We start from the raw sequence: 72089 nt of genomic DNA on the forward strand, positions 1-72089 counted from the left end.
CAATCTAAAGTGGACCTTCCTCTGACATATGATGACAGGACAATGGTAGGCTTCCACACTTATGTGGTCACTCAATAGGAATACACTAAAGCCATCCCTCAATCTGGTCCTATGCTTAGTAATGAAGAAACATGCGATGACCATCTTGCACTCCATTCACCATTTGAGAAAATGAAATTTGGTGTATTTACTAATAGAGTGTGTAGTATAATAAAGTTTTTTAAACTGCAACAAATAAAAAATAAATTTATAAATTAAACTGAACAAAAAACACCCTAGAAAGTAGTGGTTTTAAGAAGAATTTGAGAGCTTGGCAGCAGTGGCACATGCTGGGAGCTGAATCAAAGCCTACCAAGACAGAAAAGTGTTGTCCCCATCTCCAAGAAAAAAAAAAAAAGCAGAGTCCATGTGTCCTGGATGAAATCCCCAATGGCTGCTCCTCAGAGGGTGATGTGTGATGCTGTGAGGATGAAATCTATCCTGTAGTGGAGGCCTCAGGGTATTGGTCATGTCAGGAATATGAAATGCCTGTTAAGGAGAATGCCTGAGGCTGGGAAGGTGGCTCAGTGGTACAGTGCTTGCTTTGCATGCATGAGGCCCTGGGTTTGATTTCTCAGCACTACATAAGCAGAAAAAGCCAGAAGTGAAGCTACAAGTGGTAGACTGCTAGCCTTGAGCTGAAGAGCTGGGGACAGTGCCCAGGCCCAGAGTTCAGGCCCCACGACTGACAAAAAAAAAAGGGGGGGGGGGGAAATGTCCTGTGGCCTGCAAGTAAAAATACCATAAGGTGGGAATTTTCCTTTCTGATTGAGTGGAAATCTATAATCTGTGCCATTTTACCTCTAGTGTATATGAGTTGTTTTTCACTTCATAGTGGCTCATGCCTAAGAGTTTTCCTAGAATCTCATAAGAAAATTTAGTCTTAAAATTTTGAAGAGTTTTAGATTGTTTACAGCCATGAGGAATTCTGGGAAATGGATGGACAAAAACCTACAAGAGCAAAGGTGGAATCTTAGGGTTATGCAGAACTATTAAGTTCCAGGTTAATAAAGGTGGACTTGTGATGGATATGTTGAGTATTAGCATGAGTGGATTAAGAAGTAGTTAGGAGATTAGGAAAGCACTCCTTGGGTTATGTTATTGCAAGGAGGATTAACAGTGTGGATAGATCTTCACTCAATGTAGATGAACATTACCATCCCATTCTGGGAGCCTGAGAGAATAAATATCCTAAAAGGAGAATGCCAGGTACATTGGTATGTTCTCATTCTCATTCTCTCTTCCATCTACTTCCAAGGAATCACTCAGAATGTGAGAAGGTTTTGTCTTACAAAAACTTACATGTACTGAAAAATCCTGAAATTATAGGCAAAATAAGCCTGTCCTGCTTTAATTTGTCTGTATCAGATCTTCTGTCACAACAATGGGAACTCATTAAGACACTGCCACTCTCTGCCATTTACTGGGAACCCTTTCCCCAGGAGAAGAACCATGGCCATGAAGAGACTTGCTCTGGTCAGTTGACAGTATGTCACTGAGGCTCGTAGCCACACCAATGGTTCCCATCATTTCGCCAAGCCTAAGTGGCAAGTTGTAGGTTTGAAACAGCATTGATGCTCCCCACAGCCTGGCCTATTCCAGCTGCATCAAGCTGCCAGTGGTACTCGGATCAGTGCTATGAGCCTGATGGCTGACTAGATGTGTTGCTCAGTGAGGTTATCTTAGAATCCCCCATCTTGCTCCCATGTCTCACTTCTGGTCCACATGCATACTCCTTCCAGTCATTCACACTGCATATGTGCTTCTTTGGTTGAAAGCCTTTACTATTAGTTTGGGTCCAGAACTCCGGTGTACATGACAGGTCATAGTTAAGACAAGGGCTGTCCAAGATGAATAAGTACCATGCTTGGGCCCCTCGCAGAATCTGCCTGATTCAGACTCCAGTGGCCAGCCCTATGTAGTGCTACACCATGCCCTATGTAGTGCTACAGTGGCACAGCTACAGACCTCAGGCTCTCTGAACACACCCAAGGGACAGACCATTCTTGCTGCTCTAATGCCTCCCAACCCACCCAGCATTCTTGCTGAGCTGCTCCATGGCCCCAAACCTGCCAACAATGTGCTTCTCTAGTATGATCTTGTCATAGCTGCAGGTCACACAGTGTCATCTCCAGCTATTTCTAAGTAGTTTATTGGAGATAACAGTCTCCTGGACTTTGAGCTTCTTTTAGCTATCATTCTACAATTCCCTTTTCTCATCTTATATCTTTCCTGAGTATCCAGTATGCTTATCATGTACTGTGCCTATACTTGAGCTGTTGTCATGACTAACAAAGCCAGGTTCACAAGTCTCCAGTGCATCAGAACTAGATTAGCTGGGAAAGCAAAGTGTTCAGAAATCCAAGGTTAGCTTGATTTCTTCATGCCATGAGAAAAGAACTAGAAATCTGCATTGCTTGAGCTCAGAGACACTATTTTCTGTCTTTCACATAGAATTAAGTTTGTTTAGTCATTAACTTGCAATTTTTTTGTCTATTACCATATTTTATAATCTTGGATTTGGAAATCAGGGAGCAATCTAGCACTGAAGGCATCCCTCCAGTCCCATTGGTTAATGTTATATTTTTTTCAGATAAGAGAGGATCCCACATACTTTCCCCAAGTCCTGCTTGACACTTAGAGCTTCCCAATCCTTGTGTCTCACTGTGCCTTACATGGACTAAACAAATTTAAATAGGACATCTCTATACTTCATGAAGAATACTTACTAGAGCTTAACGTTAATTGAGACTTTGTTTTTGAAGCACCTTCTTAAACTTTATATTATTTCATTTTAATATATTTTTATTTTTAATTTTTCATTATACATTTGATATATAGAGGGATTACAGTTACATAAGTTAAGCATACATTTCTTTTTGGACAATGTCATCCTTTGCCCTATTCCCAATTTTCCCTTCCAATCCCCACCCGCAAGTTGAATACTGCATCTTCAGCATAGTGTCTATTGAGTACCATTGCTGCATTTGTTCACCCATTGTCTTATTTCATTCTTATGCCAATACCAAATTCTGTCATTCCTGGTTATTAAGTGAAGGAACTGAAGTTCAAAGTTAAGAAACTCAAGATCACATTGCTAAAAAAGCTAGAGTTTAAAATTGAATAGATTTAGCTGTGCATGATGGTGTGACTGTTATCTCAGCTGCTACAAGCAGAGGCAGGATATACGTTGCCAGTCTAGGCTGCATAGTAACACTGTTGCAAAACATCAAAACCAAATGAAAAAAAAACCAAGGCTCCACCAATGCTAGAGATTATGTGGAGATTTACAGCATTAGTCTTTAAGGAAGGAGACTAAGGACACAGAAATGTAGTTAAACTTGGCTTGGATAGTGGTATCCTGATCATGGTATCAGGCTGCTCTTCTTCTTCTTCTTCTTCTTCTTCTTCTTTTTTTTTTTTTTTGGTTGTCCTAAACTCTGGGCCTGAGCACTCTCCCTCAGCTCTTCACCAAAAGGTAAGCACCTTACCACTTGAGCCACAGCACCACTTCCAGCTTTTTTCTGCTTATGTGGTGCTGAGGAATCGAACCCAGGGCCTCATGCATGCAAGGCAAGCACTCTGCCACTGAGCCAATTTCTCAGCCCAGGCTGGTATTCTTTAGCAGAGACTTTATGAAACCCTGTATAAAGGTCATCAAGTAGGATTTCAGTGATGATGGAACTTTAGTCTATATTTCTATTGTCTATATGTGTATAGCTGGTACTTATATGTGTGTATTAAACATGTGAAATATAGTTTAGGATAACTGAAGGCTGACTTTAAATTGTATATACTTTTACTTAAATTGCAATATGATGGAACACTCTATTATTCCATGTCTAATGTTCAATTTTAATGCAAGCCAAAGCTGGTACTGTGATTTTACTTTCAACTACTTCATGGGGGAGGCAAAAATAAAACAGGATTTCAGGTGTCAATAACAGCTTGACAGGTGTCAATAACAGTTTGAGTGTCTCTTAATGTGCCAATCCCTACTGAAGACAGATATTCACTTTGTAAATTCTTCAATTATTCAGCAAGAATCTAGGAAATCACTCTAGAAATCTAGGGAAAACAAAGGCAGTGCGACTAAGGCCCTGCTAAAATCAGTAGCCACTCTGGAGAGACAGGAAGTGTCTTGGGAAAGTGTTTGTTATCTGTCGCACTACCTAAGGCTATAGCACTGGGATGCTGTGGCACAAAAGCCATGTTCACATGAACTGTCTAATGTTGTTCAATCTTACTTTATCTGTGGCAATCCTTTTCATATGAAATTTATTACAACAATGAGGAGCTCTATAATTTGCAGCAAGTGTAGGGATAGAACCATGGCCTTATTTCCTGAAGTAAGTTGCTGTTGGTGGCTCTGGAGGTGCCTCTGTGATGCCAGGATGGCATGCATAGAATACAGGTGGAACCTAGATAAGTCTCAAGGGTCAGCTGCAGATGAGTTGCTAGGCTTCTGAAGGAAGGAAATATTTGCAGGTGAGGTGTGATGCCTCCATGACAGCATCTCTAATTAAGTAGTTTGAAATACATTTCAAAAGAGCACAAGGCCCTGAATTAAAGCCCCACAACTGATAAAAAAAATTCACTGATTTTTCTGCCCAGGGTGGCTTTAAACCATGATCCTCTTATCTCAAGCTCCTCAGTTGCTAGGATTACACACATGAGACACCAGCATCGGCTTTGCCTTTCCTTTTCATATTATGCTATAAAAATTTGTATCATCATTTTATTATTGTATCATTATTGAGCTATATTTTTAGTGCAATTGTTTGCATTTACCTCCTCCTCTTTACTTTTCTCTCCCCTCCTCTCATCCTTCCACTTCTCCTTCACTTGTACTTTACTTGTACCATTTTAAGCTTGAACTCATTACTGAAGCTTTATTGCTCAAGGCTAGCAATATACCACTTGAGCCACTGCTCTGCTTTTGCCGGTTAATAGACAATAACAGTTTCACAGACTTTCCTGCCAGGGCTGGCTTTGAACAACCATCCTCAGATCTCAGCTTTCTAAGCAACTATGTTTATGGCAGCATTATTTACCATAGTCAAGATATGGAACCAACCCAGATGCTCCTCAGTAGATGAATGGATTGGAAAAATGTGCTCTGTGTGTGTGTGTGTGTGTGTGTGTGTGTGTGTGTGTGTGTGTGTAATGGAATTTTATGCCTCCATCAGAAAGAATGGAATCTCACCACTCATTAGGAAATGGAAAGACTTGGAAAAAAATTATATTCAGTGGAGTAAGCCAGGCCCAAAGAAACATAGGTCCCATGGTTTCTGCTTCTCTTTTGCTGCTAACAAGGAGTTTAGGAATTGTTTGTTTCTCAGTGCTAATAAGAGAGAGGGAGCCAAGCAGAGGAGGCGCTCATGCCTGCAATTCTAACTACTTAGGAAGGCGAGATCTGAGGATTGTGGTTCAAAGCCAGCCCAGGCAGGAAAGTCCCTAAAACTCTTTTCTTCAATTGACTAAATGAAAAGCAGAAGTGGGGTTGAGGCTTAAAGCAGCAAAGTGCTAGCCTTGAACATAAGAGCTCAGGGATGGTGTCCAGGCCCCAAGTTCATGCCCCAGGAACATCCAAAATAGAGAAAAATGAAACTGAAAGAGGAGAGAGAGGAGAGAGAAGGGGAGGGAGGGGTTGAGAGAGGGTTGGAGAGAGGAGGGAAAGGGAGGGAGGGAGGGAGGGAAGAAGGGATGGAGAGGTACTTGGTTTTCTGAGTCAGAGCACCATGTCCAGTTTTCTAGTGGTTTACTGGAGATAAGAGTCTCCTGGACTTTCCTGCCTAGGCTAGCTTTGAACCATGATCCTCAGATCTCAGCCTCCTGAGTAGCTAGGATTACAGGCATGAGCCACTGGTGCCTGGCTGCTTGTAATATATGATTTGGCCATATTGAGTCCCCAGGGTTTTCAACTTCCCTATCTCTCCCTTTGTCATCTTCATCTTCTCTTTATTTAAAAAATTTATTTCCTTTGGATTCTAGTTGGGTAACAGGCATTTTTTTTCTGCATCTCATTATTTCTCTTACTATGAAAGTCTGAAGATTTTTTTTTAAATAGCCTTTTTAGCTGTGTTCCTGTGGGTCATACTTGTAACCCTAGCTGCTCAGGAGGCTGACGTCTGAGAATCAGTTTGAAACTATCTCTGGGCAGACAAATCCAAGAACCTAATCTCCACTTAACTAGCAAAAAGATAGAGGTGAGTTGTGACTACAATGGTAGAGTGCCAGACTCGAGTTAAAAATCTAAGGGGCAGTACTCAACTCTAGTACTGTAACAAATATAAAGGCAAACAAATCCCTTTTTAATAAAGAGACATCCACAGTAAGCACAAAAACAGAACATCAGAATCTGCTGTGACAATCTCCTGTGGGAAAATGATACACAGAGAGGAAGCACCAGATGCTGACAGATGGCCATAGCTTCTCCTCTCTCTGTACCTGCAGATCCTGAAAATCAATGTGTGATGAGCATCCCCGTGGTGGCACAGAGCATCCCATGCTGGTGCTGAGTACACTTGCTGCTCTTGAGCAACCATCAGGGAGGTTAATGTCTGAGGTCACACTTGGGTCCCCTGTGTCTCATACAGTAGTACAAAGCTATGTCCTATCTTCTCAGACTGTCCATCTGCAGAAACACCGTGCTCCTTGAATTGTCTCTGGAGATGGTGAATTGACCTTTCACAGAGTCAACATAGTTTTTGTCACTGCTATCACCACTAATGTATAAGAGCCACTCAGACCTCTTTCCTGGATGCTGGTAGAGCCAGTTCATGTAGTAACTACTGAAGCCAAATCCAGAGGCTGCACAGGAGAGTCAGGGACCACTCAGGCTACACCAAGCCTCCTCCAGATCCCACCGGCTGCACTTCACACTGCACACTTGCAAACACAGAGCATTCTGGCCAGGAAATTTCACAAAGACCTACTGTATCCTCACTCAAACCCATTCTATATTTTTTAGAGGGAGCTGATATTTGCATGTCCTTCTGCTATAGAATAAGCTCTGTAGTGCAAGTCTCAGGTAGGGCAGTGCTCAGAGCAGATGAGTGTGCTAAGGGAGTCAAAAATAAATCAGTAAACGCAGGGATTTGGGGCATTTCACTATATTTACAAGCAGTGACTTTTGGGAAGGTTTAGCCCACTGTGAAAGCCTCAACAGTAGGATCAAGGGACCTATTATCATCACAGAGAAATCTGATGTGGGTTATAATTCCTACCTTACAATGCAAACATTGTGTTTAGCTTTATTTCATCATTCCCACAATTCTGGGTTGGTTCCCATAACATGTTCATCTATGTGTCTTTCTGTTTGTGCTATCTTCATATATCTGTATATTTTAAACCATCTTACTGAGAAATCATTGGTATATAATGATAATTGGATAAATATTGAGATATGTATGTGAACACAAGTGAAATAACCATGAAAATATTCCACAACCTGTGGAATCATTGCTCCTTGAGACCCAGGTCCTCTCAGGCATCACAGATTGGATGCAGGCTGCCATAGAAGTCAATGCAAATGGATCATTGGAAAATCTGATCTCTCCTCTAGAGAAGGCTATCTGCTTGTTTTTTTGAAATGTCATCCAGCAATGATGTTTCTCTTATGGGACAATATAATGTTTCTAACTGATGAACCGGATTCAAGACTTGTGTATATCCAAGTCTGTTGGCAATCTGCCACATGAACAGTGGCTCTTCAGTAAATGGTGCTGGCAAAATTGGTTAACTACTTATAGAAAACTAAAGCTAGATCCTTATATATCACCCTGCACCAGAATCAACTCCAAATGGATCAAAGACCTCGGAGTCAAAGCAGACACTCTGAAAACATTACAGGATGGATAAGAGAAACCCTAGGTCTCCTTGGCACAGGCCAAAATTTTCTTAATAGAGACCCAGAAACACAACAAATCAAAGAAAGGTTGGACAAATGGGATTGCATGAAATTGCAGAGCTTCTGCATGGCAAAGTACATAGCTAGTAAGATCAATAGAAAGCCCACAGATTGGGAAAAGATCTTCACTAGCCATACAACGGACAAGGGTCTCATATCTAAAATATACCTTGAACTCAAAAAATTAAATCCCCCAACAACAAATCTTCAATGAAACAACTGTCCAAAAAATAAGTGGGCTGAAGACTTAAAGAGAAACTTCTCTGAAGAGGAAAGAAGGATGGCCAATAGACACATGAAGAAATGCTCAACCTCCCTAGCCATACAAGAAATGCAAATCAAAACAACATTGAGATACTACCTCACTCCAGTTAGAATGGCTAAAATCAAGAACTCTAATAACAACAGATGCTGGAGGGGATGTGGACAGAAGGGAACCTTACTGCACTGTTGGTGGGAGTGTAAACTTGTTCAACCACTTTGGAAAGCAGTATGGAGGTTCTTCAAAAGACTCCACATAGGGCTGGGAAGGTGGCTCAGTGATGTAGCACTTGCCTTGCATGCTAGATCTCACAGAATTTTCTAATCACCAAAATGTTCCTTAATGCTGCTTCCCCCCCCCCCCCACTTTGGGTGCAAACAACTCCACTTCCTGTTTTTCCATGGTTAATTGGAGATAAGAGTATCAAAGATTTTCCTGCTATGCTGGCTTTGAACCTAATCCTCAGATCTAATTTTCCTGAATAATTAAGATTACAAGTACAAGCCACTGGTGCCCAGCAGACCAGGGAAAGGAACATTCACCTTTCCCAGTCTGGCAGAGGAGTATGCACTCAGTAAGCATTAGTTTTACTTTTAATTTCTTAATTATTTCATAATTAATGGATTAGGTGGAGTTTACGTTTGATATCTTCCTTTAACTTACTTTTCAAGTTTTCCTTTCATATATTCTGAACATTTCTCTTAGGTGCCTGTTCTCAGCCAATTTTTGTTTATTGATGCCTGTATGATGTAGGACAGGGGTTAGCAAACTTTCTCTGTACAAGGTTAGAGTTTGTGGGGCATTGTCGTTGTAGCTATTACTCAGCTTTGCCCTAATAACACATAGGATGTCACAGAAAGTATGTGAATGGATGAACGAATGTAATTGTCTGTGTTCCAATTAAATTTATTTACAAACAACAAGGTTGGAGTTGCCTTATAGTCCCATAATGTCTGTCTCTGATTTCATTTATTTCTATCTATTTATGTATGTATGTATGTATGTATGTATGTATTTGGTGGTCCTGGGGCTTGAACTCAGGGCTTGGGTGCTATCCCTGAGCTTCTTTGTACTCACAATTAATGTTCTAGCACTTGAGCCACAGTGCTACTTCTGGCTTTTTCTGAGTAGTTTATTGGAGATAAGAGTCTCACAAAATTTTCTGTCCAGGCTGGCTTTGAACAATGATCCTCATATCTCAGCCTCCTGAGTAGCTAGGATTACAGACATGAGCCGTAAAGACCAGGTTAACTGTCCATGATTGTATGTTAAGTAATAAGACCTTATAGGTTAGTTTCCCATGTCACCATTTTCTTTCCCTTTGATGAGAAGGATAGGTAGGTGGGTGAAGATTTGCTCCATTAGCAAATTAATAATATATCCTTTTACTATAAATGTTTAATTTTACTATGCTGATAATTTTCTCTTTTTAGGCAGGAAAGAGCATAACTTCTGGTTTACATGAAGTTTGGAAGTTAATGAATATATTCTAAACTTTCAGAGACTGACAAATTCATTTCCTTTCCTGTCATTGGATCTGCTGAGTCTTGTAGGAGATTCTACAATGAGGAAAAAGACATAATTTTAAAACTATATAATAATTTAAATCTTAAGTTATACCATGAGTTATTATTAACGTGTTTTGAAATGTTCCAAAGGTCCTGTGACCAGAGCTTTGTCCATTGCATAGCAACGTTGTGGGGCAGAATCTTTGGAGAGATGAGGCTTGTGCAGGGCATTTGTGGCTCATGCTTGTAATCCTAGCTACTCGGGAGGCTTTGATAGTTAAAAGTCAGACAGGGCAGAAAAAGACATGTGACTTACCTTCAATTGACAACTGAAACAAAAGCTGTATGTGGAGTTGAAGTGGTAGTGTGCAAGGCTTGTGTGAAAAAGCTAAGGGACAGCACCTAAACTCTGAGTTCAAGGCCTAGTCATGTGCCCCTCATTGAATTAGTTTTTTCAGCTAGGCCCCATCTCTCCAAGTTTCTAGAATCCTTGAAAATAGCACTGCCATCTGGAGAGCAAATATTCAACACATGAGCCTGTGGAGGACATTTCTTATTCAAAACATAATGGTAGTGAATGTTAGTGAACTAGGCACAATACAAAAATAATGTTATTTCTCTCAAAAGGAGTGAAGAGTGTATAGCTTATTGGGGATAATTAAAACACATAAGTTGCTAGTGATTTGTACTATAGAAATCAAAAAGAAGCTGGGATCCCTTCTTTAGTGGAAGTCTTGAGGCTGTAGAGTGGGTTAGGGGTTAGGGTAGTCCATATATACAGAAAACAGTCAAAAGGACAGCTGAGAAAGTCAATACTCAGAGGTCACAGAAATCCATAAACCTCGCTTCTTATACCAAGGATCTAAATGGTGAAAGTTAAGGAGGTGGTTCTAGGATATTGAAGGTTTCAAAGTAGAACTTTGGAAACAGTTCTGTATTCATATAATAGCTGTGGAAGAGGTCAAGAAAAAAAGAATGCTTAGTTGTGTTCTGGTACAACTCATCTGTAGGGAGCTGGAGAAAAGGATGGTGGTGAGGATAAAAGGACATCCACAGTTACTAGAGCTGTTTTGGAAGAAAAATGGATATAGGTGGAGTAAGGGATTTAAGGACAGCCCAATAACAAACTGTGAGATGTGTTGACATCACACCAGGCCCACTGCTCTCACGCCACGCCCCTCCCTCCTCAAGTGCTACTTTCCTCACAGCACTGTCCCTTCACAGCTCGGCTCTCTCCCTTAGCCCCACCCATCCCATAACCCCATCCCCTGCACACATGCCCCCATGTTCTCCGCCCCTCCCCAGCCCCACTCCTCACCTTGTGGCTCTTGCTGCCTCCTGGCTGCCCAGTGCCACCTGCATGTACCGCTCCTCACAGTGCTCACACATGCCACCCTGCCCCTCGCAAGCGCTCCCCTATCCTTGGCCTCCACGTGCTCCCACCTAGTCCTGACACTTGCCCTTGCCCTTGCCCCTGTGTGTCAGCAGTGAGGGGGGCCCTCTCCCCGTGCCCTAGTGGTGTCAGGTGAGGGTGGCTCCCACTCCTGTACCGGTAGGTGAGTATGGCCTGCGCCCTGCTCCCCGTTTTCGGGCCTCTGTGCAGGGAGGCAAGGATGGCCCACGTCCTCTCCCCACTTTGGCCTGCTGTGCTGGCAAGTGAGGGCTGCCTGTGCCCAGCTCCAAGTCCCTGTGTCAGCAGGAAAGGTGGCCTGCGCCTCTCCCTCCCTGCTCAGGGCCACTGTGCCAGAAAGTGGGGGCAGTCTGCTCCCTGCTTCCGCTCTCCGAGGCCCTGTGGTGGTAGGAGAGGGTGGCAGAGGCCTGCGAGGCCTGCAGTGCCTTATAGGACCAAGACACTATGGAGAGAGAAAGCCAGCACTCCGGGACCTGAGGCATCTCCAACTCTCTGTGGTGCCAGGCCTCCCCGAGAACAACCTGACCTATGGGAGACTATTCCATTCAGGTTTATCCACACAAACCTGATATCACCCCTGCATCCCAGTAGCAGCCTCTCTTAGGGGTCGGGCTTCTAAAGGACATGGGGAAAGGAGGCCAGGCGCTGGACAACGTGGGTAGGGGCTGCCAAGGTAGGTGGCCAGGGAGAACTTAGAGAGGTTTACATGAAGCAGGATAACTTATGGAAACTGAGGCCTTTTGTTGACAACTCTGAAATATGGCACCTAAAGTCTTAGAAATGCTATCTTTGCTTCAAAGAGAGGCAACTGAATGCATTCTTTCCTGAGGGATGCATTTCTCACCCAAGAATTCACAACTGCCTGACAGGATGCCCCAAAATGCAGACAGCAGGGTGTCTCCTTGTTTCAAGGATAAGGATCTGCTATATGGCAGGATGCATTCTTTCCTTGAAACTCTGAGTATAACACCAGGTGTAGTAAAAGCAAAGACAAAGCACCCAGCTTTGCATAACTCAAAGCCAGACCCCCTGCCTTTCCCCTATAAATACTCAACAGCTCAAGGACCTGTGTGTCTTTCTGGGTGTCTCCTTGTGTGTGTGTCTCTGTGCTTTGTATCCCTATGAGACCACCCACACTTTGCTAGAGTGTGTCCCTACCCTTCTGTTTGCTTTTTTGTCTGTCTGTTTCCTTGTTGTTTACTTAACAAAACTCTGCCAAGTTTTTTGACTTGTCCAGAAATTCTGTGATCGAAGTCAAGAACCCTAAGTGAAGAGTTACTATATTTAAAGGGGAGCTTCACTAAACCTTACCTCTGTCCGGTGACATATACAGGAGTGAATTTCCCAGATGGCATCCTGTGCTGACAGAAAATTACAGGGGTTCAGGTGTGGACATGCATTAAAAGAAATGGAAGCAGAGTGTGCGAGAACCTGTGTAGGAGGGGAGAGAGAGAGACTGAGGAGACTCTCCCACCGATATAAGGAAATTTGTCAGAGTTGGTGAGATGTTAATTTTGTGCCTCTGGAATGAGGGGTACCTGTGGCTAGGACTTAGTCGTCTCAGGCACACCGAATCCAATCGTTTGTAGAGACTAGAGAGTCACCTGCCTCTTGTGCTAGGACCCCTAAGTGCTTGTCCCTAGGAACTGGTGAGGAAGGGGAAGAAGTTTCGATGGTTGGGAAGGCCTAGGGATGAAGCTCATGGAAGCATGGCTTTCAAGGCCTTAAGAGGACATGTAAGGGCTATAATCTTCTGAAGAGGTTCCTAAAGATCCCCTCATGAAACTGTTTTGCTAAGATTGAGTAATTAGCAACCCAAATTATCAAATACCCGGTCATGGCCAAGAATAAGAGAAGATGCTTCTTAATGTAAACAAAAGGAAGGCCTTATATAGCATACTTTAAATTGGCATGAATTTTGCAGGAAGAATGAGAGAGAAGTAAACCAAGGTAGGTGACTGAAGGAGATATTTGTTCTATGACTATAGCATCTATGACTGTGAAGCTAGTCCTGAAGCCATGCATGAACCCAACAGATTTTGGACTTGGAAGGTGTGTGTGTGTGTGTGTGTGTGTGTGTGTGTGTGTGTGTGTGTGTGTGTGTGTGTGTGTGTGTGTGTGTGTGTAGTGTTTTTGCAAGGAAGGGAATCATAATAACCAGGCTGAGATGAGCATCTAACACAGGAGCCTGACACATTAGGTATCCCTAGAAGTGCTCATAAGGAGGGAAAGCCCTGTGCAACAAAGCTATTTTCATTTCAGGATAAGCTGAGAAAAGGTAGCTCATTGTTCTGAAGGTGGCTAATAGTGGGCTTTATCTTTCTCCTCTGGGAGGCACCTGCAACAATTTCTTTATAGAGTTCTTCATCTTCCAGGGACAGGAAGGATACTGGTTTGGACAGAGCATCCCAGAGTCCTGAATCTTGACTGGCCCAAGAAGAGACCACAAGACCTAGACAGGTTGGGTTGGGGCTTGTGGCTCCATCAGAGCCCACCCCCCCTTCCATGGACTGGAGAGAAAGCAGAAGACATTAGACACTGAACATGCAGGGTACTGCAACAATGCTGCCTGCACACCTGGATACAGCTGAGCCTGAAGCTGCACCTTAGCTTCTCATTCTCAGGTAGAAGTACATTACCTTTTCTTTTGCTCAGTTTTGTGTTTTCTGTCATTTACAGTTGATATTGTTCTAATCAACACAAAGTGATTACTAATTCTCTGGGTTAGGGATTCTGAGATTTTAATGTGATGACCTAAACCGCACAGTGAAGAACAAGAATTACAGTTGATGGTTTGGTAGTAGCCTGGGAAACACAGGGATTCCTCTGTTGGTCCTGCAGCTTTAGGTTTGGCTCTGACAGTCATTGCAGCAGTGAATCAACATCTTACCTGGCAGTTCTGCAATTCCCGGGCCTTCACAGCAGTGCCACCTTGTACTTGTAGGTGGTATCCTTGGTATCCAGGCTGCCCATGAAGACAAATGTGTCTGGAGGGTAGTAATGAATTGTTCAGGCAGCTGATACCCCAATAGGGTACTCCCTGCCCTTGGAGGGATCCCAGAGGAAAGAATATCTGGGGTGATTTCTAAGGTGTAAAGATGAATGTGCATAGTAGCAAAATTTCATAAATTCAGCAAACACGTACCCAGTGTTAAGAAAAAGAGTCCACCTTGGTCTTCTAGGCATACCCAATGTAGAGACACAGCCAGAGGCAGACAATCTCTGGCCCCATGCTTGTCGTTCCTGAGGAGCAGAGAAGCTTCTCAGAGGAGGGACCTTTTGAATTGGGCATTTGATGTCAGAGTAGAAGCTGGTCTCATTTCCTTTTTCTCAGAAAAACTGAGGCTCAAGAGATGTAGGTGTCCAGCTTGATACACACAGCTAATTCAGGGCTGGGCTAGGAAGGGGTTGCAGAGCCTGGGAATGTGAGGAGAGATTTTTGTTTTTGGAAGAGGTCATAGCAAGGATGAAAGCAGAAGAGCTTCAATACAAGTTACTTCTAAATTATTCCTCTAAATTATTAATTGCACATATCAAGCATATAGGTCTTATACACATATGCACATTTCATTAGTCCTACTAAGTAATTTCATTTTGTTTTTAGTGAATACAACCCTGTGCCGAGTCTGGCCCTCCCTGGAGTCCAAACCTCCTTAGAGTCCGAGCCCAGGCCTTTTGTAGTCTGGGCCTGCTCTCAAGTCTGCACCAGTTCTGGTTACAGGCATATTTCTAGCCTGGGCCTCCTTTAAGTCTGCAGCACATAGTCCAAGTCAAAGTCCGTTTCTTGTGCTTACTCTGAGTCCAGGTGTCCTTTGAGTCTGAGTCCAAGCCTGTTCCTAGTCTAGGCTCCTCAGACTCTGTGCCCACTCTGAGTCTATACTGGTTCCAATTCCAGACCTGTTCCTGGGCCTCCTTGTAGTCCAGCCTATGCCCATATCTTTTCTTTTTTTTCTTTTTTTTTTGGGGGGGGGGTCCAGTTGTGGGGCCTCAACTCTGGGCCTAGGCCCTGTCCCTCAGCTCTTCAGCTCAAGGCTAGCACTCTACTACTTGAGCCACAGCACAACTTCCCACTTTTTTCTTTTTGCTTATTTGGTGCTGAGGAATTGAACCCAGGGCTTCATGTGTGCAAGGCAAGCACTCTACCACTGAGCCACCTTCCCAGCCAGTATGTCCACATCTTTTCTATGCCTGCTCTGAGTCTGAGCTGCTCTGAGTCCTGGCTGCTTGGAGTCCTGGTTGCTTTGTGTCTGGGTCTGCACCTGGCCTGCTTCAACTCTGGACCTGCTCAGGTCTGGGCCATGTTCATTGTCCAGGCCTGCTTCATGTTCTGGCCAATTCCTAGTCTGATTAACTCAGAATCTGCATCTATTATCAGCCTGTTCAGAGTGTTCATGTCCTTAGCAAAGCCTAGGGGTTGGGGAAATTGTATAAGACATTCATTTTCCAGTGTCTAGGTTTTATTCCCATTGTACTAGGCATATGAAAGTATTTTGTCTAGAGTTAAGAACATGAAAATGATACTGTGTTCCATGGCCTCCTTCAAGCTAGGTAGGCACCTTTACACTGAGTCATGTCCCTTACCATCACTGTGTCAGGCCTGACCTGAGATCTGTCTCATTAGAAGCTGGGCGGTGTATCAGAAGGTGAGAGCAGAAAGTGTGCTCTAGATAGCTTTTTCTTTTTGTTCTCAGCCATACTCCAGATCACTCTCAGCATAAAAGAGGCTCCAGGATGCTGAACCCTTGTTCTACAGAGACTTCCTTTGACTTCAGGTGCTGGGAGTTGAGAAAATGCAAAGGGTTCAGAAGCCTGGAATTATGAGTGTAGGATCTGGGTATAAGGCCTAATGTAGTATTGTTTGGCTGGACCTCAACAAATCTTGCTTTGGAGAAGATAGTGAGTTAGGGCATAAGGGGATCTGTGGAAAACATTTCTGCCAGGTGCTAGTGGTTCATGTCTGCTTTCCTAGCTACTCAAGAGGCTGCTTTCCTAGCTACTCAAGAGGCAAAGCTCTGAATATTGCAGTTTGAACCCAGTCCAGGTAGAAAAGTCCTTTTTCTTCAATATTCACCAACCATCCCCTTCCTCCCCCCCCCCCCCCAAAAGGGAAACAAAACCTCCAGAAAAGCACCTAGGCTGAGTTCAAGCCCCAGGACCAACACAAAAAGATTTTTTGTTTTCATCATATAGGTTTGATACACATTTTATTAGGCATTCAAAATTATTTCTATTTCTTTTTGGTAAATTCCAGTGGTATTGTGTCCCATGACCTCTCATAAGCTAGGCAAGCACCTCAGCTCTTAGCCTGGCCATCAAGATTTTGATGCACGTTGTCTTCTTCTGACTGTAGGATAAAATGTGGAGAGTATGGAAGCTTGGTATCTTTAATAGAGGTTCATGGTATATGGCCCAATGTGGGATGGTCTAGAAAGACCCCATCAGAACTTGCTCTCGCAAACTCATATCTTGTCCAGGTCATTCGCCTTTCTCCAAGTCTGCATCAAATTTTCATCTATACTTTCATGTTCATTCTGCGGCCTGGAGAAGGAGGTGAAGGTGTATGTGAGAAAGGACATCCAGTCCCTTCCTGCTTGGTACGTTGGTGCCAACCAGAACAACTTTGGTGACTCTAGGTTCCTACCCAGGCCTCTGAGTCTTCACTGCACTTTAAGCTTGCATTTTGGTCATATTATGTTCAGTACTTGTGGGGTTGGGAGCTCAGGATATGTGTGGAAAAAATGTTACTTAATTAATTTGTCAGTTCTGGGGCTGGAATTCAGGGCCTGGGTGCTGTCCCTGAGCTCTTCAGCTCAAGGCACACACTCTACCATCTGAGCCACAGTGCCACATCCAGTTTTCTGGTGGCTAATTGGAGATAAGTGTCCCCTAGACTTTCCTTCCCAGGCTGGCTTTGAACCACAATCCTCAGATTTCAGCATCCTGAGTAGCTAGGATTATAGGCGTGAGACACTGGCACACGGCAGTACCAAGTTTTTTTATATTATTATTATTGTTTTTTGTTTTGCCAACCCTGGGGCTTGAATTCAGGGCCTGGGCACTGTTCCTGAGCCTATTTTTGCTCAAGGCTAGCATTCTACTACTTGAGCCACAGTGCAATTTCTAGCTTTCTTTTGTTTGTTTTGTTTATGTGGTACTGGGCAATCGAACCCAGACTTTCATGCATGCTGGGCAAGCATTCTATCACTAAGCCATATTCCCAGCTGCATAGCACGTTTTTAAGTGTGCTTTCAGACATGTTCATCCCATAGCCTGGAGAAGGCAATGAACACATGTGTGAGGAAGGACAGCCTATGCATTCTTGCTTGGTAACGGTATCTGTCAGAGCAACTCTGGCCACACTAGGCCCATCCCAGGCCTATATCCTTAGCACCAAGTCTTTATTGAGCTTTCAGCTCTGTCCTGCATAGGATATGGGGACTAGGGGGTGAGGGGATGTGTGACACATGTTTATATTTTCATTATTTCTTACAGACATTTTATCATTCATTCCGAGATATTTCAATTTGCTTTGGTGAATTCCAGTGGTATTATGTTCAGGGCTCTCCACAAGTTAGGGCAGCACCTCGACATTACCACTGTAGCCACGCTTCCAGTCCTTTTGCTTTTTCCCATTTTCTTTCACATTGGTTTGGCTGTGGACTGCTATTCTCCTTCTGTCCATAAATAGGTAAACAGGCATGAACCCCTATACTAACCCCTATTCCCATTTGCAGATTAAAAAATACCTGAGGATTGAGGTTATGCAACTTGTCCACCATTACATAGCTAGGTCTCCATGCAAACATCATTTCAACTTAGGCAGTTATGTCGTCACCTTAGACCTTTCTAGTTTGAAACACGAAACACTGGAAGGTGTAGAAAGAACAGTGGCAACTCAATCCCTTCAACACTGATGAGTTTGTCTTGGAATAACTTGTATAATAGCATAAGTTTTGGGGAGAGGCAGATGGCCAGAATGCTAAAGACTCTTTTGTGTGGTGGTGGTAGTGGTAATGGTGGTAAGGGTAGTGGTGGTGTGTGTATTGAGAAGCAAGCTTGACCCTGCTGAATTTCATCCTCACATAGAATCAGCTCTTCCTCTAGTGTCTGGAACTGCCTTCACCCTAGTATTGCACAGAGACATTGCTGTCCAGGGGCCTGGGGTTAGGAGCCCATCTGCTGTGTTTACATTGGAACAGACCAATAAGAACATCCCTGTATTTTGTGCTAAGGACTTCGTTTCCACCAGAGGACTCTGAACACCATTTACCCTTTTCTGACCCTTTACATCAGGGAAAACCATCTGTTTCTTTTTTTTTGTCGGTCATGGGGCTTGAACTCTGGGCCTGGGCGCTGTCCCTCAGCTCTTCAGCTCAAGGCAAGCGCTCTACCACTTGAGCCACAGCGCCACTTCCAGTTTTCTGGTGGTTTTTATTGGAGATAGGAGTCTCACTGTCTCTCCTGCCCGGGCTGGCTTTGAACCGAGATCCTCAGATCTCAGCCTCCTGAGTAGCTAGGATTACAGGCATGAGCCACCAATGCCCGGCATCCATCATTTTCTTAAAATAACTAAACAGGTTGTGATGTGCTGAACACCATAGTCCTGGACCTAGGGAGTAAAGAAGATAAGGCAGGGGTTCATGGGACTGATACTTTATTTATTCATGTGTTCTTTTTTGATGTGTTTACCTTAGGTCTTGGTGTGTCAACCACATTTGAGTCATACTCCAATCCTCCTGCCAAAACCTTCTGAGTGAAAGGATTACAGTTGTGTGTCCATCTGTTTATCTCAATGAGATCTTTTATGTTGTGGGTTTTAGAACCTTGAATTGGTTATTCGAAGAAATCACCACAAATGCAGAATAGATAAAAATAAAGTTTTCTTTGGATGCCTGTGTATTTGAGCCAAAGTTGGCAGCTATGTAAAAATAGCCTTGGGTCCTGAGAAAGTTGGCATAGTTTTTATACCTTTTAGGCTGTGTGTGTGTGTGTGTGTGTGTGTGTGTGTGTGTGTGTGTGTGTGTGTCCTGAGGCTTGAACCAAGGGCCAAGGTCTTTCCCTGAACTTTCTGCTCGACTAGTGCTCCACCACTATGATATTGCATTAGGACATTACTTTTTTCAAAAAACATACCAACAATATTATTGACAAATATAATAAACAAACTAGACCTCATTGAAAGAAAGCCTTTTGGCTTCCACCATTCACCCATGCCTATAAGCCTAGCTGGTTTTCTCCTGAGAACTGGAGAATAATTGTTTGAAGCCACTCCTATCCTAAAAACAAGTCCACAGACTCCATCTGTAATAAACTAACCAAAAGACAGAATGGAGGCCTGGCTCAGTTGTTTGCCAGCCATGAGCAATCAAGCTAATCCTAAGGAATGTGAGTTCATGCCCTGAATTCAAGAACTGGCAAAATAGAAGACACTCAGGCAGTCATATAGGTAGAAGATAGATAGATAGACAAATAGATACATAGATAGATAAATATATATATAGAGAGAGATACATACATACATCACATTTTTGTTTTGTAAGTGGTATCTACAATATAAAATAGAGCTCATAATAGTGGATAAAAATTTAAATTATGAATTTGATGTGAACTTATATCCACTGAATACAGACAATTCTTATGACTTATAAAATGCCTCTTTTCCCCTTCAAGTACTGGTTTTTTACATCAGAGCCTTGCTCTTTCTTACCTTGCTTTCTCAGCTGACCCAGCTATGACAGAAACACATATGCAAGCTAGATTTTGCCTATTATTTTAAAGACTGTGTTTCCAATAATATTTTCTGTCTGGATTTGAAACTTGTTTCTGCAGAACTTCAGCCTCCTAAGTAGCTAGAATTGAGCCATTGCTGCTAGATTAAATAATTCAATTTTTATTACCAAACATTAGCCATAAAAGGATTTCACTGTCAAATTTCCACACATATATAAAATATATCCCAATCAACATCAGCTCCTCTATAATTCTTCTCCCATGAGATTCAATTCCCTACCTTTCCCACTTGTGCCCACTTTCACATCTGAGCCTGTTTTTCTTTCCTGGCATTTCTGTGTATGTATGAACTGCACCAAGGAGTTTCACTACGTTTTTTTTGTTGTTGTTTGTTTGTTTTTGTTTTTGGTTCGTTGTAGGGCTTGAACTCTGGGCCTGGGCACTGTCTGTCCCTATGCTCTTCAGCTCATGGCAAGTGCTCTACTGCTTAAGTCACATTGCCACTTCCGGTTTTCTAGTCGTTTATTGGAGATAAGCGTCTGATGGATGTTCCTGCCTGGAACAAACTATTTGAAGAAGTATTTGGGCTGGCTTTGAACCGTGATCCTCAGATCTGAGCCTCCTGAGTAGCTAGGATTACAGGCGTGAGCCACCTGCACCCAGCAAGGAGTTTCACTATAGTGATTCAGAAATACATATATTTTGATAGAAAAATCCTCTCTGCTGTTTTCTTTTCCTCTAAAGAGCCACAATCTACTATTGGTCAACTCTGTCATTGAGGTTCTTTATGTCCTGCTTATACATAGTTGTCCTGTACTTTGAAATTATTTGCCTTTGATTTTTCTGCCTACCATTCTGTCTACCATTATCTGAGCCTCCTCTACAGTCCCACCTTTTTAATATATATACACATTTATGAGAATATTTTTGTGGAAATATCACTTAAGCCACAGCACCACTTCTTTCTTTGTCTGAGTAGTTTGTTGGAGTCACAAGGAACTTTTTCCTGGGCTGGCCTGGGATTAAAATCCTCATACTCTCAGCCTCACATGTACCTGAGATGACAGATGTGTGCCACCACACATAGCAGGTGAATGAGAAGGAGCTTTGTGTAGGTATAACTAGACTGGTCTTGAACTAATGTCAACTTGCCAAGTAGATAGCTTTACAGGCATATGTCTTCAAAACCTTGATGTGTTCTACTAAAATTTGAAGTAGTGATTGTACATACTTAGGGTGTATAGTGATAATACAGTCCTTGAGTATATAATAATCAGTTCAATATAATTAGCACCTTCAGGGCTGGGAAAGTGGCTCAGTGGTAGAGTGCTTGCCTTGCATGCATGAGGCCTCGGGTTCAATTCTTCAGCACCTCATAAGTAGAAAAAAAGTTGGAAGTGGAGCCATGGCTCAAGTGGTATAGTGCTAGCCTTGAACTGAAGAACTGAGGGACAGGCCCAGGTCAAGAGTTCAGGCTCCGTGACCACCACAACCACCAACAAAAAATAGTACTGCAGGGATAGCACTTTCATCTCTTAAAACTTTGATTACCAATGTAATTTGGTAACATCATGACTCTACTTGTTATTTTGGAATATACCATAAACATCCATAAATTGATAATGTTCACTAAAGGATTGGAAGTGGATAGGGATAGAGACATGTTAGATTACAGGTAGTAGATATATCTTTATTTATTGCTGCTTTGTAAAGCATTACCATATATCCACCATGACAATACCAGAGAATAATTTTCCTGCAGTATACAATTTTCCTTTTCTTATTCTGCCATCCACTATCCCCTATAAATACGAATGTTTTTCCTTTTTAATTATTTTCAGAATTAAATTATTATAAGATGGATTTTTTTGAAATTACCTCATTTTGCTTAGTTTTGTGATGGTAGATATTGAGACCAGGGCATCATGTAAGTTATGCTAGTATACTATACCCCTAATTTATCCTCATTCCATCATATTCCATCATGTAGGGATTTAGAGTTGCTGGATATAGTGTTTTGTGAAGCTGGACTGAAACTTGAAACCTGCGTGATCTCTCAGCAGATTCTGGTGGCTCTTACCTATAATCCCAGCTACACAGGACATTGAAAACTGAAGATTCAGTTCCAATCCAGACTGGGAAAGAAACTCTGTGAGTCTCTCATCTCCAATTAATTACAATAAGATGGAAGTGGAGTTGTGGCTCACGTAGTAGAGCACTAGTTTTGAGCAGAAGATACTCAAGGTAACCGTGAGCACAAGCCTAAAACATTCATGTGTGTGTGAGCATGCACACACACACACACACACACACACACACACACACACACACACACACACACACATGCTCTCTCTCTCTCTCTCTAAAGCAACATTGTATCTTACATTCACATCCAGAGATTGGACAACAGCTCGGCAATTTGTGAAATTCATTTTTGTATTTCTTGAAGGAAAAGGATAGATCATGGCACACAGAAGCCAAGACTTCAGAGGCAAGTACTGTATAAACAAATAGCTTGTAAAAAAACCCAAATAGCAGTTTTCTATCTAGCTTTATATATAACATTCCTTAAATGCTGTAGTATTCTTAAAATAATAGTCATTATAACAATAAAAACAAATGCAGCACCTTTTCCCTTCTCCCCTTCCCTACTTCATAAAATATTTGACAACAGAATAAAAAAAGTCTTTTATCTTACAAGAATGGACACCTGTAAAAATATCTGTGAGTGTAATGTTTGTTTACCAATACTTCTTTGATCTTCCCACCTCTAGGTACTTGCATATTTTGCTGATGACTCCCCTTAAGGGCAAACAGAAGATTAGGATACAGAAACAAAATAATGTCCTAAGATATAGATGTAAAAAAACATGTGCAGGAAGCACATAGCAGGCTGAGAGTGCCCTGAGAAGTAAAATGATTTGTGCCGGGTGATAGGAATAGTGACTAATATGGCATGGATCTGACCTAGGAATGGCTCCTTGAAGCTGAGACCATGCCAGTACATAGGGGATTCGACAAACAAGGTATGCTGTTTACTATGTCCATATGTGTAAATTGTGATGTGGAAGTGGTGATTTCAGACTCGTTTGTTTTGGGGAAGGTCTTACGTGAGCAAGCAGATTAGATTATTGGAACCTGAGAGGTGACCTTGCCTCCCTCACAGTGGATTGGAACATGGAACTGTGATAGCAAACTGTGAAAGTTTGCTCAAGTGAGCTCACTTGGCCTGTGGCTCTGGAACAAGAAAGATGTTCTTATTCTGTGGTCAAAAGTCAGGAGACTTGGGGCTGGGAAGGTGGCTCAGTGGTAGAGTGCTTGCCTTGCATGCGTGAGGCCCTGGGTTCAATTCTTCAGCACCACATAAGCAAAAAGAAAAAAGCTGTAAGTGGTGCTGTGGCTCAAATGGTAGAGCACTAGCCTTGAGCTGAAGAACTGAGGGACAGCACCCAGGCCCAGAGTTCAGGCCCCACGACGGCCTGCCCCTCCCTCCCCAAAAAAGTCAGGAGACTCGAGTCTCAGGCAAGAGAGGTGTGAGTGCGTCACTCAAAGCTGCAGACATTGGATCAGTGCCAAGAACCCAAATCTAGTTTCTCAGGCCTTTGTCCAAGTAGAAACCAAGAGAAATACAGAGCAACTCAGGCGAGGTGTAATCATGATAGGAAATCTATTTGATTTCCTCCTACTCAGACTAGAACCGTCTTCCTGTGTGCTTTTAAGTGTCTATATTGAAATAATTCTTTCTATGTAGTTTTCAATCCAGTCTATTACAGTTACTCAATTTGTGGTTTTTTTTTTTTTTTTTTTGGGTCCGGTCGTGGGGCCTGAACTCTGGGCCTGGGTGCTGTCCCTCAGCTCTTCAGCTCAAGGCTAGCGCTCTATCACTTCAGCCACAGCGCCACTTCTGGCTTTTTTCTTTTTGCTTATGTGGTGCTGAGGAATCGACCCCAGGGCCTCGAGCATGCAAGGCAAGCGCTCTACCACTGAGCCACCTTCCCAGCCCCCAGTTACTCAATTTGAAGTGTGCTCCCTATTCCATGTTTGAAAGATCCATTCTTTTTACCACCATAGTGTGAAAAGGAGTCGGTTCCAACCTGGGATATACCCTGTAAAGTATGGAGCTTGGAGGCAGGCCTGGAGATGCTTGTGATGAACCTAGTCCCTCTCCACCAGAAAGGAGATCTCTTCTTTATTCAAAACTTCCTATACAACTATAGACTGTGGGAAAATGGAGCAAGTGCTGACTATTATGTTTAAAAAGTGAGTGCTCCTCTTTCAATCCAGGGCTGCTCAGCCAGCCCTCATGGATGAGTCTTGGGAGTACTGGCTCCAATCTGAGACTTTGTTTCACTGGGGTCTTCTCACAAAAGCTTGGCATAAGACAAAGAAGAACACACCATGGCTAATTTCTTAGGACTGGCCAGCCAGGACATTTCATTTCCCTCAGAAGCTACTGGAGCTTTAGAAATCTGTTTACTGACAAACCAGGATTACAGGCATGAGCCAGTAGCTCTCACCTAGCTGAGGCTCCAGGAAATCACATTTACCATTTGTAAATAAGTTTTCAGTAGTAATTCTGGAGGCCTGTGAAATAATGTATTCAGAGAAAGGGCTAGGGTGTTCCTAGGGTGCCAAGACTTTGTGAGTAGTGATCGAAACTAGGCCCCTAGGGATGGGCTTTTCAGGATGGTGATTGGCCAGGAGCCCTTAGTACAACCCAGCTAGACAAATGTCCTTTTAAGGATATTCTCTGCCAGGTAATGCCTGTTCTTTTTTGAAAATATTCAGGCATCGGCTCTGATTAGAAACACCCTACCTTCTCACCACTGTTCAGTCCAAACTCAAGTTCAATAGCTTTCTTCATTAAAACCTCATGGCAGTTTAATTACACCTGAACTTATAGACAAGGATCCTTTACCTATTTCCATTCTCAGGTTTCGATCACCATAGAGCAGCTTTCCCTGAATTCGAAATAAAGAACCCTCAGTGACGTCACCAATGGTGATGATGGAGATCTGGAGTCATCACTGAACTCCAGAAAGAATGTGAATGTAGAGCAGATAAGGCTATTTGCAGAAAAGACCAAGCAGATTTCGAGTCCTGTGGATGTCTCACTTGTTCTGAACCCTACACATGACGCAGATGAACCTGCAGATACTCCAGTGGAAGAAGATCCAGAATTTATTCACTTACTTTCACAGTCTGCCTAGATCAGCTCCAGGTGAGTCAAATCAGGACATGTCTTGGCATGCAGGATAAACCAGCACTTGTGGGGTTTGAGGAAAATTTCCCCAGTCTGTGTTCAGAAGCACCAATAAGTGATGTCTGAAAGCTTAATTCAGTTGAGGAAAGGGAATCTGTCCTCACAGAATATCTGCTGCAGGAAAACGAATCTCCAATGGAGAAATTAGAATATGTCCCTCCCTCAACTCAGGAAGAAAAGCCTTCCTGTAATGAGGTGGTAGATTCCTTTGACTACCCTGACCTAGCATTTCTGCTTATAGGCAACTTATAGGAAGATCTAGTGTTATAGGTTCCTTCTCCCCTCCCTGGGAAAATATCTATTTTACTTTTTGTCATGATTGATATAAAATGTTTATTTTATTTACTCTTCTAACTCTATTAAAATGTCAATATTTATGTTGTACAATTCTTGAATCTTATATACTGTGGATTTTTTTCTTCCTATAATCTGATGACCCAGGCACATGGGTCCTGAGTGGGTTGAAACACCTGTAGCTGTACAAGAGAATCTACTGAATATAGAGGCAACTATTAAATGCATAGGCAGTGGCAAAAATCCAGGCCATGTCTCTATATGGTGATAGGGTCCCTACACTAGCTCTAGGACATAGCAGACCAGACATCCTAGAAAGGTGTTCCTCCTTGATCCTCAAGCTCATAATCTGTCAATTGGGACAAATGCCAGAGTAAATGTAGTGGTACATGGGACTCTCTTCCAACAGTGAATTCAAGTATCAATACGCATCCATTGTGCTTCATGCAAACATCTAAGAAAATTTCACCCTAAAGAACATCAAAAACCTAGTTTAGGGAGAAAATATTTAACAAGATACATAGGATCCCACAATTCAATGAAAATGAATACACATCAAGAAACCTGTGGGACACAGCAAAAGCATTCCTGAGGGGGCAAATTTATTCCCCTCAGTGTCCACATGAAGAAAATAGAGATGGACTAAGTAAATAATCCCATGTTGTAAACTTCTAGAAAAACATGAAAAAAGTGGAACCTAAAGTTACTAGACGGAACCAGATTACCAAATTAAGAGCTGAAATTAACGAGATAGAGATTAAGAAAATTATAAATAAAATTAATAAAACAAAAAGCTGTTTTTTTTGAAAAAAATACATAAAATTGATGGACCTTTGGCAAGATTAATTAAGAGAGGAAACCCAAATTAACAAGATCAGGGATGCCACGGGAAAAATCACAACAAATACCCAAGACATCCAAGCAATTCTAAAGAACTATATCCAGAATCCATACTCTCTAAAGAAAGAAAACCTATCAGAAATGGATGCATTTTTATGTGATATAGATAGATAGATAGATAGATAGATAGATAGATAGATAGATAGATAGATAGATAGATAGATAGATAGATAGATAGATAGATAGATAGATAGATAGATAGATAGGTAGGTAGATAGATAGATAGATAGATAGATAGATAGATAGATAGATAGATAGATAGATAGATAGATAGATAGATAGATAGATAGATAGATATAGATATAGATGGAATTCTATGTCTCCATCAGAAAGAATGACATCACCCCATTTGTTAGAAAATGCAAAGACTTGGAAAAACTTATATTAATTGAATTAAGCCAGGCCAAAGAAACATAGGTCCTATGGTTTCCCTTATTTGCAATAACTAGTATATGTCTGGGACAAGCAGAAAAGGTCAAAAGCTATGTACATATGACCAGATAAGATGATTTAAGCGAGGGGTCGGGGGGTAGGGGGAGGATGGGAAGGGATGGGAAGGGGAAACAAAGGAGGAGGCTACAATGCTTGATAACAAATGTACTCATTATCTTGCCCATGTAATTGTAACCCATCTGTACAGTATTTTCACAATAAAAAATTTAAAAAAAAGAAATGGATGCATTTTTAGAGAAATACAAGTTACCCAAACTGAGCAAAGAACCAATCAATTAAAAAAGCCAATATCTTACAATGAGATAAAAGAAGCAATCAGAAGTTTTCCAACAAGGAAAAGCCCAGGACAAGATGCATTCACTACGGAATTCTGTAAGACTTTTAAAGAGGAACTAAAACCCATACTCCTCAGCCTCTTCCATGAAATAGAAAAAGAGGGAGCTATCCAAAACTCATTCTACGATGCCAATATCACACTCATCCCCAACCCAAGCAAAGACCCAACAACAACAGAAACAACAAAAAACTACAGACCAATCTTCTTGATGAACACAGACACAAAGATCATTAACAAAATTCTATCCAACAGAATCCAGAAAAATATAAAAAAACATACATCATGGCCAAGTAGGCTTCATCTCAGAGATGCATGGATGGTTTAACCTACATAATTTAATAAATGTAATCCATTATACCAACAGACCCAAGGTCAAGAGCCACATGATTATCTCCATTGATGCAGAAAAAAAGCTTTTGATAAGAGACAATATTCATGTTAAAAGCTCTGGGAAAAATAGGAATAGAAGGAACATTCCTTAAAACAATAAAAGCCATATATGACAGACCAACAGCCAATATTATACTTAATGGGAAAAACAACCAATTCTCCTAAAATCAGGAACAAGGCAAGGATTCCCACTTTCTCCACTCTTCTTCAATATACTTCTGGAAACCTTAACCAGAGCAATAAGGCAAGAAAAAGACATTAAAGGGATCCGCATAGGGAAGGAAGAAGTTAAATTATCTCTTTGGGCAGATGACAGGATACTATACCTCTATGATCCCAAAAACTTCACACTCAAGCTCTTACAACTTATAAACTAATTCAGCAAAGTAGCAGGATACAAAATCAACCCACAAAAATCAGTTGCCTTTCTGTACACAAACAATGTAGAAGCAGGAAGGGAAATCAAGGAAACAGCCTCATTCACAATACCCCCCCCCAAATAAAATATTTAGCAATTAGTCTAACCAAAGATGCAAAAGAGCTATTTAATGAAAACTGTAAAAACTTAAAGAAAGAAATTATAGAGGACACCAGAAAGTGGAAAGACCTTCCATGTTCTTGGACAGGCAGACTTAATGTAGTGAAAAATGCCAAAATTAATATACAAATTTAATGCAATTCCTATTAAAATCCCAATGATGTACATTGCTGAAATACAGAAAACAGTCCAAAAATTCATATGGGACATCAAAAGAACTAGTATAGCCAAAATAATTCTAGGCAAAAAAGACAACATGCGAGGGATCTCGATGCCAGACTTCAAACTGTACTATAGAGCCATAATGACAAAGACAGCATGGTACTTTCACAAAAACAGACCCCCGAGGGGCTGGGAAGGTGGCTCAGTGGTAGAGCACTAGCCTTGCATGCCTGAGTGTTGGGTCTTCGTCCGTCCCACAAAAGACGGACGGGGTCCGAGGAAAGGTAAGTGCTGCGCTCGCCCGTTCCCTAGCCTCCCTCAGCCCAGGAGACAATCAGACACAGCGGGGAGCCAAATCCAGCAGGTAGAAAAACTCGTTTATTAACAGAGAGCAGCCCCTTTTAAAGACAACAAGGGTGGGTGGCATGGTAAGGGAGGAAGAGGAACCAATCACTGTCAAGGTCACACCCTATCATTCACCTGAGCCTTCACGGGCTGGTTAGGCACTGATCAGAAGATCAATTGGGGTCTGCCCACTCAACCCCCTCCCAGAGCCATCTTGGCTGGCCATGTGCTCTACAGTAAATTAGGCACTGCCCACTCAGCCCCCTCCCAAGGCATATTTGCTGCCCATGTGCTCCACACCTGAGGCCCTGGGTTCGATTCCTCAGCACCACATAAGCAAAAAGAAAAAAGCCAGAAGTGGCGTTATGGCTCAAGTGGTAGAGCGCTAGCCTTGAGCTGGAGAGCTGAGGGACAGCACCCAGGCCCAGAGTTCAGGCCCCATGACTGGACCCCCCCCAAAAAAAAATCAGACCCCCGAAGACCAAGGGAATAGAATAGAAGATCCAGAAATAAAACTACATGCCTATAGTCAGCTAATATTTGACAAAGGAGCCAAAGACATACAGTGGAAGAAGCACAGCCTCTTCAACTACTGGTGCTGGTGCTGGGAAAACTGGGCGGCCACATGCAAAAAAATAAAAGTGGACTCCAGCCTGTCACCATGCACTAACATCAACTCAAAATGGATTAACATCAATCCTTAATCCCTGAAACTACTGCAGGACAGAGTAGGAGAGACACTTGAACTTATAGGCACAGGCAGGAACTTCCTGAACAGAGTTCCAGGGTCACAACAAATTGAGAAAGACTCAACAAATGGGACTACCTTAAAATAAAAAAGCTTCTGCACAGCTAAAGCTATAGCAACCGAACTAGAAACAAAACCAACTAACGGGAAAAAATATTTAGCAGCAATATATCAGACAAGGAGATAATATCCAGTATGTACAGGGAACTCAAGAAACTAATCCCTCCCAAACCCAACAAATCAATTACTAAATGTACAAGGGAAGTAAAGAGAGACTTCTCAGAAGTAGAGATAAAAAATGGCAAAGAAACACATGAGGAAATGTTCACCATCCCTGGTTATAAAGGAAATGCAAATAAAGACAACCTTGAGATACCACCTTACCCCAGTCAGAATGGCCCACATCCTAAAGTCAGCCAACGACAAATGCTGGAGGGGATGCAGAGAAGGAGGAACCCTATTGCACTGCTGGTGGGAATGTACACTTATACAAACCACTTTGGAAAGCAGTTTGGAGGGTCTCAGAAAGCTAAATATTGACCTCTCCTATGAGCCAGCCATACTACTCCTAGGCATCTATCCTGAACAACAGGAACCATGATACAAGGACACGTGCACCTCCATGTTTATTGCAGCACTGTTCACAATAGCCAGGATATGGAAACAACCCAGATGCTCTCACTACAGATGAATGGATCAAAAAATTGTATTTATATACAATGGAATATTATGCTGCCATTAGAAAGAACAAAATAATGGCATTCACAGGGAAATGGATAGAACTAGAAGAAATCATGTTGAGTGAGGTAAACCAAGAAGAAAGAGACAAATGGCACATGGTCTCCCTGATAAGTGGATGTTAAATCCAGAACATAAGGTAATACAACAAAGTAAACAAGACGAGAAACAAAAGACTCCCACTCATCTAGTCCAATCATTACTAAATGACCCCATGCCGCTGACCACATATGGTATATATGTGAACATCAGAGGGAAACTAGGAGGAGGACACAGAACTAGAGGGAAACGGGAAAACATACAACAGTGAGACCCATCAGCTGCACTGGACATTGATCAAAACAAACCAAGCAACTTAAAGGCAGCGTTGGGAGGGAGGAAATGAGTGGGAAAGAGAGAACAGCTGACACTCTGCAAGAAGAAAGTAATGTAAATATCACTCAATATGGAAGAAATAACTGTATAGTCAAAGCCCATAGAACTCATAAACTTTATGGACCATGATAGGCAATTTGCCCCATGAGTGTTAGAATGTGTTTGTAACTTTAACTAAGCATCACTATCCCCAAATACTTTGAAATTTGTGAAATTATGCAATCAATCACAATAAAAATTTTGGAAAAAAGTACATAAGAAATATGAACACTGACATAAAATACATCATAATTAGGAGAAAGAAGACTTGCATAAATGGAAAATGACTTGCCAGGTGTCATGGACCATCTCACTACCTCTAGCTTCTAAAGTGGCATATTCTAAAGATGGAGGTTCAAAGCAGCACCTGCAGACAAATCTTAAAGACCCTTATTCAATGAATCAGTAAAAGTCAGGAACTAGAGGTGTAGCTAAAGTTCTATGTACAAGCGTTGAACAAAAAAATAAGCAAGAGAGCAAGGTCCTGAGTTCAAACTCCATTGGTGGCATGAAAGATAAATATATCAAAGAAACAAAATTTTGACAATGGCAATTTTAAACTAAGGAAAAACATATAAAGGAAAAAGGAAAAGTACATGTCAATACTGTCCTTGAACAGTTTTTTCTCATGTTCATAGCTCCAATTTTGGATATTTGTTGTTGTTGTTGTTTTTCTTTTGGAAATAATTTTTGGAAAGGTTTTTCTTCCTCAGGTTGGTTTTGAATTACCGTCCTCAGATCTCTTCTTTCTGAGTAGCAAAGATCACAGATGTGAGTCATCCTCCCCTACTTAACTTCCTCTTGTTTTTGCAGTATCCAATTAGTTTGTTTAGGATTTCTTATAGTCCCGTACACATTTTAGAATGAATTTTGCAATTAATTTAAACCTAGGTCACAATCTTGTAAGGGGGCATTTTGAATGCAAAGGCAATTTGAAAAGTATTGCTCTTTTAGAATTTTTTTTTTTTGGTCCAGTCTTGGGGCCTGAATTCTGGGCCTGGGCGCTGTCCCTCAGCTCTTCAGCTAAAGGCTAGTGCGCTACCACTTGAACCATAGCGCCACTTCCGGCTTTTTCTTTTTGCTTTTGTGGTGCTGAGGAATCGAACCCAGGGCCACAGGCATGCAACCCAAGCTCTCTACCACTGAGCCAACTTCCCAGCCCTCTTTTAGAAATATTAAGTCCTAGCTGGGCACTGGTGACTCAAAATTGTTATCCTAGCTTCTAGGAGGCTGAGATCTGAGGATCATAGTTCAAAGCCAGCCTGAGCAAGAAAGTCTGTGATATTCTTACTCTAATTAACCACCCCCTTAACCAGATGTATAGCTGTTGCTTAAAGAAGTAGAGTGCTAGTCTTGAGCAAAAAAGTTCTGGGACGTTGCCCAGGCCATGACTAAAGCTCCACAACTGATAAAAAGTAAAATAAAGTACAATATTGAGTCCTTTAGTCATAAGACAGGGTTATTTTTTTTCCATTTCAGTGGATCTACTTGACTATAAAGGCCTTTTTCCATTTCCAAATCACTCATCTTTTTATTGTTGATGTTCTGTGGTGGTCTTGGTGGCTTGAATTCAGGATAGGAGCTATCCTTGAGCTTCATTTAACATGAAGCTAGTACTGTACCACTTGAGATACAGGTCACTTCCAGGATTTTTGGTGATTAATTAGATCTAGGATGTGGTGCAGGAGGAAGGGGAGTAGAAGGAATGGATTGGGGGTGTCCCTCCTTACCCTGGTGCTTTAGTCATATGAGATGGAAAGTTTGCTGAAAATGGGCAGGTCTCCTGAATTGTCCAAGATGGGGGAATCTGACCCAGCATGGCTCCTGCTGCACTGCACAGGTAGCCTTGACCCAAGAGAGAATCCTGAGGGGTGGCATGAGAATCAAACATGTGAGAGAACTCAGACATGGATCAGAATAGGAAGGTGGTGGGGTAGACATGAAAGGCAGCCCCATGAAAGAGGTAAAGAATAAATACCTGGCTCTAGAAGGTGAAGGGGTTATTGGTGCCATCAGGAAGGTTGGATGAGCCCAGGAGGTCATCGGCAATCAGGATGGGTGTTGGGATGATGGACGTGGAGCTATCTAGCAATCCAGTGGTGGCAGCAGTCTCATTGGCACTGGAAAATCCAGCAAAGCTAAAGCTATCCTGGAGATAGGGAAGGTCTGCAGAAAGGTCCTGGCCAGGGCTCTGCGTTCCTTGGTTTTGTGGATGAAGTGGCAGCAGAGCTCATAGAGGCAAAGGTTGGTGACATGGAAGGTGCAACCCAGCTAGATCTTGCACTTGGGATGGCAGGCTAGACTGTGGAGCTTGTGGATGCTGTGCATGAAGTGACACTTGTCTCTATAGGTGTTTTCTTCAATTTGGAGGAACAGCTAGGTCTTATAGCGCCTGGAGTTGACCTGCCTCTTTTGGTCTGCTTCTGATTGGGCAGAACCTCTGCTCAGCACCTGTGAGAAAGAGCAGTCTCTGAAGCTGCTGTCCCTAGAGTACAAGACTGGGACTGGCTCACCCTTCAGGTTGCTGATGACCTAGCTCTGGTGGAACTTGGTGCTGGGCAGGGTGTTGGCCAAGTGCCTCCAAGGGAAACACCTCAGCAGCAAGAGAGACCACTGCCTTCCTGTCCAGCAAGCAGCCCCTTCTCTGGGAGCTCTGTCATTGAGCATCTTGTCAACCAAACCTTGCATAAAGCTTCTCTCAAGTTGAAAATGGTGGCAGATACGAGTGGGGTAGTCATTGTGGACACTGACAGAGGCCCAAAGGTGCAGATTTGGTGTCATGAAGGTCCTGATGTGGGGAAGGTGCTTACTCTCCCACTTAGGTCAGGAGTTCCACATGTCTAATCCCAGGGCCCCTCACCTTTCTCACTCTGCCCTCATAGAACTTTAAGTGGAATTTTTTGTTTTCTTTTTAGATTATAAAATGTCAGTGCATCAAATACAAGGGATTGCTGCATATTAACTGGGTTGCATGTAGTCAGGTTTTTTGTTTGCTTTTTGTCAGTCGTGGGGCTTGAACTCTGGACTTGGGCACTATCCCGTGCTCTTCAGCTCAAGGCGAACATTCTACTGCTTGAGCCACAGCACCACTTCCGGTTTTCTAGTGGTTAATTTGAGATAAGAGTCTCACTGACTTTTCTGCCGGGCTGGCTTTGAACTGTGATCCTTAGATCTCAGCCTCCTGAGTAGCTAGGATTAGAGGCGTGAGCCACTAGCACCCAGCAAGTAGTCAGTTTTTCATCAGAACAAATACCTGAGAAAAGTATCTTCTGAAGTGAGATTATGTGTGTGGAAGGTAGGAAAAAAATGAGAAAAACTGGAAATGTTGGCAGATGCTGTAATTTGGGCTTTTGGGGAACAGTGCAAGGATATTATACATTCAATGGCACTTTGAATCAAGGTAGTAAGACCCCCTCAAAAATATTAAATAAAAAAGGGATAGAGGCACAGTTCAAATGTTAGAGCATTGCCTAGTGTGTGTCTGGCCTGGAGTTCACTCCCTAGCCCCAGAGATTTGACTTGGAAGGGGCTAATCTGAGTCTTACATGTAATCAATAGCAGGTTCTCTAGCACTGATCTTTTGATTAAATTGAATTAATGTGTGTGTGTGTGTGTGTGTGTGTGTGTGTGTGTGTGTGTGTGTGTGTGTGTGTGTAGGTGGTATGGCGTAAGAGATAGCAACTGAGTTTCAATCTTCTCAAGGTGAATATCTAGTTTTCCCAGCACCATTTTCAGAGCCATTTTTTTCTCTGGTAAAAATGAAACAGTATTGATTCAGTTCACTCTAGAAAGATAGAAGGTAGACAGGGACACAAAAGAAATGTTTTGGTCCAGTATTCTGTTTAAATACAGGGCTCAAGCTTTTTGTTTTAGCTTTTAGTTTTGTGGCGGGCACTCTGCCACTTGAGCAGCACTTTCACTCCCAGCTTTTTCCTGGTGAATTGATGAGAAGTGTCTCTTGAGTAAGTAGTATTATAGTCCTGAGCTTCTGGTACTGAGCTACAAAAGAAAACAAATTTAAATTTTCTAATAGGTTTATTTTTACAGCATAGTTATGGTATAATACAGGTATATCCATATATCTCATACATATTGTGGATTGTTTTCTTTTGCTTTTGTTTTGTTCCAAGGGCTTGAACTCAGGGTCTAGGTGCTCTCCCTGAGCTTTTTTGGTCAAGACTGTTGCTCTACCACACTTCGATCCACACTTTGGATCCACACTTTGTGTTCACACATGGATCAAAGAGAAGGGTTACAAAAATATCTTCTTGTCTTTCTGGCATCTTCTTGAAGGTTTTGGAGAAGAGAAGACCTTTCACAAATGGGGCTATTGGGTATTTGACTTATTGTGAGATGTCTGCTTATCAAATTAAGACATTGTTCAAAGAGCACATTTGAACCAGTCTGTGTTTACATATACAGCATCCAGAAATAATGAAAAACAAAACCAATCAAAAAAGAGAATAATCACTCATTTTCCTGAGTATGAAAACCCAGGAAAATGTTTCTATGCCCTATGAACTTTGACCCCACATGCTATAGCAGGATTATTTTGGTATAGATTTTCTGGCTCCCTTCATCACACATAGCAGGAGGAGTGCAGGAGGAGCAGCTTATCAGGAAAGCAGCTAGGCAGTGTTGAGATGCAATGCAGGCCCCTTATGGACCCTCTTGATCTAGGTTCTGAAGAGGATGTTTCAAGGTAGAGGCAGTGGGAGTCAACCCCAGAATGGTCAAGCTGAAATCCTGAAAGCCTGTGAACAGCTTTCTATGCCCTGGATTGAGTGAGTTTGCTTATTCTTACATTCATATTCTTCACCCAATAAACAAACATGGCACCTCAAAGAAGAGTCCTGGGCCTGCCCTAGTCCTTGTGAGTGAAAGGTGCTGGAAGCATAGGAAGCACAGTGATCTAGCAGGCAAATCTGGAAGCCTGAAACGCCATGGAAACGGCAGCCCTGGTTACTCAGAACCAACAGATATCCCTTGCATTGGCCCTGAATTCCAGGAGACTTGGCAGTTACCTCTCAATTCTGTGACAAGATGGCTAAAGGCTAAAGGCAATTCTGTCTGCGGAGTGGTGACAAGATGCCTAGAATTACCAACTCAGACCCTAGGAAAGGCTGGAGTTCCAACTCCAATCTCCACTAATCATAAACCAAGGCCAACCAGCTGTATCAATAAAGCCATGTGTCTCCTTGGATAGTAGTTGGAGCTGGCAACAAGTGTCTCACACCTATAATTCTAAATACTCAGAAGGCTCAGATCTAGGGTTTGCAGAAAAATCTGGGCAGAATAGTTCCAAGACTCATATTTCCAGTTAACTAACAAAAAAAAAAAAAAAAGTCAGTGAAACTTTGGCCTGAGAAGTATAGCACCAAGTGCTATACTTGAGTGAAAAAGCCAAGTGAGAGTGTGAGACTCTGAGTTTAAATCCCAATACTGCTGTTCACACAGGTGTGTACTTCCACACACACATGCACATATCTCTGTGCATCACCTCCTTCTGGGATGCAATAATAGATGCTGAGAGTTAGCTTTAGTATCAATATTAACTCATTTCCAGTTTGATGACTGTATTCTACACACAGCAGTAGTGTGAAAGCTTCTCAGAAAATGAGTCCCACCACGCTTACAGTGATTGAGGATGGGAATAGGTGCATGCCTTCTGCTAGCTTTTGAGGGACCTCACTGTGCATCTGTGGACATTGTCTGTTCAGAAAAAAAGCCTCTTCCCACAGTCACCAACAGCCACCAGAATGTGGGGAGAACTGGTCTGAGTAATGATCACAGGATCTTTATTTCATCTTTGTTAGATCTTTTTGCCTCATGTGGAGTCAGGATGTATGGCAAAGATGATTTTAATAGTTTGATGCACAAAGAGATCATTGAAAAATTACTGATATTTACCATGTAAGCACAGGGTACCAACAACAACAGTGATTGCATATTCTATTGATGATTCTTTCATTTCTGTTATTGTTGTTCATGGGAATTGAACTTGAGGCCTGGGTATTGTCCCTTGAGATTTTTTTCACTGAAGCCTGGTGTTCAATCACTTGAGCCACATTTGGCATTTTTGTGGTTATTTGGAGATAAGAGTCACTTGGAAGCCTGGAGCTGGAGATTCACCCCTGTAACCTTAATTACTTAGAAGTCTGAGATCTGAGGGTCAAGATTCAAACGGCCTGGGCCAGAAAGTCCATGAGAGTTTTACCTCAAGTTACCATCCCCCAAAAGTCAATTGGGATCATCATGTCTCAGCTTCCTGACTATCTTGAATTGCAAGTGTGAGCCATCAGCAGTTTATTTGTAACAAATAAGCAAATAATAAAAATAAATAATAATTGTAAAATAAATAATAAATACTATCTCTTTAAATAGTTTTAAAGAGATTTTCATTTTATTTCATGTGGACAATGCATGTTGATCAGTGTTACCCTTTCCATTATTGTCTACCCTCCTTTTGTTTGAACACAGAGTCTCTGTATATTCCATGTGATCTTCTTGTTTCAGTTTCTTGAGTGCTGAGATTATAGGCATGCACCACAATATTTAGCTTTGTAAGTCTTATTCTCAAACCAAACCAGAATGCCAAGCAATATTTTCCTAGTTTCTGCTGCACTACATTACAGATATGCATTAAGAATGTCAGACTTTTCACACCCTGAAAATGTGGTCCACTGACATCACACTGCATACAATACGCATGGTACATGGGGAAGTTAGCCAAGTGGTGTAGGCTCACCTGACACTGAGTCCCATGTAAACCCAGGTGTATTCTGATGCTGCTGGGTGAAATATTTGGTAGATGTCTGTTAAATCTGGTTGAGCTATGCAGTTGTTCAGATCTGCGGTTTCTCTAATGAGTTTTTGCGGAGCTGACCTATCTAGTGGAGAGAGTGGTGTGTTAAAGTCCCCAACAATTAATGTCTTTGGATCTATGTGGGATTTGAGTTAAAGTAGTGTTTCTTGGATAAATTTGTGTGCTCTGTTGTTTGGCTATGGAGATTTAGAATTGTAATATCCTCCTGAAGGAGAGATCCCTTAATTAATATGTAGCGACCTTCTTTATCTCTTCTCACTAATTTTAATTTGAAGTCTATTTTATCTGATATTAGTATTGCAACTCCTGTCTGTTTATGGGGGCCATTTGCTTGGTAGGTTTTGTTCCAGCCTTTCACATTGAAAATGTGTTTGCTTTTATGGGCAAGATGTGACTGCTGAAGGCAGCAGATAGAAGGATCTTGCTTTTTAATCCAACTAGACAGTCTATGTTGCTTAATTGGAGAATTAAGTCTGTTAATGTTGAGAGATAGGACTGAGAGGTATTTGGGAGTTCCTGCCATTTAATCCACCTTCTTGGGGGCTGCAGCAACTAGGTTCTTCCTATGGCTCTTGGATTCTCAGTTTGGGTGAGGTTTCTTGGCCTTTATTGTGGTATTCTATGTATAGGACATGTTTAAAAAACTTTTGTAGGGCTGGTTTGGTGGAGATGTATTGTTTCAGTTTTTCTTTGCTATGGAAGGTTTTTATTTGACCTGAGGTTATGAAGGAGAGTTTAGCTGGATACAGTATTCTTGGTTGATAGTTGTTTGTCTTTAGGGTATGACATACATCATTCCAGGCTCTTCTTGCTTTGATTGTCTCTGCTGAGAAATCTGAGGTGATTCTAATTAGTTTCCCTTTATAGGTGATTGATCTTTTCTCCTTGACAGCTTTAAGGATCTTTTCCTTGGTCTGAATTGATCCTGTGCAGATTATAACATGATGGTGGGATGTCCTGTTTTGGTCTGGTCTATTTTGAGTTCTAAAAGCTTCTTGTGTCTGAATAGGCCTATCTTTTTGCATGTTTGGGAAGTTCTCTGCTAAGATTCTATTAAACAAATTTCCTAGACCATTAACTTCTGTCTCTAGGTGCTACTCTACAACCATTATCCTCAGATTAGGCCTTCTGATGGTGTCTTCAAAATGTTGAATAGATCTACCATATTTCTTGGATTTGTCTTGGATGGTTGAATGTTCTTTCTCTATAATATATAGGCTGTCTTCAATCCACGAGATTCGATCTTCTGCATGGTCTAACTTACTATCAAGACTTTCTACTTTGTTTTTCATTTCTTTTCCTTATAAGTGTTTGGCTTTGATGGCTTCAATTTTTTTGTTGGGGCTTTGTTTTAGATATTGTATGAACTTCTTTACTTCCTTAATTTGTGTTCAGTGTTTATTCTCAAATCACTTAGTTGATTGGTTACAGTTTCCCTGGACTCCCATTCCTGGAAGGTGATTTCTGAGGATTACAGTTCAAAGCCAGTCCAGGCAGGAGCATCTGTGAGACTCTGATCTCCAATTAACCACCAGAAAACCTGAAAGTTGTGCTGTGGCTCAAGTGATAAAGTGCACACCTTGAGCTAAAGAACTCAGGGATCGTGTCCATGCCTAGAGCTCAGGGATCATGCCCAGGCCCAGAGATCAAGCCCCATGACCAACAAAAAGAAAAAAAAAAAGGAATGGGTTAAATGTTAAATAAATCTGAACTTATTTTAGGTTCTAGGAATTCAGGAAATGTTACAATAGTGGAAATATATTCTATTTCATAATATCAGGATTTGAGATCAAATGGGTATTATGATTCCTGTTATGGAACAAGATAGATTCAGAGTTAAGAGTGAGAAATCTGTAGGGTTTAGGAAAACCTGCAATTTATTTCAAGAATTACAAGTCAATTTCATTTAGGATCACACAAAATGAGGGATTTTCATAAATTTTATAATTGGGATACCATTAGGGTCAAGTTTATGGTTAGGATTACAGCCATGATTAGGGTTAGAGTGAAGGAGAAAAAGAATGAGGCTCAAATTGAAGGTAAATTTTAGAATAAGCCTGGTAAGAGTTAGAATGAATGTGAACTAGAGTATTGCTATATTAGAATCTACTTACAATTAGGCTTATAGTTATTCTCATTGTTCCAGTTAAGGTTAAGTTTAGGGTTAGAAAATGACTAAGATATTGGGAAAAAATTGTAACCTATGTTTGGAAGGCTTATTGAATCAAGTCAGCATGAGTGAAAATTAGTTTACTTGTGTTAGTGTTAGTATTGACATATAATTTATATTAAGATTAGGGTCAGTATTTTGTTCTGATTATGATTAGTGTTATGAATAGGAATATTTTTAGTATGAAATTGAGTTTTCACTAACAAGTGGAAGCAAAAAATGTGAGATTGAATAGTAACTAGAGCATTATCATTATATTTATTTCGCAGTGATCATTCTTGTAATGATTAATGAGAGTTTTCCAGCCAGATTTCAGTTAAGAGTTAGTGTTAAGTAATGGACTAGATGATGAGTAAATCTGAAACTGTTTTAGGGTACAGGGGTTCATGAACAGGTAAGATCAAGGGAAACTACCATATTTTTCCTGATGTGAGAATTTGAGGACACATAATATAATGATTCATGTTAGGGAACAAGATAACTTCAGATGTAGAGTCAGGAAATTTGTGGGAATTAGGGCAAATTGAAATTCATTTCCATAGTGCAAACTGGAGCATTCACTAGAATGAATAAAAACTAGAGTATTTTTCTTAAACATTAGAATTGGACTATCATTAGGATGAAAATTAGGTTTCCGTTCTAGATGGGTGTAATGATAGCATTAGGAAAATGGAAAATTTAGGGTCAAATTGAAAGCAAATTTTTGAAAAACAAGTAAAGTTACAATTAGGATGAATGTGAAATAAGAAACTGTACATAATAGAAGGATTAGGGTATGATTAGTGTGAGGGTTAGCCTGAATGTTCCAGTTAGGGTTCGGGTTAGAAAAATGGCAGGATATTTAAGTAAAACTAAAAACTATTTTGAGAAAGATGAGTTGAATCAAAGATAGGATAAATAAAAACTAATATATTTGTGTGGCTTTAAGAATCCAAAGGCAATTGGTTCTAGGGTTATGGTTACTTTTCTAATTTATGAACTAATGAATTAAAGGCACAATTCTTTCATTTTTACAAACCAAGACAGTCACAATTTGGGGAACAAACTCAATTTTCTACATAAAAATGTGTCTTAAAATATTTTCAAACCAGGAGTAAATAATAGTGAACAAGGTGTCATTTATTAAAATTAGGTAAGTTGATGATACAGCTTTCAAAAATATACAAACACATGGGACAGAAACTCAGACATCTTATCAGAAAAACAGATATTCTACTTGCTCTAGTTGGGAAATTGTGTGTGTGTGTGTGTGTGTGTGTGTGTGTGTGTGTGTGCGTGTGTGTGTGTGTGTGTGTGTGTGTGTGTATGTGTGTGTGCGTGCACCCACCACAGGTCTTCAACTCAGGCCTGGGTCCTGTCATCATCTTATTCAGTGCAAGGATGGCACTAAACCACTTAGCCACAGGTCTTCTTCTGGCTTTTTAGCAGTTAATTAGAGATACATATCACATGGATTTTCCTGTCTGGACTTAATCTTCTGATCCCCAGCAATCCTTGGATTAGTGTTACTGTGGGTGATACCACAAAGTGACAGTTCATTAATCTGGGAACAATATAGAAGTACTTGTGCAAGATACAAAGTAACCAGTTCATTAATTTGGGAGTAACATAGGATCACATTAGATTGCCTTCAAACACATTGTTTCTGATGAGTTTATCTGAACCCCAAGGCATAATCAAAACCTATTAGCCACAATGTATTAAGTAGCACATATTTATGGCACAGAATATGTACAATGAACTAAATCCTGAATCAAAAGTCTTTGTTGGTTTTGCTATTTAAAAACAAATCAGAAATAGATGGTCATTGAGATGAAGTCTGGACTGGAGGCCTGTAGTGAGCAGCAGAGCATCGGCATAGTGAGCACAAGGCACTGAGTCCAACCCCCAGGATCATAAAGAAGAAGTAGAAGAAAGTGAAAGTGTAGGAGAAAGAGGAAAGGAAAGGAGGAGAAAGGTGTAAGAGAGGAGGAAGGGCATAGCAGGAGGAAGAAGAGGATGGGACAGGGAGAAAGTTGAAGGGAAAAGGGATGTAAGAGGGAAACAGGACCCTGGGGAAAAGGAGCAGGAGAGGAGACAGAAGGAGAAAGATAAATGTAATATAACTACAAGAATTGTTGGAAAAAAATTTGCATAAGTGATCTGCATGTGCATGACAGGATTATTTTTAATCAGAGAGAGAGCTAGCACGGTGACAATATGGGTGATACCTGTTGTTCGGTCATTTTATTCTCTTTCTTCAGTGAGGCGTTCAGAAGAAATCATGAGTTTGGTGTTTGACAGATATACTTTAGGATTTCTTTTTCATGAATTAAACATGGGAAGGAACTAAATGCAACCTCCCTTAATTAAAAAAAGAATAAAAGCTATATTTATTAGTATTACTGTGCATGAGGAAATCCTGGAGATTTTTGGTTAATTCAGAGGGCTCCATGCAAAAATATACAACAGGGAATTAAAACTGTTTTTAAAGTATAATACATTATCATTGATGAGAAGTTTTAGTGGATGTTTTTCTTTTTCTTTTTCTTTTTGCCAGTTGTTCAGTGCAGCAGCAAGGCTGTACCCTGGAGCCCTTTCCAAGTCACCACATGAACCTCAATTTCTGTAGTCCCTGTAGGTGTGGGTGCCTCCTCAGGTCACCCGTTGAGAAGTGGGGCCCCCTTCCTTGTGGTGGAAGTGCAGTGAGAGGATGTGTGTGCATGCTCCCCAGCATTGCCAGATGAGCCCCGCCCATCCTTCCCACCTTCCTTCCCAGTCTCAGTTGCTCCATTTCACCCAGGAGCTGGCAGTTGTGGGGCTGGAGTTGAATCCACTGCTGCCTTCCCCTCCTCCAGCTGTGCTGGTACTGGTCTGCAGTGGTCTTAGGTGAGAGTGCCATCCCAGGGAGACTCCGTTCCGAGGTCACTTCCTGCCCTCATGGGTGTGGGGTGGGAGGACACCATGTTTGTACACTGTACAGTCCATGGGAGAAGGAAGGCTGGGCGGGCAGTCCAACCCTTTGAGGCCAAGCAGCCCAGCTGTGGTTCACCTTATCAGTCATGTATTTATTTATTTATTGTGAAAACACCGTACAGAAGGGTTACAATTACATGGGCAATGAGTACATTTCTTATCAAGCCCTTTCCCATCCTCCTCCCCCCACCACCAAAGTTGTAAAGTTCATTTTTTGACATAACGACTTATACTTCTCATTGTTGCAATTAGTCCACCTGTATCCTTATTTAAACGATTTGTTTTTGCCCTTCCCCTCCACAAATTATACCAACAGCAAATACAGAGAGAGCAGGGGTATTCAAATGTTTTTCTTTCACTCGATTATTTCTAACATATTTATAAGATGATTTCTTTGTTGCTTTGTATGTCCCTTCTGCATGGTATAACCCCTGCTCTCACCTCATCAGTCTTTAAGGTGGTCTGGAGACTGGAGTTGTGTGCTGGCCCCTCTGCCAGCAGGCTTGTGACAGCTGCGCAGCTCAACACCCTGGAGCCCCTTCAGCATCCCCACAGACTTCCATTTTCTGGTCCCTGTGGACTCGGGTATGGGCCCATCCCTGCATATGCCCATCAGTGCCAGAGGAGTCTGGACTTTCAATGCACCAGCTGCAGCACCAGGGGCCTGAAGCCCTTTGGGTTTGCTGTGTAGCCTCCTCCTTCGTCCTTTTGGTCTGCATGTGCCCAGATCTGGGTGCCATTCTGGGGATGCTCCTTTTGGAGGCTCACTCCCTACCCTTGTTGTGCTCCAAAGCAGAGAAATGGGTCTGGCCTTGGCAGTGTAGTCCACACAGATGGGAGGCAGGACTTGGGGTCTGCCTTGCCTTCCCTCCTGGCTTTGGCCCCTGTGGCTGGTTTGCTTGATCTGGTCACTGATGGAGCCTTGTTGGCCGCAGCCCACCACAACAAGTGCTGCACCTGCTGCAGCAGCAATGTGATGTCCTGGACCCCCTCAGGGTCACCACAGGGACCTCTGATGGGTCTACATGGGCTGGGTGTGGGTGTCATCCCAGGACTCCATTATTAAGTGCCACTCCCCTTTGTGGTACTGGAAGCAAGAGGTGCCACATATAATTTCTACTTTCTAACATTTTCCTTCACTGAGATAAACAGAACTGGGAAATTTAAATAATTTTATAAAAACCAAATATTTAACCTATATCACTTCAACCTGTTAAACCATTGTAATATTTTTTATCTAGTAGTAATTCTTTCTGTAATTACTTATTTTACTTTTGAATGTAACTAATAAATATTTTGTGTGTGTTTTACTATTCTAGTATAACTTCATTTGCACTAATTACATACAATTTTTTTCAAATTCTCAGATTTAATCATGTGTTATGGATAAGAGTTTTGTTGTGCTTTTATTTCAGTTTGCCATTATGGCCTTATAAATACAAACAATAAAATCCATTTTTGTTAGTATCAAGTTCAATGATTTTGGACTAGAGACTCAAGGATATAGCATTATATATCATACAGTAATGTGTATCACTTTGTTTAAAACTGCTCCATAAAATAAGTAGTAATTCAGGTGGCAGCCACTTCATCTGGCATGCTGATCCCTCTGGTGAAGTAGGATCCTAGTGGCAGTCTGTCTAAATCGGACCCTTGTGGGCACCTCGCCTGGGACTGTGGGAGAAGATCAGGGTACACCTGCTGTTGGGCTAGGGCAGCAACCCCGTAGCTTCTGTGTGAATGACTCACATCTAGCACCTGCCTGCCCCGTGGGCATGGGCTATGAGGATCAGCCCCTGGGAGCACACACACACCATGGGGCAGGGACCGCCCACCTAGGAAGGAGTGCAGACTGAATAGAAGCCACTCTGTGGATCAGCTTGTACAGTATTTATCCTTCATGGAGCAAGGGATGATTCTGCTCCGCTGTGGGGAGAAGACAAGAAAGACAGGCCCAGGAGGGGTGATGCCAACTGTTGTATTCAGACTGGCAAGGAAACTTTTCTCCACGCACTCTTCAGCAGGCTCAGGAAGCCCTTCCACGCTCCTGGTCGATGGAGTAGTAGCCAGGAACACTCACGTCTGATACTCCTGGCTGCTCTTTTGGGTTTGTTTGTTAATTTATTCAGAGAGCCTCTCCTTCAGACAGCAAAGTTATATTCTGGGTTTTGTAAAACGTTCTGCATCTGAGCATTCTCAGTGTTTGGTTTTTGTGTTGTTTCTTGTAAATGGGTTGTGAAATTTGTGTTTTAGGTTTTGAGGTACAGGAGGAGGAGCCAGATTATGAACATAGTTTCCTACAAGCCTTTCATCTAAAAATGAAAACAGATTCTCTCTAAAACTGCCTTTCAGGAAATAAATTTGAGAGGGGAAAAGGCTCTTTTATCATGAGATCAAAATGTGCTATTTTTATATGCATGTTTTATACGTTCAAAATACAATTAAGTAATTCACTATCTAGGAACAATTTTTCAGACCTAAGATATAAGTGTTTTGGGAGCTAGAGGCAGGGTTATTGTGAGCTTTATCCAAAGGGAGGGAAGGAAGTTAAAATCCATAGATGACTTTGTAGAATCAAAGTGGTAATACAAAATGAGAATCACAAAAAACCCTCTGTGCTATTCGGGGTCTTTTATTCTTCCATAATAATTTTTGGATTGCTTCTTCTATTTCATTTAAGAGTGAGATTGGGATATTGATAGGTATCACATTTTATTTGGATATAGCTTTTGGCAGTATTGCCATTTTCATGATGTTAATCCTCCCAATTCATGAGCATGGGAGGTTTCCCACTTCCTTAGTTCTGCTTTCATTTTCTTTTTCAGGTTTTTAAAGTTTCCATCACAGAGGTCCTTCACCTCTTAAGTTAACTCCTAGGTATTTTATTTTTTTGTGCGGCTATTAAAAAGGGGTTGCTTTCCTAATTTCAGTCACACTCTTATTGTTATTGGAATACAGGAAAGTCATTGATTTCCGAGGGTTAATTTTATACTCTGCTAGTTTGCCAAAATTTCTGATCAGCTCAAGTAACTTGGGAGTGGAGTCATGGAGTTCTTTAAATACAAGATCATGTCATCTGCAAAGAGGGAGAGTTTTACTTCATCTTTCTCTATTTGGATCCCCTTTAAGTTTGCATCCTGTCTTATTGCCCCAGCTAGCATTCTAATACTAAGTTGAAGAGGAGTGGAGAGAGTAGATATTTTTAATCTCACTCCTGTATTTATAAGAAATGGCTGTAACTTTTCACCATTAAGTATAATACTGACTGTAGGTTTGTCAATCCTTAACAGAAAGAACAGTACTGTAACAATATCAGTTCCAAATTTCAAACTCTACTAAAAAGCCATAGTAAAAGAACAGCTTGGTACTGACACAAGAACAGACCTGAGGACCAATGGAATAGGACTGAAGACTCAGAAATGAATCCACTGACCTATAGCCACTTACTCTTTCACAAGGGAGCTAAAAAAACATAATGGAAGAGAGACAGCCTTTTGAGTAAATGGTGTGGGAAAAATTGGTTAAACACCTGTAGAAAACTAAAGCTAGATTCTGTATATATCACCTTGCACGAGAATCAACTCCGAATGGATCAAAGACCTCAAAATAAAAGAAGACACCATGAAAACATTACATGAAGGATAGGAATAACTCTAGGGCTTTTTTTAAGCACAGACTGAAATTTTCTTAATAGAGAGCCAGAAACAAAAGAAATCAAAGAAAGTTTGGACAAATGGGATTGCATGAAACATCAGATCTTCTGCAAGGCCAAGGTCATAGTTAGCAAGATCAATAGAAAGCTCACATACTGGGAGGAGATCTTCACGACACAAGGTCTTATATCTAAAATATACTTTACTTAGGACTCAAAAAAAATAAATCCCCCAACAATAAATCTTCAAAGAAACAACTGCTTGATAACTAAGTGGGCTAAAGACTTAAAGAGAGACTTCTCTGAAGAGAAAATAAAAATGGCCATTAGACACATAAAGAAATGCTCAAGTTCTCTGGCCATAAAAGAAATGCAAATCAAGACAACATTGAGATTGCACCTCACTCTAGTTAGAATGGCAATAATCAAGAAATGTAATAGCAACAGATGTTGGAGGGGATGGGGTTAAAAGGGAACCCTACTGCATTGTTGCTGGGATTGTAAACTTGTTTAACCAATTTGGAAACAGTATGGAAGTTGTTCAAAAGACTCCACATAGAGCTCTCCTATGATCCAGCAATCTCACTTTAGGGCATTTACCCAAATGATCACAAACAAGGTCATACCAAAGCTGCCAGTGCAACCATGTTTATTGCAGAATTAGTCACCATAGCGCTCCTCAGTAGATGAATGGATCAAGAAAATGTGATATATATCTATATATATGTATATATATATATATATATATATATATATATATATATAGACATACACACACTATGGAATTCTATGCCTCCATTAAAAAGAATGACATTGCCCCATTTGTTAGGAAATAGAAAGACGGTAAAAATTAAATTAAGTGAAGTAAGTCAAGCCCAAAGAAACATAGGTCCATGGTTTCCCTTGTTTTCAAGGACTGGTACATGTCTAGGACAAGCAGAGAAGATCAAAGGCTGTGTACATATGACCATATAAAATGATGTTAAGCGAAATGTACCCCAAGTCAGAGACACAGTGGTTTTTTTTCTTTCTTGCTTTTGTTTTTAATATACTTATAATGTACTATGTGATTCTTTTGTAGGTTCATCCCCCCCATGGTATAATCCCTGTTTTCACTGTATTTGATTCAAATGTTCTGCATTTTGCATATACATTTTTGTAATTTGGGGAGTGGAAGGGATATAGCAGAATGCTTAAATGGGGATGCAGGTTGACCCATTGTGATGATGTGATGTAGAGGACACTGTGTCAAAAATGAATTTACAGTGTCGGGCAGGGGTCAAGGAGGGAGGAGTTGGAGAGGTGGGGAGGGAAGGGCTAGGGGAAAAACAAAGGACGAGGTAACAATGCTCGATAGGAAATGTACTCATTACCCTACTCATGTAACTGTAAACCCTCTGTGCAGTATTTTTACAATAAAAAATATTAAAAAATCTCTGCCTGGTGTAGATTTCCAATGCTGCCCTCGGCATTGCATTTTTTGCCTTTTTTGGCTGTGGTTAGGTCTGCTTGTCCAGTGGATCAGTAGTCTTCAAGGCATCTTGGTCCTGAAGTGCACTTGGATTATCCATTGGTTGTTGGAACCAGGCCAAGGACAAAACCACTTCCAGGGCCTGGCTTCTTCAGTCCCCATGCAACTAGGATTGCAAACAGTATTTCTCTGAATTTGTCCCCAGAAAAATCACTGAACCAAAAGACAAAGTCACCAAACACGTCCCCTCTTCCCCCCATCCCCTCATTTCTCCCTCCTTGGGAAAATACAAAATAATTTTGCAGGTTTTGGCAAAGACACAAATTGCCCACCACCTACCCTGGTAAACTAGGTTTTAAGTCACTAAGTCATGTAAACGGATAATGCCCCATTCATTATTCTGGACATCTTCAGGTTGTTGGATGCTTTAAATTTTTATTGTTGTTGGTAGTGGTAGGGGGGCCTGAACTCTGGGTCTGGGTGCTGTTCCTGAGCTGTTCAGTTCAAGGCTAGTGCTCTATCACTTGAGCCATAGTGCAATTTCCACTTTTTTCTGCTTGTGTGGTGCTGAGGAATTGAACCTAGGACCTCATGCATGCAAGACAAACACTCTACCACTGAGTCTCCTTCAAAGGCCTAATGCTTTAATTCTTTAAAATTTCTTCTTGTCAGTCATGGGGTTTGAACTCAGGACCTGGGTGTCAACATATCCCTAAGTTCTTCAGATCAAGGAGAGCCCTTACCACTTGAGTCACAGTGCCACTTCCTATTTCTAGACAAGCATCTCTCAGATTTTCCTTCCAGGGTTTGCTTTGAACAGTGAATTTTTAAATTATATTTCTTCTACGTGTTTATTGGAATATTACAGTTTTTCTGAAATTTAAAGTTTTCTATAAACCTTTGTCTTCAAGTAATCCAACAGTATTAAATATTACATTTAGAAGCTATCCTATAACACATCATTTTTGACATTATTATGGTAAGATCAAAATCTTATTCTGTGTAGAAAAATCCCATTAAAGTCCAAATAGGAAATATGCTAATTTCAGCAATCTTGAATCTCCTTCCTCTTTTTTTTTCCCTCCAGTATCTTTTCTTGTTTTGGAACAAGTGTCATGGACTGTCCAACTATTCAAAAGGAAGCTTAGTCCATTAATTTAATAGAAAAGGAATGCAGCCTGCCTGCATCTGAAGGCAACTTTGAGTATAATGTTAATCTGATAATTCACATCATTGAATTTTCAAAGTTGTTTTGATAATTTTTTGTTAAACCATTCATTAAAGAGGTTCCAAATAGCAACAATAAAAACCAATGTTTTGCTTTCTAAGAAGGTTTTAAAAGCTAGTAATTCAACAAACACATTCTATCCTTCCAAGATTCCATGGTGAAGAATTTCTCTTTTATAATAGCCCTTACCACTGACTCCCTTCCTTCAAACTTGCAGCTTTATTCAGTTTTATTGTTACAGCTTTCATTTTGGTACTAGCATCCATAATCTCCTTGTAGTATTTGACAATGAGATTTCATTTGTTGTTAGAGATCTCAATTTATATTGCCAAAGGCAGCCTCATGAGCATATCATAGAGCATAAAATCTTGAATATCATTAACATGATCCTATACAACTATTCCATAAATTAATATAAGTACCACATAAATGTGCATTTTCGTATAATTTTTAAAATGCAAAGTAGTTACATATCTATGTCAAAAAATAATTCAGACCACTAGTAGAAGAGACTAAGCTAAACCTTTTGCATCATCATCAATATTCTTTGTAAAATTTTCTTTTCTCATAAACTCTCACCTTAGGGCCTTCTTTTCCTAGCAAGAAGTTATAAGTGATGTCCTTGTATTTTAGTCACCTCTGAGTAACCTCTTTACTTTCCACCACCAGTTAGTCCCTCGTGTTAAATACTTGAGGAATAACTTGGCCCAATGTGCCTGCAAGAGGAGTACCCAAGTCGACTGTCTGTACCAAATCTACCCTTTGTTTGGGAATGGGGTATCAGAGAGAGGGGTGTCAGGGATCAGGTAGCTGGAACCATGGTGTTATGAATTATGGGTAGCAGAAAAGAGTAGTAGAGACTAGGATACCAGGGAAAGGGTAACTGTGACTGTAATTGCTGAGTTGCAGTGTCAGGAAATTGGGTAGCAGCAACAGCTTTGCAGGGGTTGGGGTAGCTAATACAGGCATCCAGAACTGTTTAGCAGGGACAAGGAAGCATAGACAAAGTGAAAGAGCAAAAGTTGTGAGGGATTGTGGGGCACAATCAGGGTAAAAAGGTCATGAGTGTGCAAACTGGGTAGCCAGTACTATGGTAGAAGCAATTTTCATGGTGGACTGATGTGGTGCACAGCTTTGGGTTTGCCTCTCCAGTTTTGGCTGTTAGATCTTTAGGGAAACTACCTCTAGCAGCTCATTATCAGCTTGTTGTGTTCAGGCACGTGCCATCTATAAATGTCTACTCCAAGTAGATTGCATTCTTTGACACCAGTTATAGGATCTTTGCCCTAAACATCCTGAGAGACCACACTCCACAATGCTGCAGAACAGACTCCATATAGTGAGCTGCAACCACCTCATACAACTCTTGCTGCTCCTCTTCAATGTCAATTATGATAGCAAGGGATCTGAGATGTGCTCAGCAACAGTGCTCTGGGAAGCTACCAATTCTTACTCTGGCATTCTGGGAGCTCCCTAGCAATGGGAAAGAGCACTTGCTACTGCTCTTCCAACTTCTCTCTGTGGCTCTGGACAGCCAGACTCTTGTACCTCAGATGGGTTACTTTGATGTCCAGGTGGCCTCAAACTTGCTCTATCTTCTCTCTCTAGGTGCTCTTCAGCTTCAGCTTCAGCTGCCTCTCCTTTTCCCTCCAGGTAGCTCACTTCATCCCCACATCCTTTGAATTCTGCTTCATATCACACCAAGGCCTTCCACTTTCTCATTTACCTCTGTAGCTGTGAATCTGGCACAGCAAGCTATATGTAACTTCTATATCTGTTTATCAAGATTTGAGCTGGAATCCAAGATGGTACTAGCTCACTGAGAACATGGGAAGCATCTTAACTACTCCCATGCCATTCACTTCTCATTGAGAAAGATGCAAATGTGTTGTGGTCAGTCTCTCCTTCTCCATTTCTGGCTCAGCAGAATAAAGTGAAGTCACAGTGGAGCTACCAGACAGCTTCTATGTCAGAAAGTGACCTAACCAAAGATAATTTTGTGAGGGGATACATATCAAATGTAGTAGGATGAATGCACATATTTGTAGGACACTACTAAGGGCTTGCATCTGACTAGTTATGTTATGTCCAAAATGGCAGACCAATCTTAGGCTCTAACCTAGATCTTCCTGTTCTGAAGGCCCTGAGGACTCCTACATACAACTCAGACTTAATGACGTGGGTAAATAAAACAGTAGGTGAGTATGGATTAGTATTCTGAAGGCATGCTAAGGTGTTGTCTTATCATGACTATCATGAAATCAATGTCCTTTCTCTGACCTTCACCATAGTTCTTTATTTGGCATAATTGGCAAGTTTCTTAGTGTGTCATTTTCTCCTGTTAGTTCAGTGCACAGGTTAAAACATTAAGCATGCCAAACCATGGGTTTCCATTGTCCCAGTAGAAGTTTTGCATTCTAGGATCTTCCTTCTTAGTAAGTCTATTCTTGGGCCCTTATATGCATATGCTCACAGAAGTGAATGTCTCACAAACCATGGAACATAGTTGGCCAATGATGATTAGCTCACACAGAGACTCAAGCGGTTTGGGTCTGTAGCCTTTCTGAGAGGCCTTGGACGAGGTACTGTGGGCAACATTGACAGTAATTCCTCAGAGCAATACCACTAGCAGCAAGTGAGCCCTGACTACTACTTAGCCCTTACTAGTTCTACCTCGGGTATGAACACATGAACAAACCCAGGTTAGCTTATTGCACAGTGTCCTCATCAATGAAATCATTTTGAGCCTAGGAGAAACTCTCCATTTGAAAAGCAGTACACATAAGAAGCAGATGATGCCCCACACTCAAATGCTCCAGGAGAACAGAGTGTAAGGGTGTCTACACAGTTGGAAAATAGGATTCTGAGGGGTGGGAAGGGATGATTTTAGATAGCAAACTTAGAAGTAATTATACGAATTCCTAACCTAACTTTCTTCTGCCCCTCAGATTCAATTCAGGAAGTGGTGCAATGTTTATAATCACAAAATGGAGTTTTTAATCCCAGGCCCTAACTTTAGGTGTTCTTGTTATGTCTTCCCACCTGCCACTGATGTAAACAGTCAGAAGGGCAAAGGGGAAGGGAACCCCTGCACAGGAATATAAATGGAGCTTACAAGCCACTGCAATCTCTGACTTTCTATGTTGAAGGTAAGATAAAAGGCAGTTTGGGTTTCTAAGAACTCAGTTTCTAAGCTATATGGCTCCTTCAGAACTTCTTTCCCTCCTGTGTTTTGAAAGCAACAGTTAGTACAGTACTTCTGTCTCTTAGGGGCAATCTTTCTCTTCACAAAATGAATGCTTAAAGTAGACAATAGGTGGAAGCTAACATTAAATCAAAAAAGTATGAAATCAGGCTGGGAAGGTGGCTCAGTGGTAGAGCGCTTGCCTTGCATGCATGAGGCCCTGGGCTCGATTCCTCAGCACCACATAAGCAAAAAGAAAAAAAAAGCCGGAAGTGGCGCTGTGGCTCAAGTGGTAGAGTGCAAGCCTTGAGCTGAAGTGCTAAGGGACAGCGCCCAGGCCCAGAGTTCAGGCCCCACGACTGGATCACCCCCCCCCTCCACAAAAAAATATGAAATAGCACACAGTGAGTGCTTCCCCTGAATTCCTGGACCTAACAAGTTCCCATTTCTGAAGAAAAAACTATTATGGGTGAGTAATAACAACCTCCACTGCATGGTGAGCTTAGAACACTTTTCCCAAGGCAGGTTCTGTGCAGGTATTAGGATGGCTGAGATCTACTGGATCAATGAATTTACAGACAATGCAAGACAGAAAAGTCTAAGACTGAGTCCCAAAAGAAGAAACTGGACCAAGAAGAGAAAACTTATTGCTGGAAATGGAGAAATTCAGAGAATGTTTCTCTGAATACAGACATGGTAAAATTATAACAAAGTTCTAAGTTGTGGCTCATCAGTAGAAACTATCAAGTCAAACCTCATTAAAGCTAAAAATAAAACTTATAAAAATAAAAAAAACCTATTTGGATTTTAGTACTAACATCTATTTTAAGATGTGTGTGTGTGGGGGGGGTGTCTGAGATTATGTATGGGACAGCATTGGTTCTTAAAAATCACAATATTGATGCTGTGATTTCCAATTCAAGTCTGGTGGTGTTCTAGCTCTACCAGTTGAAACACACAATTCTCAATTTCTTCTGATTAACTGGAGATAAACATGTAATGGATATGTCAACCTGTATTGGATTCAGACTATGATCTTCAGATCTTACTCTCTGGAGTAGGTAAGGTTTAAGAGTGAACCACTAGCCGGGCGCTGGTGGCTCACGCCTTAATCCTAGCTACTCAGGAGGCTGAGATCTGAGGATCACGGTTCAAAGCCAGCCCGGGCAAGAAAGACCGTGAGACTCCTATCTCCAATAAACCACCAGAAAACCGAAAATGGCGCTGTAGCTCAAGTGGTAGAGCGTTCGCCTTGAGCTGAAGAGCTGAGGGACAGCACTCAGGCCCAGAGTTCAAGCCCCACAACCTACAAAAAAAAAAAAAAAAAAAAAAAGAGTGAGCCACTATGCTCAGCCCTGTATTTCCAGTAAGTTACTTAATCTTTCTGAATCTCAGCTTCTTCATTTGTGGAAAGTGAAGAGAATTACATTGTGGACCTTAGGATCTGGTGGAAGTTATGACTGAGTGCAGGAAGTATAAGTATTCAGGATGTATGTACAGAGCCTGACACTCTCATAAAACTACTGATGTTTATATTGAAATGAATTCCAGGAATTGGAAACAAGAGGGATTTTTCTGTTCTAGTTTACCCATTTATGGGCATTGAGGGAGCTAGAGATATTCAAGGAGAACAGGGAAACAAATGCAGCAGTTGTACTGTGTAGATATTATGTTCACAATGAGCTATACCACTGTGGACAGGGACAGGAGGGAAAATCAGAGACAGAGAGCAAAGGAAGAGATGGGATTGTCAAACCAGAAATGAACTCATTACCTGACTTACAAAATTAAAAATCTGGGTTGATGATTCTCTCCTCCAGTTTTTGTAGGTGCCCTTAAGACTCAGGCCCACTGATGGAGTTTTTGAATGTTAACTTATATGATAATTGATATAGAGCCAGAATCTCTTAAGAAATTTTATGAAAAGCATTTCATTCTTAGTACTGGTTTCTCTTTGAGTGGTGATTCTATATGTTGTTGGCAGAGCTAATTTTTTTCCTTCTTGTCTTTAGTACTTGTCAGGTGTTGAGGTCCTTCTTAAAGCTTTGCAACAGAGGTCTGCTATATCTTGGCACCTTGCCCCTAACCAAAATGGTAATCAACCTTTGAAATTAATGTACTTGATATGAGTTTTATTTATTTATTTAATTTGTTTTTGGTGGTGAACTCTGGGCCTGGTCACTGTCCTTCAGCCCTCCAGCTCAAGACTAGTGCTCTACCACTTGAGCCACAGTACCACTTCTAGCTTTCCTGCTTAGGTGGTGCTGCGGAATCAAATGCAAGGTTTCGTGCATTCAAGATAAGCTGTCTACCACCGATCCACCTTCTCAGCCTTTAGGAGTGGTATTTTTGTGCACAGATCTATCAAGCAAATCTATTTACCAAATGTATTCATTTGCCACTAGCCATATTCAAAATTATAAATTATCTGATATTTTAATGAATAAAACTGTTATCATTGTTACCAGGAATTGTTTGTCTCCTCATGCTGTAAACATGGAGGAGGCATTTTAAACTAAAACTACAAAAGAAATTTTAAGATCTTGGTGTTAACAAATGTGTCCAGGTGTTGTTACATTAAACAGAATTCAAAATGGTTTTTCTTCATGAATACAGAGATCAAAGTTCTTATAATACTTATTTCAAAATGCAAATTAAAGGGAAAATCAGTCAGGAGGTAAAATTTATATTGAATGTAAATTTTTAAAGAGGAAAAGAAGATCCTAGATGGCAGACTAAAGACAAAGCAATATCAGAGCCCTATATGCTCAATACTAAATAAGAAACTTTAATTGAAAAATTCAGCTGGACTGTGCACATCAGGCAAAGGCAAGCAATCAGAGCCTACCACCAACAAAGAAACACCATAATGTATATCTCAGAAAAAGAAAACAAGTTCAGACCAGGGCTCAACCTCCTTATCCTTGATTTCAATGATACACATACACCCCCCCTTACACACACACAGAAACACACACACACACACACAAGAATGTATGCAACAGCTCAACATACTCACATCCATTCAACATGAATCAAAGATCTTGTAATATTTGAAACTTTAAAAGTTGCAAGTCTTGTAAATAATTGATAACAGATGCATAAGCAATTATTTTCTGAATAGCACTCTGCTATGAAAATGAGAGTTCATGATGCTTATAACTACTTAAACATCTCTGAATCCCGAAAGAATTAAACTAGAGACAATCCGAATTTGGGGACTATATTTCTACCAGTTATTCTGCAAAGGCTTAATAAGAAGTTATGAAATCTAAACTTAAATACAAAATCAATACAATTAATAATTGTGTAAGTGAAGTGAAAGACACTGATCAGAGACCTATGCTGCCTCCAGTTCTCAGCCAGCTGCACACTGTGCCATCTTTGATTCTGCTGGGCCTGGCCCACAGTTGTATCGCCAGAGCAGTGATCCTGCTGGGGTTGGGGCTGGGAGATTTGTGGAGCGGAGGGGAGGCCATGGGGGAGGCCAAGCTGGGATTGGGGGTGGGGGTGGTAGGGAGAGGATGGGAGGCCCTGGCAGAGGCTGGTGAAGGGAGGAAGGAGGGAGTAGCCCAGTGGCTCAGGAAGCAGCTGCTGCAAAGGCAGCGGGGTTCTGGGGAGTGTGTGTGAGGCACAGAGTTTGGCTCCTGGGATCTGGTGGCAGGGTGAGGAGAGGAAGGAGTCTCAAATCCCACCTAAACAGACAATGAGAATTGAGACAACCAGTGGCTGAAGAATTTCAAGAAGAAAGGCAGGGACTTGTAGGTAAACTCTGGGGGCGGGGAGGGCAGCAGTGTTGGACAGATGGTAGTCATGCCTCTCTGGAGACCCTTGGAAGTGAGTGAGGGCCAGCTCTGCTGTGGGCTTGGCCTCACTCTCGCCTTGAAGCAGGCACTGTATAATTCTGCCTGGAATCTTTAATAGCAGCTTAGTTTAACCTTAACGTCTACTTTGTTTGCTTTGCTTTGTTTTGTTTTTTGCTTAAAGTAATAGAAGAATTGGTGGGACAATCTGAAAGGATCTCTGGCTTCTTATTTTCTCATCTGAGCTACAACTTGTGTGCTACCAGCTTAGATGATGGGACTTTGAAATTCTGGAAAGCAGATGCACATCATAAGGCCCCATGGCTTTGTGATTTCTCACATACTTCTTTAATTATAATTGTTACTAAGGTGTGTACAATGAGTTTACCATTTCACAATTCATGTAATGTGTGCATTTGTCTTGTAGACAATGCCATCCTTTCCTGAGCTTTTTCCCAGTTTGTTTTTTTTGTTGTTGTTGTTGATTGTTTTTGTTTTTGTTCCTGACCTTCAGCTTGAACTCTGGATTGGGTGCTGCCCCTGAGTTTTTTGTAATCAAGGCTACTCTACCTCTGGAGACCCAGCTCCCTTTATGGCTTTTTGGTTGTTAATTGGAGAGAAGAGTCTCACAGATTTTCTCACTCCATCTGGCTTTGAACTGAGATCATCAGCCTCCTGAGTAGCTAGGATTCTAGGCCTGAGTCTCCAGTGTCCAGCTACTAAAGTGTTGGTTTCATGCTTCCCTGGTTGTGTTACAACTTTCCTTAACTCTTGGCACTAATACTACATATTGCTTGGCTCAAATCTGAATCGGTGGAACATGCTGTATTTTGAGGAAGGCAGGAATAAGAAACTATAGGCCATAGGGACATATAAGCTAAACAAATCATTGGAAACATGGCATAAAGACAAATAAGTTTATTGCCAGTTGACTGTGTCATGTCTTTACTGTTAATTCTGCATGGCATGTGGATGATGTTATACATATCCAAATGGTCATTGGCAGAAATAAGGTTTCTCATCCTGTTCTATAAACAAAACAAAAACCAACCAAAAAATACTATTATGAGTCCAGCAATTTCCTCTAATTAGAGATCAGTATGCCCTAATTAATGAAAAAATATCCATTATTCAAGTGCTGCTACTTTTTCTAACCACAAATACAATGAAATATGTAGTTGTCTGTAGAATTGTGTACGAACGCCATCATTTTAATTCACAAAAAATTCAGACATTTAAATGTTTATTTTTTTTGTCAGTTGTGGGGCTTGAACTCAGGACCTGGGCACTGTCTGTGAGACTCTGTGCTCAATATAGTTAGCACTCTACCAATTGAGCCACAGAGACACTTCTGACTTCTGAGTTGTTAATTGGAGGTAAGAGTCTTATGGGGTTTTTTTCTTCCTGAGCTGGCTTTGAACTGTGATCCTCAGATCTCAGCATCCTGAGTAGCTGGGATTACAGGAATGAGCCACTGGCACCTGGCTTCAAATAGTCATTTTTAAAACGATGAACTGCTTGATGCCTCTGGCTCACATATATAATCCTAGCTATAGTTAGGATTACAGGTATGAGAAACAAACACTAGGTGTGTGTTGTTCATGATGGTTTGCATTGGCATGTTTTGATATTGCTTGTTTCTTATACTACATTGCTCTTATTTTTATTTTCACCTAGGTGGGGGTGATAGGTGCTAGCCAGTGTTGAACCTTCTTTGGTTGAGATGGAGCCATGTGGAAGTTCTTGCCTATGGCATGAAATTGAAATCCTCCAGCTCTCAGCTCCCAATGGACCTGGGATGATAGATGTATTCCATCACACAAAGCCAGTGGTTGGGGAGCATTGCAGGTAAAACTACACTGGTCTTGAACTGATGTCCCAAATAGGTAGCTTTACAGGCATTTGCCTTCAAAACCTTGTTGTATTCAATTTCACTTTGAAGTAGTGTTTGTACATACTTCGAGAGTACAATGATAACACACTACATGTTTAACATATAGAAGTCAATACAATTAGCAGGTTTATCTCCTAAAACATTGAAGCTAATGTATTTTGGTAACCTCCTGACTGTGCTAGTTATTTTAGAATATACCATAAACATGAATACATTGATAATGTGTACTAGAAGATTGAAAGTTTATAGAGATTGAGACAAGCTAGACTATGTGTAGTAAATACATATTTATCCATTGCTGCTCTGAAGAACATTATCATATATTCACTGTGACAATACCACCATATATTCACCATGACAATAATTTTCTTGGGGTGTAGAATTTTCCATTTCATAATCTGCCATATTTTATCTTTTTTACATTCTCCTTATAAGTATGAATGCTTTCTTGTTTCTTATAATGTTTTGAAATTATTTTAAGATGGAATTAAAATTCGTAGAGTCTACTGTAATTATCTCATTTTGTTTGGTTTTGTGATGCTAAATCATTAAGACCAAGGTTTCCTGAAAGTGATGCCAGCAGACTATATCACTAAATTTTATTCTAATTACTTCTTATTATTGTATTTTGATATAGGGTTTTATTGTTGTTGTTTAATAATATAGAGTGTGGTGAAGATGGACTGAAACTTGCAACCCCACTGCCTCCAATAACAATGCTTTCTTACTAGGATCTGGAAGCTCATAATTATCACTCTAGCTAACAGGAGGTAGAGACCTGAGATTTAGTTCAGTTAGCCTGAACAGGGAATTTTATGAGTCTCTCCTCTCCAGTTCAGTACAGAAAACTTGCAGTGAAACGGTAGCACAATTTGGTAGAGCACTACACTCAAGGGAAAGACACTTGGGATTGTCATATAGCCCCCGCGTTCAAGCCCTAAAACACACATATGCACAGACACACATTCACCCACATACACACACACTCTCACACACACGTACACGAACAAAATTGCAGGCAATGTTGTACCTTAAATTCTTACCCAGGGGTTCGACAACAGTCCACTTATTTGTGAAGGGTTTTCCTTGATTATTTTGAAGGAGGAGGATAGTTCATGGGACACAGATGACAAGACTTTAGTGAGGAATGCTTTATAAACGACTAGCTTATAAAAAGAACAGGAGCACAGCATTTATCTTTAAATAGTACATTCCTTCAACTATACTATTTTTAAATAATAATCATTGAATTATGAGAAGACAATGCAGCACCTCTTCCCTTCTCCCCTTCCCCTCTGTCATAAAATATGACAAAATTATCAAAAATAGTCTTTTATCTTACAAGAATGAACACTTGTAAAAATGTCTGACTATATGTGCAATGTTTGTTTTTCAATACTTATTTGATTTTCCCACCTCTAAGTACTTGCCTTTTTTCCAGATGACAGCACACAGGGGCATCAAGAGCAAACAGAAGACTAGGAAACAAAAACCTTACAATGTCCTAGGAAGTAGATATCAAAAATAGATGCAAGAAGCGCATGGCAGGCTGAGAGGGCCCTGAGAGGCAAAATGATTTGTGCATTATGAGAGAAATAGTGCCAAATAAGGCCTGGATCTGACCTAGGAAGGGCTCCTTGAGGCTGAGACCATGCCAGTACCTAGGCCTAGCTGAGGATGTTGGGAATTCACAATGTCCACATGTGGATATAGTGATAGAGAGGGGAGATTTCAATTTCCAGTTTGTCTTTTGGATGGCCTTATGTGACCAAACAGCTTAGATCATTGGGCTCTGAGAAATGACACTACCTCCCTCACAATGGAATAGAATATGGAACTCTGAGAGACAAGCAACTGTAACTGACATTCAGCTCAAGCCAGCTCACTTGGCCTGTGGTGCAGGAACAAGAAAGATGTTCCTGTGTTGTTTTCAAAGTTCAAGAGACTCATCTCTCAAGCATGAGAGTTATGAGTGCCTCACTCGATGCTGCAGACTTTGGATCAGTGCCAAACCATGAATCCAATGTCTCAGGCCTTTTTATAAGAAGAAACCAAGGGAATCACAAGGCAACTCAGGCAAGGTATAACTATGACAGGAAATCTATCTAATCTCATCCAGCCTACATTAGAACCTTCTTCTTGTGTGCTTTTATATGTGTATACTGAGAAAATATTTACTGTGTACTTTTCAATCCACTCTATTACAATTACTCAATTTGAAGGGTACTCCCACTTCCATGTTTCAAAGATCCATTCTTTTTACCACCACAGTGTGACAATGAATCAGCCCAAACCCTGAATGTGCCTTATAACATATGGATCCTGGACTCAGGCTTGCTGGAAATGCTGTTAATGGACCTGGTCCTGACTACCAGAAAGGTGATCCCTTCTATGTTGGAAACTTCCTCTACCACTATAGAGAGTGAGGGATAATGGAGCAGTTGCTGGATATTTTGTTTAAAAAGTGAATGTTCCTAAGCCAGGTGCCAGTGGCTCACGCCTATAATTCTAGCTACTCAGGAGGCTGAGATCTGAGGATCATAGTTCAAAGCCAGCCTGGACAGGAAAGTCCATGAGACTCATGTCCAATAAACCACTAGAAAACCGGAAGTGGCGCGGTGGCTCAAGTGGGTGAGTGATAGCCTTTAACTGAAGAGCTAAGGGATATCACCCAAGCCCAGAGTTCAAGCCCCACGACCGACAAAAAAAAGTGAGTGTTCCTCTTACAAACTCAGGGTTAATGAGACACCCTGGCAGAGTATTGGAATATTGGCACCTCTCTGAGACTGTTTCACTGAAGTCTGATCAAGGAGCTTGGCTTGAGACAAAGAAGTACACTTTCTGGCTAATTCCTTAGGACTGGGTTGCCAGACATTTCATTTGCCTTAGAAGCTAGTGGAGCCTTAGCAATTTGTTTGCTGAGAGACCAGGATTAAAGGAATGAGCCAGTGGCATCCAACGTCCACCCTCACCTAGAAAATCACTATCTTGGAGGCCTTTGAAGGAATATAGACAGAAGAAAGGATGCAACTTAAACTTGAATTGGGGGCTTGAGTGCTGTCCCATTTGTAACACTCTACAATTTGAGCCCCAGGTCCAGTTCTGGCCTTTGACTGGTTAATTGAAGATTAGTGTCTTTGGAATTTTACAAACTAGACTGCGTTCAAACTGTGATTAGTCGGATTAGTGGCATGAGTCATTGTGCATTTATTTGGACAGATGCATATAAGCATCCTCACAGAATTTGCATGAAATTGTATAAACATATCTCCACTTTTTTTCTGTCATGTTTACATTACCATGTGTGTCTTAGCCAGTCCCATGTGTGTCCTGTTAGTTCAGAAAAGGAGAAGCATAGAGTTAACTTCCTTCTCTCCTCCCATTGGTACAGATCCTACTACGATAACTGGAAGTAAGTGGATGTTGGCACAAAGAGAAGTTCTGTCCTTGAAAACTGGGTATCTTTGAGGTTTCTGAATCAAAGCCAACTTTCTTCTTTGCACAGAAGTTGTGATTTTCACCAGGGGGCTGAGTCTTGGCACTTCAGTGGATAGCAGATTACACAGTTGTGGATGTGGTTGTGGTTTTGGACTCTCATGGAAGACAGGGAGGGCTGTGTATAGCAAATCAGATTCAGCAGGGAAACAACTTTTTTTTCCTATCACAGGGAGAATTTTAGAGGATTATATTTAAGAAATTTCTAGAAGTGTGTTTTGAGGAGCATCCTGCTTGCAGAAGTCTCTTCCCATTTCCCAACCTGCAAGTCCTGCAGAAAGAAGCTCTAGTACAAGGCTCAGGATGGGGAGGGTGGACTGTCATTTTCCTCGTCACCAATCTGCCCACAGCATCGCTTATTCCATCCTCCTTATGTGGATGGACTTCTACCCTGATGACTTCTATGAACCCAAGAACCATGACACCTTAAAGAACTTACACAGTATGTCAAGCTCAACATGCCCTCTTCAGACCTGCTCTTCCGCTTACATATTCTTCTGGACCATCTGGAGGATCACATGACCCATGAGACCCAGAAAAAGAGGAAGAAGTCCTTGTTTCAATGCTTCAGAGCTTGTGAGTAGGGATGGAACCTGGGTCTCTAGAGATGGGCCTGATTGGCCAACAGCCCTTAGTACTCTCCAGCTTGGCAAAATGTCCTTTTATGGATATTCTTTGCGGGTAATATGTTCTCTTTTTGAAAGAACTTGGAAGTATCCACTCAGAAACACCCTACCTTCCCATCAGTGTTCAGTCCAAACTCAAGTTCTACAACTTCCCCCATTAGATCCTCATGGAAGTTTAGTCACACCTTAACTTCTAGAGTCTACTCTAAGAATCCTGTACCTATTTCCATTCTCAGGTTTGCATCAGCGTAGAGCAGCTCCTGCAGAACTACAGATAAATAACCCTTCAGTGATGTAGTATATGGGGACTGATGGAGATCAGAAGCCATCACTGATCTCCAGGAAGCATGTGAACATAGAGGTTTTTTTTTTTTCAATTTGTAGAAAGGCCCAAGCAGGTTTTGAGTCCTGTGAACATCCCACTGGTTCTGAATTCCACATGTGATGCAGGTGTACCTGCACATACCACCAAGGAAGAAGACGATCCAGAATGTCTTCCATTGATGTTCACAATCCAGCTAGATCAGCTCCAAACCAGCCAAAAAAACACGTCTTGGTGTGCAGGGTAAATGTGTGCTAATGGAAAATGACCCCAGTCTATGTTCAGTGAAACCAATAAGTGAGGTCCAAAATCTAGATTTAGTTGAGGAAAAGTAATCTTTCCTCAAAGAATACCCAGACCAATCTGTCCTCCTGCAAGGGATCCAATTTCCAATTGAGAAATTAGAATCTGTCCCTCTCTGGACTCAGGAAGAAAATTCTGTCTTTAATGAGGAAGTAGATCACTTTGAGAACTCTGAGGCAGAATTTCTGCCTGAAGGCAACTTAGAGGCCAATCTAGATTTAGAGATTCCTTTCCCCCTTCCTGGGAAAATCTTTATTTTTCTCTTTGTCCTGATTGTTGTAAAAGGTTCATTCTATTTATTTTTCTAACTTTATTAAAATGTCAATTTTTTTTTGTCGGTTGTGGGGCTTGAATGCTGTCCCTCAGCTCTTCAGCTCAAGGCGAGCGCTCTACCACTTGAGCTACAGTGCCACTTCCGTTTTTCTGGTGGTTTATTGGAGATAGGAGTCTCACGGTCTCTCCTGCCCTGGCTGGCTTTGAACCGCGATCCTCAGATCTCAGCCTCCTGAGTAGCTAGGATTACAGGTGTCAGCCACCAGCGCCCAGCTTAAAATGTCAATATTTTTGATATATTCTAAAATTCATGAATCCTAAATATGTTTCTTTTTAAACCTACAATCTGAAACATCATGCATACATGTTCTGTGGGGGGGAAACACAGAGTGACAGGGGGCTGTACAAGAAAGCCTACTGTATATAATGGGAACTGTTAAATGCACGGGGAGTGGCAAGGAAGCAGGTCATGATTGCATGGGGTGATAAGGTGGCTACAAAAGGTCTAGGACAGCAGATCAGATGTCCTAGAAATCTGTCAATTGGGACAAATGCCACAATACTTATAGTGGTATGTGGGACGCTCTTCCAACAGTGAGTTCAAATCTGTATACATCTTCATTGTGATTTGGGTAAATATGGAAGAAAAATTTGACTCCAGTAATATAAAAAACCTACTTAGGGCTGAAAATATTTGACAAAATATATAGAAAATATGTATACTGGAAAGTAAAAGCCATCATCAGTAGAAGAAAAAAAGTTGTTTTTTTTTGGGTCCTGTTGTGGGGCCTGAACTCTGGGCCTGGGCGCTGTCCCTCAGCTCTTCAGCTCAAGGCTAGCGCTCTACCACTTGAGTCACAGCACCACTTCTGGCTTTTTTCTTTTTGCTTATGTGGTGCTGAGGAATCGAACCCAGGGCCTCAGGCATGCAAGGCAAGCGCTCTACCACTGAGCCACCTTCCCAGCCCCAGAAAGAAAGTTTACATAGATGAAAAAACAGAAAATCAGGAAGATAAAAAACACAATTAAATTAGTTATATGTTAATATGTGTTATATTCTTTATGTTATATATAGTATATTATATAATATATAAGATTGAATATGATTTTTCAAACTACAAAGGCATTTAAATTTTTAGTCTAGTATTTTTTTCACAAAACAATGTTAAATATTATTGGGGAAAGTAGGGATATAATTTGATTATAATTATATGAATATATAATTGTGCGTTTCTAGATATAACACTGATTATAAATAGATGAATAATTATATATATATATATATTTGTATATATCTGTCTGTGAGGTGAATATAATGAAACTGACTACAGTATGTATAAAAAAGCAGCTATGAGTTGAGTCCATGAGACTCAATCCTGTAATCCCAGTGATGTGGGAAGCTGGGTTCTGACTTTTTATCTGTCTTACCCGCTTGGCCTTAGATTTTCTGAGGAGGCCTGGACCCTTCAGTGTAGCAAAGAGACATATATGCAGTGGGATCACACTCCCTGACCCCAGAGGAAAGTCAGTAGAAATCAGGACAAGCCTCTTATCTTATGACAGTCTACTCAGTTCCTGTACCAAGATGGCCATCTGTAGAACATCAGATGGAAAGTTGGCATTCCCTCAAAAAGGGTCTAAAAAGAGCCTTCTGAACTATAGTCTCTGACTATACTGAATTAAACCATATTTCCCTTCCCAAGCTGCAAACACATAGAAATATAGGAAGGGCTCAGGAGAGATGGGCAAATATTTACAAATACATAAAATTATATACTCTGTTTTAGTAATTCAATGAAAATCGTCAAAGGCATGTCTTTAATTTTTCTTTTTCTTTTTTTTTTTTTTTAAAGGAAATGGAAACATACTCTGAGTGTATCAGGAACTGGGTGACAGTTTGGTTGCTGAATTTTTGAAGGCACTCCTGAGCAAAGGAGACACATATATTGGGGAAATTGTGTGGGGTTGGGTGTCCTCACACAGCTTTACAAAACAATAGCCATAACTTCTATGATGTCACAGTCACCTTTGCCATAGCAGCAAATAAGTGTCAAACACTGATTTTTCCCTGAAGTAGACTCAACACCACCAAAAGGCACAAAGAATAAGAGGGAATGATTACTAGCCACCAGACTTCAGCTTGAGAAGGTGTCCTGACCAGAAGCTAGGATAAATTGAGCTGGAGAAGGCTCATCTCCATGTAAGGCTCCTGAGCACTAAGGACTAGGCACTATTACAGGTATTGGAGAAACAGAAGTGAATGTGGCTCTCTCCTCACCAATTTCATGCTGAAAAGAAAACCAGAAATCATAATGATACTTTCTATAAATCAGAGACATGAAATTGGTGGTTTTTTGGCAACAAGTTCACATTGGGGATGGGGAGAGACATCCCTAAAGAGGAGATAGTTGATGTGAGAGCCATCATCCAGGCAATTATCTAGGAGCAGGTTTTCTTTCTTTCTTTTTTTGGGTCCGGTCATGGGGCCTGAACTCTGGGCCTGGGCGCTGTCCCTCAGCTCTTCAGCTCAAGGCTTTACCTCTTGAGCCACAGTGCCACTTCCAGCTTTTTTCTTTTTGCTCATGTGGTGCTGAGGAATTGAACCCAGGGCCTCATGCATGCAAGGCAAGCGCTCTACCACTGAGCCATCTTCCCAGCCCTAGGAGCAGGTTTTCCAGGCAGTAAGAACAGTAAGTACATCCCCCATTGATGGGAATGGATCTGACTTGCTTCAGAAAAGGAAAACAGCACTGACATGCTTGCTTGTGAAATAAGAATGGAAGGGTACAATGAAGAAAAGAGAGATCAAAATGAAGATAGGAATAAATTAGATATATATTGGATGCTGCGGGTTACAAGAAGAAAAGTTATGATTTTAGTTTAAATCTGACATGACCCACTGGAACCAAAGTGCTCAAACAGTAGTCAAACATATGGGTCTCTGGTGTCTCATAACTGGAATCCTAGTTACTCAGGAGGCTGATATCTGAGATATTTGGGCTGTACTGAAGCAAGCCCAAAGGAAATTTGGTAAGACTGATCTCCAATTAACCACCAAAAATATGGACATGAAGCTGTGATTCAACTGGTAGAGCACTGGCCTTGAGGAAAAAACTAAGGGACAGCATCCAGGCCCCAGGTCCAAATCCAAGGACTTCACAAAACAAAGAAGCTAACAAATAAATTTTGGTGCTGTCATTCATCATTTAGCATTCTAGTTCAATATATTTGGTATGAGCCTTGGAATTATATCCTTAGCAAATGCTCTCCTGGATATTTTGCTTCATTACCAGCTTTCAAAGTCCTGGCATCACCACTGTCTCCTCCCAGTTAACATAGCAGTCTACCACTGGAAATTTGAAGATTTATTTTATTAATCACAAGAATTCTTATCATCTATCCACATACATGAAATGAATAGTAGCCACATTCCACTACTCTGAATATTTTTAATCCCCCTTTGAGTTAATTACCATTAAGCCTTAAAAACTCTAGAGTGGTTATCAAATTAATTCAACAGTCATCATTCTTCCACCCAATCTTGTAACATAAGTTTTTAAAACTAGAGAGTATATGAAAGTGTACACATGATACCTTCTAACTATAATACTCTCAAGAAGTAGGGTTTTACAGAAACATCCTGATTGCATTGCCAAATCAAAGGATAAGAGATTTAATTAAGCTACCTAACATCTCAGAAGGAAAATGCTATTGACTTTAGAACAAATTCATTAGCCTGGAACTGAGGAAATGAGTTTCAGAAATGCCAGAGGCAAAGAGTATTATTCAAATCACCTTATCATGAGTCACAAGCAGCCTGTCTAGATCAAACTTCCAGGAAAAAAAGGGATGAATGAAAAGCAATTAATGCTTCTAAAACAAGCCAGTTGGTGGTGGTTCATGCTTTTTATCCTAGATACTTAGAAATCTAAAATGAACGGATCTCAATTCAAAGACTGGGCAGGAAGAAAACCTTCCTCTCTGCAACCAGCAGACAGGAACCATCAGCTCTGGGCCTGAAGCCCAGCTGGATGGCCTCTGCCCACAGACATCCAGACACACAAGACCACCCGCATCTAAAATATTATCAAATACATTCAAATAATATCTTCTGTTTGGGATATAACATTTAAAAGATGCATCAAAAACATTTCACTGAGTTCCAGTTAAAAAAGGCAGAGTGAAAGTGGAAATATGTACTCACTCACTGAAAGCTAAGTCACTGACTAGAATGATGTTAATAGGGCTAGAGGCCTATTTGGTAACTTATTCATTCAACCATCTTTCCTCACAACTTGTCAGTCAGCCTGAACAGTGACATTTTTGGTTTTTTGTTTTTATTTTTTGTGAACATATTGTACAGAGGGGTTACAATTACATGGGCAAGATAATGAGTACATTTCTTATCAAGCATTGTAGCCTCCTCCTTTGTTCACCCTTCACATCCCTTCCCAGTCTTCCCCCGCCCCCTCAATCCCCCCCCCCCGCCCCACACCAAAGTTGTAAAGTTCGTTTTCGACATGACAATTTGTACTTCTCATTGTAGCAACAGGCCCACCTGTATTCTTAAACGACTTGTTTTTCCCCATCTCCTCCAAAAATTATACCGACATCAAATATAGTGAAAGCAGGGGTTAAACAGTGAGATTTTTGAATGAAATGTGTGTGAGCATGTAGCTTGTGAAAGTAGTAATGAAAAGCTAGGCACTGGAAGCTCAGGCCTGTAAAACTAGCTACTCAGAACGCTGAGATATGAGGAACTCAGTTCAAAGACAACTGAGCAAAAAAGACTCTTACCTCCTGTAAGATTAAATTAAAAGAAAGCTGAGCTGTGCTTCAAATGGTAGAGTGCTAGCATCACATACAAAAGCTAAGGGACAGTATGTAGGTCCTGAATTCAAGCCCCAGTACTGGCTCTCATACACAAAATAATCATGTCAACACGACAGTATATGCACATGTTAGCAAGGGATGTAGATGAATGGGATGATGACATCATTTACCTCACCTTTAGTCTCAAGCATTCTGTGCAGCATAGCTCAGTGTGTGAAAAGCCCTAGGTGAAATCTTTTCTCAAAACCAGCAGCTACACCCTCATTTCCCTCTGCACATTTATATTGTGTGTATATTTATATTATGTGTGTGTGTGTACACACACACACACACACACACACACACACATAAAGGGCTACATTTTTCTAATTAATTTTGAAATACATAACCATACACACATGCTTCAGAATGATGTGCCCTTGTTTAGGTTTCATAGGGAGCACAATATATCCAGGCTCATTCTTGTAATCTTAGCTGCTCACGAGGGTGGGATCTGAGGATCACAGTTTGATGCCAACCCAAGCTAATAAGTCCTCAAGATTCTTATCTTCAATTAAGTAGCAAAAAGCAAGAAGTGTCACAGTGACCGCATTGAATAAAATAACATAAGCAAGAGCTCCAGTCCCTCAGTTCAAGCCTGAGTACTGGCCCACTAACACTCCAAAAGCCCAAAACATCAAACCAAAAATATGTCAAAATATTTTGTAACTTTTGAGGCAAAATCCAATGAGGCAACATAGTTTCTAGTCTCTTGAAGAGTTGGTGGGGAGCCCCAAATTCAACATGTGTTAAAACGAACAAGCAACCAAATAAAATTTCCCAGTAAAGAATCTTCCTTAGTATTCACTGGGACCCCTGACAAAGGTTTTTTTCTATGCTTTTTGAAAATCAGTGTTTTTTTTTCAGTAAGGGAAATAGTATAAGCCTTTAGTGTAAATTATAGGAGTCATTGGAAGCTCCAAGTGAACTGAATGTACAACAAAAAGCACACAATATTACAAGTTTCTCTGCCTCTGTTGAGACACTAGAAACCTGTAATAGTGTGGCCTCTCGGAAAGAGAAGGGGGATGCTCAGCATCACTGGTCATAAAAGAAATGCAAATCAAAAGCAAAATCACATTTAGATTCCACTCACCCCAGTTAGAATGGCTATTATCAAGAGAACAAGTAATAATAGATGCTAGGGTAGATGTGGCTAAATAGGAACAATACTACATTGATGGTAGGAATGTAAGCTGGTTCAACCACTCTGGAAGGCAGTATGGAGGTTCTTCAAAAGACTAAACATAGAACTCCCCTAAGATCCAACAATCCCTCTCCTCAGCCTTTACCCAAATGATCTCAAACTAGGGCACAATAAGTTACCAGCATAGCTATGTTCATTGCATCATGGTTTATCATAGCCAAGATATAGATCCAACCCAGTTATCCCTCAATAGATGAATGGATCAAGAAAATGTGGTATATTTACACAATGGAATTTTATGCTTCTATCGGAAAAAATATCATCCCTTTTGTAAGCAAGAAAGTCTTGGAAAAAAATCATATTAAGTGAAGCAAGCCAGACCCAAAGAAACATGAGCTCTATGATTTCCCTCATTTGAAATGATTAGTACTAGACTGTTACTCCTGAAAGTGGATCATAATAGCTGAGGAGTTATGGGCATATATATGACCATACAACACGATATTAATTGAAATGTACGCCAAGACATAGAAACAGCAGGTCTTCTTTGTCAATCTTGATGTAGCCAACGTACTGCAGCTAGTTCTTTCTTCTTTATGTCATTTTTCTTTTCCTATTTGTTTTATCCATGGAAATTCCTGTCTTTGATTCTGGTACCCTGCATCCTGTATATGCCTTTATCGGATTGGGAGAAGGGAAGGGAAATAACAAAATGCTGAAAGAAGTACAAAAGGTGACCCATTGCAACAATGATACTCACAAGACACTATGGCAGAAATTAATTTTACAATGTAAGGGGGGGAGTGGAGGGAAGGGACAGAGGGTGAAAATCACTGGAGTAGGTAACAATGTTCAATGAGAAATGTAACTTAATCATGTAAATGTAACCCCTCTGTACAGCATCTTTATAATTAGATTTTTAGAAATATAAAAATTAAAAAAGTTTTCTTCATAAAATCTCAAGCTGATAGCAACAGAACTTGAGTTCATGTCAAAGTGTTTTTTTAGGACTTAACCACAATTAAGTGACAATGAGAAAAGTAGCGCTTTTTATTGTATTATGTGAATAAAGAAAAATTTCTTTTCATTTCTGTTTATGTAGAATTCATGTTTGTGATCTGTGTTGTTCCCAAGTCAGACAAATCTCTTGTCCTTAGCTTTCTTTGGTATGTATAGCCTGGACATATAATCTGACGTAGAAGAATTATTTTTTGTTCAATTTGGAGGCCTAGCATAAAGGCCCTCCTCCCTGGGCAAGAAGTTAGACTGGAGGACCCCTGACACTCGCTGTGGTTTCTCTCTCACAGCTCACTGAGGAACTTAAGAGTTTGAGAAAGTGACTGCTAATTAAGAATCTCTTACTAATTATTGGTAGAATTTGAAAACATATTTTGGTAATAAATAGACCAGAAAAAAATGTTAAGTTTGCTATTTTTTATCACTACATTTCTTTTTGTCTAAGTATAAAAGCCAGACTTATCCTAACGGCCTAGAATAAACAAAATGGCTTATAGAGCTCAGATGATTTCTTTCCACAGAAGATGACAAAAGCAGAAGAAACTGTAACAAGTCCACAAATGGCACAAGGAAGAGAGAATGTGATGTCTCCTTAAATTTAAGATTGAATACTCAATGAGGAACCCTCGGGACTGATGACAGCTTAAGAACCTAACATTTCCTGTGTCGTTTCATCATAGGAAGCAGTCACCAGTCTCTCATCACACCATAGGTGCCATGGTGACATGACCTTGGCTGTGTCCTGAGAGGGCCCAGCAGGGCTCTGTCATGGTCACCGGAGAGTCATAAAAGAAGGTGGTAACAAAGCCCGAGTCAAGATTTTGTCAGATCTAGATGATTTGTAACAGGCACTACTGACTTCTGGCTAAGAATGTGGATATATTATCGGGGTCCTGCACACAAATTTATCACGTGTTAGTTTGCACCATTTCCTTATGAAATCCAACAAAAGGTCATTAATGCCCTCTGGACATATTCTCATCAATATTTAGTAGGTAAAAAGCTATATAAAATGAAGTTCATCATGAGGAAAAAACCCAGATGAAAACCAAATTTCAGGAGCATTTACAAACATGTTTTTCTGCACATATCTAATGTGACAAAATATTAAAAATTAATGAAGCTTGGAAAGTTAGATTGATTTCTTTTTTTTTTTACTACGGTTGCAACTTTCTTTTACATTTCAATTACTTAACAAAAAGAAGGTAAGCCAAGCACCACCAGTGGCTCACATCTGTATCTCTAGCTATTTAGAAACCTGAGATCTGAGGAAAGTGAACTGAAGCTAGACCAGGTAGGAAAAACCTGTGAAACTTTGATCTTCACTTAACCATTCAAAATGAAGAAGCGGAAGTTTGGTTCAAGTCGTAGACGGTTACGCTTGAGTAAAAAAGCTAAAGGTCAGCTCCCTGAGTTCAAGCCCCAGTATTCAAACACACATACACACACACACACACACACACACACACACACACACACACACACACACACACACACACAAACCCATCCTATCTCAAAACAACCAGTGAACAGGAAAAAGAAACAAGATGATTTTTTTTATTTTCTTTCATTTTTATTTTTAGAATTTATTTCTCGTTGAGAAGCTAAAGGGGTTCTAGAAAAGGAGGGACAAAGGTTGAACATGTGCAACAGTGGTATTCAATTGGTACTATATTTAAAATGACCTGTGCAACTTGTTTGTGGGGAAGGACTGGAAAACTGGAAGAGATGAAGGGAAAGGGTGACATTGTCCAAAAAGAAATGCACTCAGGGAAGTAGAGCTGTGGCTCAATATGAGTGCAATTCTTCAGCAAAAGAGCTCAGAGACAGTGTCCAGGCACTGGGTTCAAGCCTCATTACTGAGTAAAATAAAAACAAAGACAAAAGAAATGTAGTCATTACCACACAAATGTAACTAACTCCTCTACAGCACAACAACAATTAATAGTAATAATAATAATAACAATAAAAAAGAAGGAGGAGGAGAAGAAGGAGGAGGAGGAGGACAAGGAGGACGAGGAGGACGAGGAGGACGAGGAGGACGAGGAGGACGAAGAGGACGAGGAAGTTAATAAAACCAAACCAGTGAGAGAGAAAAATTAAGAGAGCAAGGGAAGGAGTGACATTTCAAAAAAGAAATGTATCCTGACCTGACTTATATGACTGTAACCTCTGTGTAACTCACCTTGATAATAATAATACAAAAGAAAAAACAGAAATATAGTGCTGGAGGCATAACCCAAATGGAAGATCAGACTAATATGTATGTGATACCAAGTTCAAACCCCATCATCAATTTCTCCTTCAAAAAATGGCTCTTCTCATCACTTGTGCTTTCCCTAGCTTATGAAACGGGGTGCAAACAGTTAAAGAGAGAGAAAGGTAATCTGTCAGGAACAGAACTGTA

The 72089-nt window shown here is 40.9% G+C and overlaps 1 pseudogene; it reads right to left on the reverse strand.

Moving 5' to 3' along the window:
- Nucleotides 1–32183: 32183 nt before the first annotated feature.
- Nucleotides 32184–33182, reverse strand: LOC122127425 (annotated as a pseudogene).
- Nucleotides 33183–72089: the final 38907 nt, after the last annotated feature.

The sequence above is a fragment of the Dipodomys spectabilis genome, unplaced genomic scaffold (assembly GCF_019054845.1).
Source record: "Dipodomys spectabilis isolate Male_0828 unplaced genomic scaffold, ASM1905484v1 ptg000301l, whole genome shotgun sequence".
NCBI lineage: Eukaryota > Metazoa > Chordata > Mammalia > Rodentia > Heteromyidae > Dipodomys > Dipodomys spectabilis.